This window comes from Vipera berus (genome assembly GCF_964194415.1).
Source record: "Vipera berus genome assembly, chromosome: Z".
Lineage (NCBI taxonomy): Eukaryota > Metazoa > Chordata > Lepidosauria > Squamata > Viperidae > Vipera > Vipera berus.
The window spans coordinates 81340832-81412920 of NC_138205.1; the positions used below are offsets into that span (position 1 = coordinate 81340832).

Sequence of the window (72089 nt, forward strand, 5' to 3'; positions counted from 1 at the left end):
AGTACTTTAAAAAAATATTTTAAAAATATTTCTGGAAAAGAAGAGGAGGAAAAAAAGAAAAAATGTAGTTACATGAACCATCATAGAAATATGCATTTTGATGTTGCTTTATGTAGTTGAGACATATGCTATTAGTCATAAAAAAGCCCCAATCTTTGTCCAAGATTTAAAGATATATAATAGAAAAACAAGGGAAGGAAGGACAGAGTTTCAAAGTAGTCATCCAATGCTGAGTGAGTGTGCACTCAGTGACTAATTATTATCTGAACATTTGGAAAGTGAGAAATCAGGAAGACAGGAAATGAGATACAAAATAAAAGAGCACATTGATGTAAGACATTAGTAACCCAGAACAAATCAAAGCCAAAAGCTTTTAACTTCCACCCATGTCAGAGACTCATAGATGTTGGAACATCTTCACCCGTCATCTAAATCCACCTCCTTCTCCAAATCATATATATAAAAAAATTCTAGAGTAATCTACCAAAGGGATAAAATTATGGAAAGGCAACAGGTAAAAAAAATCATACTATAATAAATCTATTTATTATAGATTCCAGTTTTTCTTCTAGTTGTCAGGTTTACATGAAAGTTTTCAAAAATACAAGAAAAAAGAAGTACATAAAACTTAGGAAATTCAGAAAAATAGTTGGGTTTGAGTACAACTTTCATACTCACTCTCAAACAGCAGGTGTCATGCTTTGTCTTTTTCTGACTTCCAAAAACATCCTAGCTCTTCACAGGTATGTGGATGTATATATGTTTATCAAAAGAAACATATTTATTTTTAAACAAATTTGAGATCGTATCTACCTTATTGCCAATCAGATTTCACACTTTTATGGTAAGATCTTAAAAGTGTAAAAATGGACTGTCTTGTTTTTTCAATGATTGCACTTCTCCATGTGTATTATTGAAGGGTGTGTGTGTAAGGAAAGGGGTGGGTTCCTTTGAAGAAATTTACCCTAACTTTTTGTATTGCATCATCTATTTTGCAATACAGATCCAACATTGTGGAACAAAAACATATCCTTTGGAAAAAAATATATTGTAGCTGTGATCATATGTCATAAAGGTAAAAGTATAGATTTCCACTGTCCAGTTGTGTTTAACTCTAGGGTGTGGTTCTGTTTCTTAGCTGAGGGAGCCATCGTTGTCTGAAGACACTTTCCAATGGGGTTATGTGGCCAACATGACTATATGCCGAAGTGCACAGAACACAATTACCTTCTCACCTATTAACCTACTCACATTTGCATGCTTTGGAACTGCTAGGTGGGCAGGACCTGAGGCAAGTAATGGGAACTCACCTATTGCACAGTTCAGATCTCACTTTCCAGCTGACAAGCTCAGTGTCAGGAGCCATTACGCCCCCTCATATGTCACAGGTAAGGCAATCAGCAGCTATGCTGCAGAAGCACTATGATTTGGTGGTGCATGATTATCAAAACCCTAGTCTACTGATTCCATGCTCCCACCTGCTGTAAAAGTGGCTAAAATATGCTGCTTTGTGTTTTGGGATTTTGTTTTTAAATTTCCCTCTTCCCCCCCCCCCCAACCTGGCTGGGGCAAATCTTTGGTAAAGACCAGAATAAAGTCCAACAAATTTTACGCAGCCATTTCTTTTTGCACTGCTTATTGCTTCTTGTTAGTTATACAGAAAAAATAAAGAGATAGAAAAGATTAAAGCATCATTTTCTCCACTGGAAGCCGGAACCTATGGTACTACCATTCTCTGTGGAATAGAATTGATTATCTTTAGTGGAGGGCTTCCAAGTTGATTATAATTCTGTTGGGGAGATGATAAACCAGGAGTTATCCACGTTGTGTTTTCCACTAGACATAATGGAAATTGAAGTCTCAAACATTTGGAGGGAATTACTGTAGACTGTATATCTCTGTTCTAAATCATACACAATCAATATTTAAAGGCCACAATTAAATATTTAAATTTAAAGAAAAAAATAGAAACCAAAATAAAATAAATTAATAAGAAAAACTAAAGAGAAAAAAAGTTCTATCTTATATATGAAATTAAACGAATCTAGTCACTAGTTTGCTACTAAATACCATACATTAATATAATTAATACAAAATAGTATTTTAAAATCTCACAAAATCTCTATCATACAGTAGTAGAATATGCTGCCTTTTCCAAAATGGATATAGTTCATGATTTCCATGAAAAATAAATGTTGAAAAATGGCATCTATGGAAGGGTGAGACTGGATTTCTGAGAAGGGCTGCAGAAGATGTGGGAACAGGGCAAATTTACTCATAGTAATAATTGGGTGAAAATTCAGATTTATCTGAAGACAATGCTTCTTCTATAGTAACATCATGCCAGTATGCCTTCAGCAAGCCAGTTTTGATCAGCATGGCAATGGAAAATGCAAAACAGGACAGTTAGATTTATTTGCTGCACAATACTGAGATATTATTATTTTTGTATAGAGAGGAAAAGAAGGAAACATTTCCTGATGGTAAGATCTGTACAACAGTGGAACAATCAGAAATCTCTCCTATAGAAATTGTAGATTCTCCATCTTTGGAGATTTTGAAGAAAAAGATGCTTAGCTCTCAAAGATGATGTAAATGTTTTTTCTGCATACCGCAGAGGTTTACATTGGTTAATCTTTATGATCCCTTTCAACTCCACAATTTTATGATTCTATGAAACGTAGGGAGTAATTGCTAACTTCTTTCCCAGCACAATTTACAATATATTTATTGTAAATTCTGAATTACTTAGAGTGTTACTATCTTAAGAACTGTTCAAGTATAAATTAAGAACTGCTTAGGTATAAATTTATGTCTAGACAGCAAGACAAACACTTCTTAAAAATCACTCCTAATTTCAGAATACTTTTGTTAGCTGTGTATGAGATGGTCTTCTCTTGCACAAGCACAAGCTATTAACACATAATCCTTCGAGAGTTATAATTCACTTCAGCCCTTTTAATCTTAGTAAATGAATCAAGGCCCTCTGACATTGTTGAACCATAACTTTTACCACTGCTTTAGTTTGTTTTAACGGATCTAATTTGTTTGCTTTGTCAATAGTTATTTTAACTACTTCTGCAAGAAAAGGTAGGATGCAAATGGAAATAATATAAACAACTGATTCCAGCTGCTTTGCTTACCAATTTTTTGTCTACTTTTTAGAAGGCGAAGGGTTAAGAACTGACTAGAAAAAAAGTAAGCTGTTAAAGCAGGGAATACATGTTGACATGGCCAAGAAATAAGTTTTAAGTCTTAGATCTCTGTATGGAATCTAATTGGCATCTTTACTAATCTGTAGGCATCTAAGGCTCAAATATCAGCTTCTTCTTGTTTGGCTATTTATTGCAATTGCTGCTCACTGTCAGGCTTTCTTAATCTTCTGGATATATTAGCAGAAGGAGATGGGAAGAGAAAGTAAATCCATACTTAGCTGTGATTTTTTGGGGGGGAACAAGCAGGACAAATCAGATGCATTCAATAGAGCAAGGGTGTCAAACTGCTGGCCAGTGAGCCAGTTACATCATACAGAGGCCGCGACCATCCCAGCTCTAGCATTGCAAAAAAAAGTCACGAAGCATCGCAACATGTCATGTGACGTGGCGAGTTTGACACCCATGCAATAGAGGATTGTTCTGCTTCTACAACCAAGAGGGCTGTGGGAAATGAGGGAGGTTACAGTGATGTTGCCAATGAAAGAATGTCACAATTTGACAGAAATCAATATAATTAAGCAAAAAGCAGGGAAGTTCTAGAAATAGGGGACCATCTGCTTACAAAGTGCCAAAAATTGAATTGTGACAATTTTGTCAATTATTATGATGAAATATAATTAGAGTGTCATTATGCCTGAAATCCCTAAAGAGAATCTGCTCTTCTAGACAGTAGGTGTCCCCCTTCTCGCCCTACCCCCAAATGCCTTTTCAGCAACTCAATGAAAATTTTGCCTGAACAAAAGCCTTGGAAATTTGGCGAGGCCATGAGATATTGAAACAGTAAGCTCACTATATGACATTTAAGCTGCTGTTTTCTGGGTGAGTTGTTATTCTGCATAGATTGCAAGCAAACAGAAACAGCTGCTTTATAATAAAAGGGTTTTAGGGCAATCGGATCTGAGCTGCAAAAATCCAGGGCATTTAGATAGCAGCCAAGGGAAGCATAAAATTCTCACTCTTGGCCGCCATCTTCTGGTTTCTTCAATTTCTGTAGTCCTGATTTTATAACCTCAAACGATTAAAACTCAGCACCAAGGCTCGCTCAGGCTTCATCACTGCAAATCTCTAAGTCCTGGGTGGACAGCCTATGACCCTAATATACCGTAGTTTCCGGCGTATAAGATGACTTTTTAACCCATGAAAATCTTCTCAAAAGTCAGGGGTCGTCAGGTGCTGAAACTTTAGGGACAGGGCTGGCTGGAAAACCTGGAGCGGATCTTCCATTTAGTCTGCGCAGGGAAAGCGGGACCAATTGGAGTAGAAGCTGCAGTCTGTGATTTTTTACAGGCTGGGGTCTGGGGTCTTTCCTTCTAAAGTTGAAGAGCAGCGGTAGGCAGGTGGGGAATGCAAGAGCAACTTGAAAGGCAGGTGTAGCCAGAGCAGCTGCTTAGCTCTAAGGACACATTTGACTCAGGAACTGGGCGGGCTGGCTGGAAAACCTGGAGCGGATCTCCCATTTGGTCTTTTTTTTAAAAAAATCCCATTTATATCCCGCCCTTCTCCGAAGACTCAGGGCGACTTACAATTTAAAGCACAAATCAATGTGCTTAGCAATAGCCTTCATTCTATGTATATGCCTGCTTATTAGAGCTTTCACCACCACCCCTCCACAAGCAGCATTATTACAAAGTCAGCTTATTGCTCCCAACAATCTGAGTCCTCATTTTACCTACCTCGGAAGGATGGAAGGCTGACTCAACCTTGAGCCTGGTGGGATGAGAACCTGCACTAATTGCAGGCAGCTGGTGTTACTTAAGGCTCTGCGCAGGGAAAGCTTTAGAGTGAATTAGGAAAAGTGAAAAAGTGAATTAGGAAAATAGGAAATGGTTGCTGGAATTGGGTATGTGTAGTTTAACAAAGAGAAGAGTGAGGGGTGACATGATAGCAGTGATCCAATATCTCAGGGCTGCCACAAAGAAGAGGGAGCCAAGCTATTCTCCAAAGCACCTGAAAGCAGGACAAGAAGCAACGGATGGAAACTAGTCAAGGAGAGAAGCAACCTAGAACTAAGGAGAAACTTCCTGACAGTTAGAACAATTAACCAGTGGAACAACCTGCCTCCAGAAGTGGTGAATGCTCCAAGACTGAAAGTTTTTAAGAAGAGACTGGACAGCCATTTGACTGAAATGGTATAGGGTTTCCTGCCTTAGCAGGGGGTTGGACTAGATGACCTCCAAGGTCCCTTGCAACTTCTTCTTCTTCTTCTTCTTCTTCTTCTTCTTCTTCTTATTATTATTATTATTATTATTATTATTATTATTATTATTATTATTATTATTATTATTAAGTTTAATCCACTTGCACTGTTTTACGTTTACATGTTTGATGACAAACAGCCTTATGTTTATAAGTGACAGTTTTCCTACTAAGTACCTGCATGTCATAAGCATTTGAATTAAAATTACCATATTAAAATCAAATCTGATGTTTTTTAATTTTTATTTGGTGTGCGTTGGAAGAGGGGTAGTCTTATACGGCGAGTATAGCCCAAACCCTATAATTTAACAGGAAATGTAGGGGGTCGTCTTATACGCCCAGTCGTCTTATACGCCAGAAAATACGGTATCATCTTCAGAATTATTTCATTTGCAACCCTTGGTTGAACATCAGTCAGGTTAGAAAACCTAATACTTGGTTCAGACCTATAGCATGGAGTGGCCAAAGGGAGGAGAAAGGAGGGAAGCTTTTAGCAAGTACCCAATTTAAATATCTGGTAAGAACAATTTTTATTTTCTAACATTATGTTGGGCAGGAAGTAAGAGAGAGATGGAGAGTTAAAAGGAGAGAGGATGGAATAGCCACTTTGGTCTTCAATCTTGCTTCTGTGAAGATGCTCTCCGGGTGAATAGTCATCAATGGAGTAATGGAGAATTGGAATCAGGAAGTTCATACGCAGTGCAAAAGTATTTGAGAAGCACTACTAGAACATTTTTTAAAAAAATTATTGAGTTATCATTCACCACAGTGACTTCTCTCACCCAGGAGCACTGAAAGTTAGAAAGTGATATTCATTAAAAGCATTTCATACAGAAATTTTGGCTGTCAATATTTGTCACTATACAGGTAGTCCTTGTTTAGCAATCCTTGTATTCATAGCCTTTACTGGGCTGTAAAATAAAGGAAAGCTGAAGTAAGATCATAAGCACACTCATGATTTCACTTAGTGACTGTTTTATTTAATGACCAAGTTGCTAATCCCAATTGTGGTCACTAAGGAAGGATTACTGTACCTGTATCTATCTAGCAAAGACTAGAGAAATTATAATCATCCGATGATCAACCCTTTAGTCTTTGTAACTGTACAATAACCCTCCATTGTAGATTTTCAACTGTTAAAGATAGTGATTGTATGCATTTTAATTGTGCCAAAATTTGTGTTCCAATTTCCTGCAAGTTTTATTCCAGATGAAACAAAGTTTCAATTTTATACCTCATTTTCAAAATACATTAGAATTCCTTTACAACTTCTCTTTAGTAATTTTACACCTTATTGTTGCAAGATAGCAGGGATGTTGGGAAGTTTTTATTGTATATTTCACCACCACTTTGTACCTTCTCTGGCTAATTTGGTAGGATTTTGCAGGATGCCAAACAGACTGAATTTACCTGGAGCAATTATTATGCCCTGAAGGATCACAAGTAGTCCTTATTGAACGATCATCTGTTCAATGGCCATTCAAAGTTATAACAGTGCTGAACAAGTGGGGTCCATTATGATGGATCCTTGTTAGTTGCAATCATTGCAGCATCCCCACAGTCCTATAATCTCAACTCAAGTGCTTGGTAACCAGCTCACAATAGTCACAGCATCCCACAATCACATGATCACCATTTGCGACCTTCACTTCTGGCTTCCCACAGGGAAAATCAATGGGGAAGCTGGCTGGAGGTCCCAAATAGCAATCATGTGACTGTGGAACACTATTACAGTGGAGGATTTGTCTAACAGTGAAAACTGGAACTGCTGCAACTGCATCATAAATTTATGGTATTCATTTAGTACCAGAGTTGCCAGTCTCAATTTTTGTATGAGAATTCCCAACCATGCAAATATTTATCTCCTGTGAAATTCTAATGTAATTTCTTTGCTGAGGTTCAAAAATGTCAAGAGGCGGATATTGTCCTTGTGACCACCATTTTAACATTTTTAGGCTTCTATTTCTTTCCCATTAAGTGGGAATAAATATTATTTTAAAAACTGCAGAAGAAAAATTTAACAATACTCTGAAATGACTGCTTACCTAAAATGGAGAGAAACATTTTTCATATAATTTGCTTTCAAAATAGAGGAATTGTCCTAGATTTAATTTTCAGAAAATGTGATATTGAAGGCTGATGAATAGCATGTTTCTCTTTTGAGTAGGGGATCATGTTAAAATTGGGTCTTTTTCCTTCTGAATTAAGGTGATACATGATTTAGTGCCAGCTTCATGTAAATGTAAAAACTCTAGTATTGGTTGCAGGTCTTCAAAATCTTTCTTTATTTCCAAGTTTCCACAAGTTTTTAATTCTCCTGGCTAAAAGTTTGTAATCAATGATGATTTAAAAAAAAAATATATGTAAGACGGTCTCAGGAACCAGAATTGTACTCATCTAATTACTTTTCATCCTGTTGACAAAGCGAAAATAGGCAGACCTATTTAATCCTAGTAATTTATGTAACCATCAGAAATCAGTTTAGGTTAAGCTTTGAATATTGTTTGTTATGCATAACAGATTAATGGCAAATATTTAGATGTCAGTATTTCATGAAAAGTATCTCCATGAATTCAGTTACACTTTTCAAAGAGTGTGCTCCATTCTCTAAAATATGCTGTTTCCCATCAGCTCCTAAATCAAGGGTCTTCAACCCCTGGTCCATGGACCGGTACCGGGCCACGGCATGTCATGGTCTGCACAAACAAGCAAAGCCCCATCTGTGGGATGCAAGCAGCACACAAAACCATGCACATTCCAGTCCATGGAAGAACCTTTATCTATGGAACCAATCTCTGGTGCCCAAAAGGTTGAGGACCTCTGTCATAAATCATTGTGGGCATTCAGAGATACATAATTGGAATGCGGAATTCAGCTTTCCTCATTGAAGTAATTCACCTTCAAGTAAAGTCCTTTCTGTCCAATTGATTGAAGATGGAGAGAAAGAGACAAAGTGATCTCACTCTTTAAAATAGATTTTTTTATTACATCAAAAAAGCCATCTCTGTCTCTCTGATAACAATGTGATGTACATCTTAATTATTTTAAAGGACAAAAAGCCCTGCAAATTTATATAATTTTTTAAAAAAATGCTGAAGCATTATGCCTATTGTTGAAAAAAGCTACCGAATGTTGACAAGCAACTCATACCAGTAAACTGCTGCTGCAAATCTGGTGAAGATTTACCTTTAAATTCCACATACCTATATTGCAACTACATCAATGTAAGTCTAAACCAACCAAATGATGTAATGTATTATGCAGATCTAGCTCTTTACTCTGTAAATTACTTAACTTCCTATGATTAAGTCAACTAGCTAATAACTAAATCATCACTTTATGGCTTAGCACACAGGTGTCAAACTTAATCACATCACGTGACATATGACAGATAGTGACATTTTTTGGCTCTGCAGAGCTGGGGTGGGCATGGCCTGCACGTGACGCATCCGGCCCATGGGCCGCCAGTTTGACACCTCTGGCTTAGCATGATGTAAGAAGCTGACTGATGAGACACATTTGTGTATTTGAGGTTTGTGCATACACATTATTAAAGCAATCTGTTGTTTCAAAGCTGCTAGGGCAGCATTTTTTATTACTATGAAAAAGCCTTTTTAAAGAGTACTTAACTAACCTGGGTTATCTCCTTATATTCTAAAATTCCAATTTAAAATTCATTGCCTTTTTAAATGATAACTATATCTTTAACAGGGGTTAGGACGCTGAGCTTGTCGATCAGAAGGCATGTAGAAAATCAGTAATGAGACTTACTGGAATTAATTCCACAGTACAGTCAATTTTAAGAATCACAACTTGCTTTATATTAACAAATATACTAGCTTCCTTTTCTAGGATACTTGGAAGGGCTGCTGCCACTGGTGGGATTCAAATATGTGAACAACTGGTTCTCTGTGTGGAGGCTGCTTCTGAAAGTCCATTCTGGACCTGGGCAACAAATAAATTAAGTAACTGTTCTGCCGAACTGGTGTGAACCGCCTGAATCCCACCACTGGCTGGTCCCCATTTTAAAGACATGCTGGGAAAGAGAAGAGGACAACTAGCAGCAAGATGGAGGACTCAGTTCCACTATTGGAAGACTGAAATAATAGATTAGGGATAGATCACCATGGAGAAAGTCTACCTATATAGTCACTTAGTGCTGAAAATTGACTTTATTGCGCTAGCTGAGTATTGGAGGCATAAGTAAGATTGCCTACTGCAAACCTTGGACTACTACAGGATTTTTTTAAAATAGTTAAGAATATACTTGATGGTACATAATCAAAAATCAATCAATACAAAGTTAATGTTGCAATTAGTTCTGGATTTTTGTAAGCATATGCTAGTCTAATCCTCCCAAATTATATGTACTATTGGGGATTATGGAAAATTCATGCCAATTGGCTAATTTACTGAATATAGGTGGGCTGAGATAAGAATCAAAGACAGTTGTGAGGTTTGCTAAGGACAGGAAATACAAACAACTAACAAGGCTGATCCCTGGCCTAATTCTTGTATTGGTATAATATAGAATCATGTGATGGGCTAATACCAATACTGGAAAAAGAAGCTGTTAGTATTTTCTCATCAGTGAATATTCCTTCACATACTATATTTGTGTTGATGGAGCATGACAAAAGTGGAAAAACATAGGAGTCATTGCTATATGATTATTTTCTGCCCTCCTATGCCCACTTTTCAATACCCGAGGAACATTACAATGATCTTTTCAAAGGGCTCTGCCCCCATTCTTTCAGAACTTCTGCATATTGATTCTCCCTATATTTCTTCATGACACAAAAATTGCCACACCTCAGAGCGCCATCATCCTCTTTGTAGCTATCGGAATATTCTTAAAAACTCATTTGCCTTCTTGGAGTGCTGGATTTTATCCTTTGTCACATCCAGGAAGTTTGCATGGAGAATCTCTGTCATCCAGGTCATGGTTGTCCCAAAGGTGTTAGATGTTCTTGTTTTTCTTTGAAGACATTTCGTTTCTCATCCAAGAAGCTTTTTCTTCTTCAAGAAACATCTTCAAAGAAAAACAAGAAAGTCCAGCTGCCTCTTCAAAAAGCACCTTTGGGACATCCGGGAAGTTTATTCTCAGTATCTCACTTCACTGTATTTTTCCATCAGCTTCAGTATTCCTTCACCTGTCCAGCTACCTTGCAAAGAGATTACTGGGTTGTCTTTTTTTGTAGGAAAGGAAACGGATGTTCAACCCCCCCCAATGAAAACAGAAAAGGGATTTTTAAGAGAAATAGGATGAGAACCACAAAGAACTATATATGCTCAGGTGAAAAGGATCTGCTGGCACTTCATAGAATGGCTGGCATTCTGCCCAGATATTGTAAGTTGTTAGACTATTCCACTATCACTATTACAATATTAATAAATAATATTTATCATTCAGGTCTGAGTTACGCTGGGACAGCATCTCTGGGTAAGATCATGAGCCTGCCAGATGGCGAAGTTCAGTAATTCCGTATTCCCAGAAGGCTATAAAGGAAAATCAAGGAAGAAGGTGAAAATAGAGGGAATGCCCATCTGGCGGTTGGCTCTATCAGGATTTGGCAGGCATTTCTGGAGTGATAAGCTGTACTCAGAAAACCATCACACCGCTGCTCTTCCTGGTTGGATGGTCCCACATCGGCACTAGAAGAAAATATGAAGTGCAGAGTCAAAATGGGGATGTGGGGACAGTCTTGGGCTTTCGGTTGGGAAGTACGGTCCGCTGTATCCTGAAGGATTAAAGTCCCATTTAAGCGTTCACGCGAATGCAACCGAAACTACTGTTCGTTTGCCCAATTAAGAGAGGTCTAAGATTACGGCTGGGCACGTGTTCGGCAAGCATCCACAACTCGGCGACCTGTTTTCGACACCATTAATAAAGGGCTCTGCTCGGGACTGCAAGATGCGCTCGCTTTTCCCCGTAGCGGATTTCGACCCAGAGTGTCCCCCTTGCTGGCGGGAAGAGAACCGGTGGATCGGCTGATTCCCGGCTGGCGTTGGCAGCGAGGAGGGGGATTGTGGGTCGAGGTCTCTCTTTTTTTTCTGGCCAGATCAGGAGGCGCTAGGGCCCATTCCCAGCGCCACTCTGTGCTCCGTGAACAGCAGTGGGAGGGGCCGGTAGCAGCTTCAGGCGAATTCACAGCAGGGAACCAGCGGAGGAACAGAAGAATTGGCTGCCTCCCGCTGCGCAAGGGACAATTTCGTCATGTTGGTCCTGGCCGCCGATCCTTGCCCACCACCTCCTGTTTAGCCGGATGAGAATGAGTCCCCGGCCTGATTTGAGCAAGCTTCCTTTGCCTCCCACCGCTCAAGATATAAGACAGATCAAGTGGAGTCTCTTGTATCCTGGTCAGCAGTGACATTGTTCTGACAGCTGCTCCTGAGAAAAGTAAGGGACTGGTCTTTCTGTGAGTGGTCAGGTGTGTGTGTCTGTGAGAGAGAGACGTTCGCTACTAAAGATTAGCAGAGGGAGGGAGCCGCTGCGTTTCAGTGCAGTTGCTCTGATTTGGAAGGAGTGAAGGCGAACAGTGTAGGATGCTGTACACCCAGGGCAGCCTTCCCCAACCTGTATCCTCAATATGCCTTAGGAAAAGATTGTAGTGGGCGTTGTAGTGTGCGGTTTAATCTCTATACAGCCGAAAGGGGAAGCTAGGTTTAGATTTGTGGGGCTTCATAGAATGTGTGTAGGTCTCTGTCACACAGAAATATATATACACACATATACTATGTGGACATAAAAAAATTAAAAAAGAAAAGCTGAGGGATATCTATGGCCTGTGTCTCAGCTTGATGGATTACCCTTAAATCTAGATCTAAAAGATGTTCAGACAGAGACTTGTAATAGATTCAGCCAAAACAATAAAAGCTTATTAGTAAGGTTAGATGCATCAAGCAAGCATATGTTTAAAAAAGGGGAAATTTTGGACAATCTAAGCAATGTAAAGTTGCTTAAGCATTCGAAACAATTTTTTAAAAGATTAAAATTGCTCTGTTTTTAGCCCTGGCTTTAAGATTGCCATTCTTTAAATGCTTCTCCATGATGAATATAAGAATTATGCTTAGAAATAACATAGGTGATAACTTAGGTATATTTTAGGTAAGATTTTTACTTAGATTTCATATGCAGGCTTTGTCCTGATGACCCATCTACTTAAGAGCTTCCTGGCCTGCTAATACCCATGCCATCAAAGAGGTTGTTCAATGTCTAATGGCTCATTAATACAGCAATCAAAGCTAGATCTTAATCCCAGACTACATAAAAACAGCTACAGATCTGTTCTATGGTTCCTTTGTACACATACTCTTTTCTCCTTCTCTTTCTTTCTCACCAAAACATAGAACACGGGGGTCTTTTTATGTCACCTAATTGCTTGGGTACATATGTAGAGAATTCCAATGATACGCACTTCCTGTTTCTGATGCAGAGACATGCTTGCTCCTCATCACATACACCTACATACGTTCTTTCTTTCATCTAACAGTACCTATAATATGGAGCATGGGATTTGTTCGTGCGTGCATGTTTCTAACACACACATTGCCTTTTACTTTCTCAAAACGTACCATCTCACCTGAATAAACAGAAATCCACTTTGTGTATATCTTTTGTGTTTCTCCTCTCTTGTGTGCTCATTTATCATCCCGCTCCTGCTATAGCTTTGTACATTTGTTTCTTTTTTGCCCTATATTTTTAAAGGAGGGAATAACATCTTATACTCGAATTTGCAGGCAACATTGTGCTTGTTTTAAAGTTGTCTGAGAACAGATGAGAACAGCAACATGTAACCTTGGAATATAATTTTGGAAGGCAGATGGGAGATTTTTTTCGTTCCCAGTGAAGCTCTTTACTTTGCCAGGTCCCACATTCCTTGTTGCATCTACATATGCTAGATAAGTGCAAGGAACTTCAACATTCAGATGCACAAGGATGAGGAGTTCTCTTTCCAAATCAAAAGGATTAAAAAGGTTTTCCCCTGCTAAGCCATCCCCCACTCCCCACCCCTGAAGAGTTACCATTTTTGTACTCTTTTCTCTGCTGTCTCCTACCTGTAGTCTGAAACGCAGCAATTTTCAATTCTAAAACATGTTCAGACCAAGTCTCTGTAATTCCTGCTTCACCCGTTTGCAAAATTCATTTATTAGTGCCTCTCTTCTCTACTTCCCAGCTTTTCTGAAGTCCTTCTTTCTATTGGTTGTTGCATCATCTTATTGCTAAGCACATTTGATTTGTGCTTAGATTGTAAGCCGCCCTGAGTCTTTGGAGAAGGGCGGGATATAAATGGGATTAAAATAAAAATTAAAAAAATAAAAATTATTTGTAGGCATCATCTTGTTTTGACGTCAAAGCAAATTGCATTTCTTCTATTTCTTTTTGTTAAAAAATGCTGAACATGCATTTCTCCTGCTATGTAGCTTGAACAAAAAGAGATGTTTTCTGCATTGTCCTGTTAGCCCTATGAACAAATAAGTTACTACTCACAGCAGAGGGGCATTATTGACCCAGTTCATTGGATGCAACTTATATTTCTTCAAGCAGACATATTTAACACATTTGCTGAGCTCATACTTGTTGCTATACAAGTCGCATAACACTTTCATATGGGATGACATTTTCGATTTCATGAAATTTGGAAACAATTACTCCCCTGTGTAGTTAATCACTTGTAATTGAATTAACAGTTTAGAGCTGGTTGTACTGTATTTATTTTATCTTATATTCCACTATCATATTAATACTGAAATATAAGAGGTGCTTGAGATTTTAACTGTTTTCAAAACAGCTAGTTTTCATTGAGACTGATGGTTAATAATATTAGCTAGCCAGAATATCACAATTTCTTTTATTTAGTCTTGTAATCCCTTATAGAAAACACCTCTTTACTTTTTTTCTGTGTTTTTCCAGGAAGGATGAGTAAAGAATTTTTCATGTGTGATCTCATTAGCTGGAGACTCACTGTGTTTAAGCAAAGACATACCAAAACCCTCAATCCTTAACAGTTTGACTATGTTAATTAATTGTAGCCAAAGGTGACCTGAAAGAACCAAAGACTTTTCTGTTTAAAAAGGCTCTTTTTTTGGACCTGTGAGTTATTTTTTGGGGGGGGGGGAATCTGTAAGCAAAATAATATTTGAAAGCACTGCTACATTGACGCATTCATAATCTTAAGGAGAAATAGAAAAAGTTTAGATGTCCATATTCAGCATCTTAGCTGTGAAATTCCTTTCATTCATTCATTCATATATATATATATATATATATATATATATATATATATATATATATATATATATATATATATATATATATATATATATATATATATACACACACACAAACAAACACACATATGAGTCTCTAATTTTATGATTCTGATTTATTTGCTTTTCTTATTAGTCATCATTTTTATTAATAAAAATATTTTATAAGTTCTATAAAATGATACAAAAACATTTTTATAAAATGAAATAATACCTGAGTATGTTTAGATAGCTTTATCTGGCATTGGATTGCTTTTTCAGTTTTATTGCATCTGGCTAACCTTGCTTAGGTCTTGAAGCTAATCAGGGTCTGTCCTGATTAATACTGAGAGAGGCTCTTTCTTTCAGGACTGTGTGAAAAAAATATTGTAGAAGGTAGCAGTGGCAAACCATTTCTGTATTTGCTATCAGGAACATTACATAAATGCATCCAGAAAGGAACCAGGAGTCATATTGCTCTTGAAGAAGTCCATACTAATTAAATTGTTTTTTCACTAACTGCTCCTTAGCTACCTCTTGTCCAGAAGCTCAGTTTAGGAAATATATGTGAATGCTATAAAGGTACAGGTAAAGGTTCTCCCACACATGCGTGCTAGTCGTTTCCAACTCTAGGGGCCGGTGCTCATCTCCGTTTCAAAGCCGAAGAGCCAGCATTTGTCCGAGGACGTCTCCGTGGTCATGTGGCCGGCATGACTAGACACCAAAGGTGCATGGAACGCTGTTACCTTCCCACCGTAGTGGTCCCTATTTTTCTAATTGCCTTTTTACGTGCTTTCGAACTGCTAGGTTGGCAAAAGCTGGGACGAGTAACAGGCGCTTACTCTGCTATGCGGCACTCGGGATTCGACCCGCCAAACTGCCGACCTTCTGATCGACAAGCTCAGCATCCTAACCCACTGAGCCACCGCGTCCCTGTGAATGCTATATAACAGGGCTTTTCAACCTTTTCACAGATTGTACCACTTTTAGGATATGGCAATATTTGAGTACCACCAGTCGCCTAGCAAGATGTCAAAACCTGATGACCCCCCCCCCAAAAGGAAAAAAGTAATAAAGTACAGGTAGTCCTTGACTTACCACAGTTCATTTAGTTACAACGCAATTGAAAAAAGTGACTTAAGACCATTTTTCACACTTATGACAGTTGCAGCATCCCCAGGGTCTTGTGATTTACATTCAGATGCTTGGCAACTGATTCATATTTATGATGGTCCCAGGGTCACATGATCCCCTTTTGCAACCTTCTGACAAGCAAAGTCAATGGGGAAGCCAGATTCACTTAAGAACTGTGTTAACTGCAGTAATTCACTTAACAAATGTGGCAAGAAAAGTCATAAAATGGGACAAAATTCATTTAACAAATTTCTCACTCAGCAACATAAATTAAGGGCTCACTTGTGGTTGTAGGTTGATGACTATCTGTATGCCCACTTATCACACTTTTAATGGGAAACTTCTGCCTGTTTCTCTGACATTAATCTTTGCACTGTTCTATCCCCTTCTCTCCTTCTTGGTTGACTCAAAGAAGCCGATAGGTGATTGCAGGGGCTTTGGGATGTGTGTGAGCCTTCTACCATTGAAGAGGGGACATGTTGGGGGCGTGTTGGGGTGCTAGTTGGCTATCCCCCCAAAATTCCCTAACCTTAAAACAGCTCTTGGGTGGCAATAGTTACGCAGCACGAGGGGGTCAGGAGAAAGAGATGCGGCAATGCTAACTCCCAAGACTGAGGGGCTCAGATGCAGCTACAAGCAGGAGAGGCAGTGGGGAGCAAAGAAAGGAAATCAAACCTGATTGACAGGGAGCACAGTAACCCTGGCCCTACTCCACAGAGGGCAGATCCCCATCATCCCTGGCCTGGCAGGGGTTTTCCTGCTGCACCATTGCAGACAAAGGAGGGCTCTGGTGAGGAGGAAGAGGTGGTGGAGGAAGAAGGTTTAAACAAGCTTAGCAACCGGAGTGGGGATCCCCCCCAAAAAACAAACGTGCTTCATGGGTAACCTCCCAGCACAACAGAAGTGACCAAAACCTGCTGCATCCACCCAACAGACGGGAAGGGAAATAAAAACCAAACAGCCCCCCCCGCTGCCAATCCTCAACAGAAATGCTCATGACAATGAAAACCTCGGACAGGAGGAAGAGTGTGGGGGGGGGCGCAGCACGCAAATGATGAAGGCGTGCAGCTTCTGGCGTGGGGGGGGCATGGTCTTTTTAAAAGAGCAAAACGAGGCAAAAAATAAAAATCCCCCATTCCAGCGCCCAATAGCTGGATGTGATCTTTTTTTTTCTTGTTCAGAAGAGACACTCTTCTATTTTAACCTTTTTTCCTTGTCATTTTTTGGATTTTTCATCCTGCTTTTCTGAGAGGGCAGCATTTGGGGGGAGGGTGAAACTGCCCCCTTTCCCTCCCCTCCAAGCCACAGCCGAGCAAGCTACCCACCTGCCCGCCCGCCCGCACTATTCCTCCTGTTTGAGGTTTTCATTGTCGTATTTCTGTTGAGGATTGGCAGCCGGGGGGGGCTGTTTGGTTTTTATTCCCCCCCATCTGCTGGGTGGATGCAGCAGGTTTTGGTCACTTCTGTCGTGCTGGGAGGTTACTCACAAAGCACGTTTGTTTTGGGGGGATCCCCACTCCAGTTGCTAAGCTTGCTTAAACCTTCCTCCTCCTTACCAGAGCCCTCCTTTGTCTGCAAAGGAGTGTTGTGTTGCCACCCAAGAGCTGTTTTAAGGTTAGGGAACCTTTGAGGGATAACCAACTAGTACCCCGACACCCCGCCATGCCCCACTTCAACTGCAGAAGCCGCACTTCCCCAAAGCCCCTGCAATCCCCTATCAGCGATCACATGCTGCTCCGAGGAGGAATGCTGGAGGCAAATGGGTGGAGGCAGGAGGCTCAAGGAGAAGGAGACGTGGCCAAGGGTAGAAGGCAAAAGATCCTAAACCCACCGCCAATCAGCTGTAGCAGCATGTGCCGATCCTCGGCTCTCAGCAGAACCCAGGGGAACCTCACACAGTTTCACAGACTCTCTGCCCTAAGACTGCGTGTGGCTGCCTGCCACCCATCAGCTGGGGTCTCCTGGAGTCTCAGGAGAGTCCCGGTGATACTTCACGCAGTTCCAACTGACTCACCCACAGGCCTGCGTGGCACTGCTGCCACTTCACCTCATCCACTTTTACACTTTTTAAACATTTTTTACAGTGCTTTTCAACCTGTCATACGTGTACCACCTGCCAGGTCCTGACATACCACCAGTGGTACTCATATCACCGGTTGAAAAGCCCTGCTATATAGGAGCCGTGGAAGTGCAGTGGTTAGAATGCAGCATTGCAGGCTAACTGCCCACAGCCAGAAGTTCAATCCTGTCTGGTTCAAGTTTAACTCAGCCTTCCATCCTTGCGAGGTTAATAAAATGAGAGCCCAGATTGTTGGGGGCAACATGCTGGTTCAAATATGCTTCTGTGACAAAGAGGCTCACAAAGACAGCAATCTGTTTTGGGTACAATCTATCCAGTCAAGGTAACACAATCCTAGAAATGAAAGACTGAATGGTGACTGTGTCTCAAAGGAATGCTTACTAATTCAACAACAGAGCAATCAAAACACATCCTCCTAATACAGCACGTTCATGGAGTACATACTACACAGATATAAGAGTATATCTATGTTGTAATTCTCATCCTTCTGTCAAACATGTTCAAATGGTAATAATGCTTGTAATAATGCTTTAAATTACAACGGCTATGATTAGTAGTGAACATATGCAAGAGAATGATTCCATTTTCAGATAAAATGGAAAGGGAAGGTTTGGCTGGGAAGATTTCATCTTTTTACTAGTAACTTCCAGCATTTTAACTGAAGGAAGAACATAAAAAGTTATATTCAAAATATGCAAATTAACAATAAAGAATAAAATGTTATATTGGATAAAAGGCTACCTTTAGCAGGATGTTTAACTGGATATTATGATCTAGCTCAGAGGTCTCCAACCTTTTGAGCACCAGGACTGGTTCTGTGGAAAGAGGTTTTTCTGCAGACTAGAGGGGGCGTGGTTTCATATAACTGTCTACATCCCGCAAATGGGGCGTTGCTTGTTTGCGCAGACCGGTTTTTGGCGTGCTGAGGCCCGGTGGTGGTCCATGCACTAGGAGTGGGGGATTCCTGATCTAGCTGGCATATTTCTAATAAAACTTATAGAACAAAATGCTTAGTGTCCAAGGAGAAATAGAAATCTGACCTAAAGAAAGAAAACGTCAAAGTTGGCTCAAATTGCAAGCAGAATATATTAGAGATGAGAAATCTTCAACACAGAAATGTGGGTTCTACAGTATGTACGTTAGCCATTAGGTCTATCAACCACAGGAGCAGAGGAAAAACAATACTTCTGTAGGTTTCTAAGTCTAAAGCAAAATATCTAAGAGGAACAGATCAAATGAATATAAGTAAAACCAAAGCAATAAAATGTTGCAACAAATAACAAGAGAACAGAAATCCCTGAGGAACAGAGATACCTGACAGAAATAGGCAGGCAATAGACTGGAAACAGGAACCAAATACAAAAACAGGGTCACAGAATTGCATAACAGAATCACCAGATAATTGGCTAAGAATAGATAAGTCAATTAATATAGGGCTCTCATCAAGTAAACTATAAAGCAGGGGTGTCAAACTCAATTTCATTGAGGGCCGCATCAGCATTGCGGTTGCCCTCAGGGGGCCGGGTGGGTGTGGCCTGGGTGGGTGTGGCCTACTGGGTGGGCGTGGCTAGAGTGCATATGGCCTACTGGGTGGGCATGGCCAGCTCTACATCGTTCGCATCAAGGGTGCCTAAGGGGGCCTGGGCAGGAATGGGACAGATCTGAGGGTCTCTGGCAGGAGGAGGGTCTCTGGGCCAGGGCCAAGGCAGTGGGGGCCATTCTCTCATTGTTTCCAGGATGGCTTCGTGGGCCACATGAAACCACTTCGCGGGCCGGATCTGGCCCCCGGGCCTTGTGTTTGACATGTCTGCTATAAAGACTTAGCTTAAAGTTTTCCAACAAGACTGTATTTTTCCAGTTGATATCTATTTGTGGTGTTTTCAAAATGCCATTCTCCTTAAACTCTCCAAATGAACTGAGTTAATATAGTTGAAAATTATACTCATATCAACAGAAGCACGTGAAATGAAAGTTGATAGAAAAATCAACTTTTGTAAGGCTTTATTTCTGTTTGGATTACATAGGAATAATTGCCATTGAATTTAATGGAATTTAATTCTCAGTAGATTATATTGAAAATGAGGCAAAGGTTACTCTTTTTTCCAGTAAAGTTGGAAGACAATAACTTCCTTGGGTAAAAATTAAGAGACAGTGTTATCCAGTATTTAAGTTCAAGTGTCCTGAATCTTTTACAATCTATTTACCTTCTACTTTAAATATGACATGGGTTTTACTCTACAAAATAGAAGAGCATGGAAGATTCCAATCTTATTCCCCATTCCCCTTGTCTATTAAGCTTAAGTGCAGCATACACTATATTTTGAAACAAAAAAAAACCTAGTGGCAATTCAAAACATACCCATTAAAAGTAACTGCAGCTAATTTGGTCTAGTGGTTAAAGCACCAGACTAGAAACCAGGAGATAGTGAATTCTATAGCCACCTTAGGCATAAAAAAGATGGTTGGGTGATTTTGACCCAGTCATTCTCTCTCAGCCCAATTCACCTCACAAGGTGGTTGTGGTGGGAAAATAGGAGGAAGAAGTAGTAGGGATGTTTCTCACCTTGAGTTATTTATAAGAAATAATGAAGGCTGGGTAAAAATAATAATAATAATAATAATAATAATAATAATAATAATAATAATAATAATAATAATAATAATGATGATGATGATGATGATGATGATGATGATAATGATAATAATAATAATAATAATAATAATAATAATAATAATAATAATAATAATAATAATAATAAAAATGAAGCAATTGGGGAATGATTGGGGAATTCAAATTTTGCAATCTAAAGATAATGTGTTCCAATAATCAACTACCTCCCTGTATGGTATGGGTTTTTGAATGCAGTAAGTCTTTAAAATAAGAAAGTGTTCCTACTTTTTTGATCAGTGACTAGTGATGAGATAATGATTTTTCTGGAAACAAAACTTGGAACTGAACCCATCTTTATTCTTGTATTCTTACAGTATTTTAAGTGGTTGGACATGTATTCCTTATTCAAAATTACTGTATGTATTGCCACTATCCAGCTTTCCCACTTAAGCCCTCTGTGTGCTTTCTGATTAATGTTACATTGTGATATGTTGGGTTATAGTTTAGTGGGATGTGTAAACCTAGCCGTTTTTAAAAATTCATTTAGTGTGATAATTTAATTTATTGTGGTAATTTATTATGGTAATTTGTATTACTGTAATAATTTAACTATTTTGCATTTATCTAGCCACTGTAGTTTAATCAAATTATAGAGAAAACAAATGGTAATTTACAACAGTTTGTAAATCCATCAATATATAGAGACTTAGTTACATGTATATAAACATCTATAAGAATGTCCTAAAAATGCATTTGCAATATGGATATGCTGGACTTCAGCAAGTATCATTTACAACCAGCATAGGCAATCCATCGATATCCTAAACAGTATTACATAGCAACTTTACTTATGGTTAACTTAAACATGCTTTACTAAATCAGACTAAGGTGTTTTTTTTCTGGATTTTCATTTATGAACAGCTTGGTTCGGATTTTCACAAAATGCTAAGCTAAAATCTCATTACCTGGTATTTCATTATGTTAGTTGAAGACACAATGCTCTTTTAAACTGGTGTTTTAAACTTTGTGGATATTTGCCCTGCTGAAGAAGCTGTAAGAGCTAATTAGTCTGAATTTACTGAGGCAATATAGATAATGGGAATACCGCAATTTTCCTCATTAACACAAATAGAGTAACAAGTAGAACTCCATTTCTTATATTAGATTGCAACATAATATTTGAGTGCTGGTGCCATAATTGAAATTGAAGCCTGGATGTAATTGTTAACATTTGCATTTTTATGATACAGCCTCTATTTGATCCCTATTCAAATACTGATAACCATATGCAAAGAGAGTCAGTCGGTAGACTGGAACTCCTGATTTATTTCAGATCAGTAAGAGGAATTCTGTGGAGAAAGCCATTCTTGTAGACTGGCAGGATCATAGATTTGAATCTCACTCATTATATCCAACTATGAGCATTTCTGGAGGTGGGAGAGCTTCCGTAATTCCATGCTACAGGGGAAGCAGGAATTCCTTCTCAATTTTACACAAGAGACAATTCTAGCCAGGCTGCTTCACAAATCTGAGATCAAATCCATCCTCAGGATATGTCCTGGGAGAGATGTAACAATCTTTTCTGCTCCTTTTCTCCTTACCATGTGTACGTCAAGAGATCCATACACTTGGAGGTATTTGGAGACATGGAATATAGATAAATCATAGAATCTAGTGCAGGGGTGTCAAACTGCCAGCCCACAGGCCGGATGCATCATGCGGAAACTGTGCCCACCCCATTGCCATCAATTGCAAAACCGTCCCAATACGTTGTGCGACATCACGTGACATCGTGAGTTTGACGTGTCTGATCTAGTGCATCAAAGGAATCTGAAAATTTAATCTTATTATAAAGAATTGGTGAAAAGAATTTAGCTTGTGATTGTTACATATATATAATGCAAGCTAATTATGCTGATGATAATAAAGCTGGATTGTGGACGTTGCAATTCATGAATATAGCAGAATGGGAGAGAAATAATTGTCACAAAACACATGGACCTGCAAATAGAAGTAGAATGGCTAAGGCAAAAGAAAGCAAAGATAGGTCCTTGTGTGTAATCCCAAAACTTCCACAATACTACTTGAACATCATCAGCAGTGACAAAGCCACTATTAGTCAATTGCAAAAGGTAGCTTTACTTGGAACAGCTTATATCCTGGGACTACATGTTTAACAGCATTGAACATTCACCTCAACCCATCCCAGGTGCTTGGGAAGGACTTGATTAAAATGCAAATCTAATCTACACATCTGGCTGACCATGCAACCAACCATAATAATAATATGCTTTTTATAATTCCTTTTCATTCTTGCCATAAGCATGCAACATTTATTAACATATCTGAATAATCTATTAGAAATCACACATACAGCAGACAAGACTGTCACAGTATCTTGAATTGGTTAGAAGGGTGGCATTTTAAAAATCATAGTTTCTAGAGGGCATCCATTTGGGGAAAGGTTCTGTGGACATTAACCATGATAAAGGTTCACCTATTTGCCTATGCCTCATTCAATAATATGCATGTTATCAGCTAAGTTTAATTCAGATACAATCTGAAATGCCTCTTGTATAATGTGTAAAAAAGTTGCAGATCAAACAAATCAAAATCACAACATCTACTTGTTAAATTTTTGCTCAACAAGACAAAAGTTCTGTAGTGAAAAAAGGAAGACACTTCTAGTAGATAACAATATATGTATTATAAATACAACAAAATATATCTATTATCCAACTTTCCAGCTAAGACCATCCAGATATCCAGGGAATTTTGGAAGTTGTCATCTTATGTATACAGATAAATCAATACAAGAGTACAAGGCCTATATTCAATCCAGTAGACTTAACTATAGTTACCTTCCTCAACTCAAGCTAATCAACTTGGGCCTCAAGTGTTAAAGTTCACTTTAAGAAACTGTTTCCTTCAAAAATTAATAATATCATTTTTCTTCTCCTTATTTTTAGGTTTCCAAGTGTAGTACAAAATGCCAACCATTGTCACCTTATTTTTTCTACTTTTAAGCATTGCAATTATTGTTACTATTACTCTTGTTCAGATGAATCGGAAACAGATCCTTTCTCCAGGTCTAAAGGTAGGCTTAAATAATAAGCTAGGACTTTTGCAATATCTAATGTTTAACTGAGATATTAATTGCTGAGCCAATAACATAATATTGAAAGCAAATTGCCTGAAAAGGCTCAGCCCAAGGAGAAACTACAGTTAGTTGCCACACTTAGCTGAGAACATGAGAGCAGTGGTGGGATTCAAATATGTGAACAATCGGTTCTCTGTGTGGATGCCGCTTCCAGAAATCCATTCTGGGCCTGGGCAACTAAAAATTAGCTACTGGTTCTGCCAAAGTGGTACGAACTGGCTGAATCCCACCACTGCATGAGAGACACTGTGTAGATTGAAGCCTGTTTATTGTCTTTTTTCTAGATGTTTTCCAAATATGCTGCCCTTCAACAACCATAATCCTTAGCTAAAGGATAAAAATAGAAAACCTGAGGGTAACTTGCTTAGATAAGAAAAAACAAACAAACGCAGGGCATGGTAGATTTTAGCTGACCAATTAAAAAGAAGCTGCCAAAAATATAAAAAAGTTTTAACATAAAATACCAATCAAGAAGAGTTAACATTGTACTTAGGTAATTAAATTAATAATCATGTAATATGTGAAGTTAGTATAGAGAATATTTCTGGACAATTACTATTAAAAATCTGAAGCTATCTATAGGGAGACTATACAGCTTCTTGTGAAAGGATCCATATTAATTATACAGTTTTCCCCTAAAACAAGATTTGGATTTGATGGGTGTAGCTACTAGCTTTTCGTACCAGTTACAACTTGTTGATGGCACTATTCTTCTAACTATCAATTCCAAGGGAGAAGAAAAAGGGGGAAATTACTAATGGAGTAAGTTCAAAATTTGAGATGCATTACAAGTGCAGCTCTTTTGAAGAAATTAATGGAACTCTAAGAGGCAGTAACCATTTTCAGACTCACACTGTAACCTGAAAAACATTGCAATGTTTTAATGAATTTCAAAAACTGGGTGGCTGGCTGTGATCCAAAACATGTCTTCTGAATCATTGTAAACAATAGTTAAGGAAAAACAGTTGTAGTTCTAAACAATGCAGTAGAGCAGGGCAGTAGATAAATTATGTTCCCTGTGATATTTTGGACTTGTGCCATTTGCTTCTTTTAAAAACTAATCTTCACTAACCATATATTACTCTGCAACTTTGCATTTAATGCTACAATTCCAAGAAAATTTATTTATTTCCAAATGAATAACTAAGGAAGTCTTCTGGAGCTCATCAAGATTTGTTCCCTGATTCAGTCTGTTTATGATTCCTGCCTAAAATACTTTATTTCTTATAAAACAAGACCATGTTGTTAAATATACTGGTCTGGGGGGCTCTGAATTCAATGGACAGTATTACTACTTCAGAACATTACTGTAATAATAATAGTATTTGTTCACCTGGTCACACATGGATCACCTTTTACTGTTTCTGTGTGAGTCACAAGTATCTGCATATGAGAATTCCACTGTATATATTTACCCTGGATCACAAAATGGAGATTTACAGAACACTGTAAATTCTCAAAAGTCAGATGTATACTGCAGCCTTAACGAAAGAAACATGAAACACATTTTGTGAATGCAAAGAGGCATTGCATTTGTTTCTCTTGAATAGCTATGCCTGTTGCTGCATAGTAAGCTGGTTTTTGACATGGAGGAAGATTTGTACATTAATATATATAATAGTCAAGCCTGGGTTTGAATTATTTGATGCCTAAAGGCAAAGGCAGGCTGACCCAAACATTCCACATTCAGATATTAACCTGACACTGGCATTACAATGGCTATCCTCAGAACTTGCTCAGTGCTCATTTGAACAAAGGTTAAAGTGCAGCAGTTATGACATTAGTATCATGTGGGATGTAGATAGGGTCACCCATACCTTCATATGCTTTGCTGATGATTTGCATGGCACGGGCTGATCTACATCTTGATCTGCTCTCACAGTTGCCAAAGGCACTGCCTCTAACATGGTGTCCTTAAGATGCACTGGATTTCAATATAGATGGGTGCAGTGGTGGCTACCGATTTGGGGGACTGAAGTCAACACATCCAGAAGGCGCCTTACTGGGAAAGGCTCTGGTGGAAAAAGGTAGTGTAGTAAGACTCTTAATGGACCAAAACTGCATCCAAGAAATATTACTGGTATTAAGGGATGAAAATGGCCAGGGGTCTTGGAGGACTCAGGGGATAAGGTGATCTGATCTGAAAGAAAAAGCAGGTTCCTGCTATCATAGAGCTTCTCTCTACCTGGCATTAGGACCATACAAATACCATCAAAGTTAAATAACATAAATACAAATAATAATATTAAGCTTGTGTAAAGAACTTGGGGGCTACTTTTCTTGGATTATAATCTGTCTTTTCTCTCTGCTTTTCTCAGTATGGAATAGTGCTTGATGCTGGTTCATCTCGGACAACAGTCTATGTATATGAATGGCCAGCAGAAAAAGAAAATAATACCGGAGTAGTAAGTCAAACTTTCAAGTGTAATGTGAAAGGTGAGGAAGAAATATTGAAATAATTGCCTGGAATAAAAAAAAATCACAAGGATTGAACTGTCTTGATGGAAGAGAGTGAGGACAAATCAGTTTATATGTTTGAGTCATACTGAGCACCGATCTAGTGCATGATAAAATGATTTTGGATCCTAAGTCAAGGATTTCTTCTCTGCTTAGAATTGCTACAACAAAAGGGCAGATTTTCAAGTTTGGAATCTAACCACAGACAAAACTATACATAAATGGTTATATTCACGACTATGGAACTATTACACTAATAGAGGAAATAAGTATGCTTTTATCTCACATGAATTTTATAGATATTTATCATTCTTCTTTCTTATCTTTTCTATATCTGAAAGTGAGAGGGGTCAGTTTGATAAAGAAATTACCTGTATAATCATCAGGAGTTTCATAGGTAGAATATGTAGCCCTGACCTGATCAGAGCTCACCTGTTTTCATCACTAATCTTTCATGTTTTGGACAAAGTAATTTCCAGATTAACCAAACTTTAAATGTTATTTGATCTGTTGCTTTTGAATTCTTCATGCAAGGGTATCTTTTTTTGAGGTGGCATGTACTCTCTAATCAAACAGATTTGTGTGTTAAGTGAGTTCCTCACTGGTAGATACAAACTCACAAACCCCTCTGCTCCTGCAAACAATTAGGAATTGAAATAACCATGGCAGCACTTGATGTTCTTTCCAGACTAATAGTACAATAAAAACTGTAGATACCGTATATACTAGGTAGGATCTGCAGCCTCCTAATAGAATCCTACCTGAAAATTATTAGTTTTTTTTAAAGCACTGCTTTTATGAATAATGAAATAGTAGACAAGTCACAATCTGCAGCACTCTTAGGCAGATTCTCAGTCTGATAATCTCACAAGGTCAGGATTCTCTTAAAGCACAGGACCACATATTTAAATATTCCTCATTTTAGAATGGATCATCAGTCTTTCTAGGTCCTGTTTTCCTCCACCATTTGTATCTTTGGATATGCTCAAAGTAAAGAGTAAAGTGAGGCATATAAAGTATCAATCAATTTTAGCAGATAAAGTTATTCTTATCATAATCTGTTCAGACATAGTGCTTGATCTCCTAGGATAAATGCCAAAAAAGACATTTTGCATATTTTAACCTGGACAGTTTCAAATAAAGGAAAGGGTATTGTGGAGAAACATTTTCAATGTGCCTTCTTCACAAATCTCAAAGATAGTTTAGGAGAGTTTTCTCTAAAAGTGCAATTTTCTTACCAGAGGAAACATTAATAGTTATATAAGCAAATAAGCTTATGTATCCAGTACGTAGTAACTTGGTTTTCTGGACTTCCATCAGATGAACGCTAAGGTATTCATATGGTTTTCAGCAGAAATTTTTGTCTGATGTCCCAATGAGGCTTCATTATTGCACTAATTTAAAAGTGATTGGCTTATAGTATTTGTAATCTATATAAGATGTAAACTCAGAGGGTTGTTTGGTGAGAACTGCCAGGAATCGTGCTATCTATATTTTGATTGGTCTGCCTCAAAATTTGCTGATCAGGTGATATATCTTACCCAGCTTTATAGATCTGTTGATGGCTGATTTATTTATTTGAATGGCCCTTTTTCTGTTTGTGTGATCTATTATCTCCATATACATCCAGCCAAATATGTAACCTGCTTTATAATGTTCTAAGAATTTTCAGAGCAATTATCTCACAGCACATAAGATCACTGCATAGGAACACACATAAACAAAATTAAAACATGTTGCCCTCACCAAGTCCCCCCCATCAGAATTTAATTACCTCCAAAATATATTCATCTCCTCCAAACACTAGGTCTCATAGTGTCCAGAAACCAAGCAATCAAACAAACATTTACAAGAATTCTGCGCAAACCAAAAGATTACATACCTGGCAGAGATAGAATTAATGTTATATACAAATTAACAGGACTGGAACCAGCACTACATAAGAAAACAGGATACTATTATTTAAAACTATTTTAGATTTTTTAAAATTCAGCTTCATAATGCTTATCTATGAAGATTCTCAATCTTCTAAGTCATGATTGTCCTAAAGATGCTTTTTCCAAAAAGCAACTGGATTTTCTTAGTTTCTTTTTTAAAACATTTCACTTCTCATCTAAGAAGCTTTTACAGTTTTAACTGAATTTATAATGCTTGTAAACCTCTTCTGTTTTTCTGTTTGTTTTCTCAATTCCTGATTTCTTTTATATTGTGTTTTTAAATAGATACTAAAATAAATTTTAAAAAATTAAAAGTTCTAATACACCATTATTGGCAATTACAAATAAATACAAGATACACAGATATATAGGCTGCAAAAATCTGGATTACCACTAGTGGAAGTAGAGAAACAGATATATTGTGCTGATCTTGGCAGAACAAACTAAATATATTTTAATTATTCTTTCTAGGTCCTGGAATATCCAGCTATGGCAGCAACCCTCAAGAAATTGCTATGCCCATCAACGATTGCATGAATAAAGTAAAGGAGAAAATTCCTTTTCATTTGCATAAAAGCATACCTGTCTACTTGGGAGCCACAGCTGGCATGAGACTTCTGAGGTATAATAGGAAAATTAGAGCACATTCTGATATGGTTCTTTTAAATAGGGCCGCTACACATAATTTTTTATTCATTTGTTTCAGTACAGACTGCAGCAGAGCATAATAACAATTCACAAGAACATTTTCTCCTTATTTAACCCCCATTATTCTATGAGATTAATAGATGAATTAGCTGACCCTATACACCCAAAGGAGATTGTGATCTTTCTTAGATAGATTGTTGGGAAATAAAATCTTTGCAGATATTAAACAGATTTTTAATGACTTTAAAAAAGTCAATCCTAGGTCTGAATGTTCCTGGGTATTTCACAATAGGATTAGCTTTTTTAAATAAATTTCAGCAAACAGAGACCTTGATATTCTCATTTGTACAGCTTTATTGCTATTTTGCATATGTCTGTTTTATTTCTTTAAAATCATGTACGTATAGATTTTTGTGGGTTATGCAATGCAAATAATAATCTTTCGAATGTCCATGATTGAAATAAAATGTTTTTGTCAGTTTTTTGAAGAAAATAGCGAAGGATTGAAATTTTGGCTTACTAAATGATTTATAAATAGGCGCACATAATTATGGTCAATATGTATTATGATATCCAACTATGATACATATATGTATAATGAGGATCCACAGCATTTTCTCTTGTGGATGCATGACAACAATTCAACCTTGCTAATGCATAAGCATTTCCATACAGTATGTATTACATCTGTTATTTAGAAAGCAGGACATGCATTTTTGCAATAGATTTACAAAGCAATAGCATATATGTCTACTCATAAATAATTAGTATTCCATTTAGTGAAACTTCTAAATAAGCAGGTATTGATAATTACATAGAGTATACCTGTGGGAAAGCCTCATTGATCTTTCTAAGGAAATATGGATAAACATGCAGCTTTATCTTGGGGCTTGTTCACACATGTATATTCATAACTCACCCACTGTAATGATGTTTGAATGATCCAGCACAAATTAATAAGATACAACCTGGTTATCATTTCAAACACAATCTTTTCCAAAGAGTTTATGCTTTTAATTGAAACAATAAAATAATCAGATGATGTTTTGTATGCATGTCTGAATTAACCTTTGATGGTTTCTTATTAAAGCCTGCTCTTCACAAATTAAAAAAAAATCATCAACTTTCTGTAGTTAGTCGATTTAGTAAATTATGAAGATAAGCATCTCCTTTCAGACACTTAGCATTTTGTCTTCTGTGAATTACTTAGGTTGCAAAATGAATCAGCAGCCAGTGAAGTCCTTCAGAGCATTCAGACCTATTTCACGTCACAGCCCTTTGACTTTAGGGGTGCTCAAATCATAACTGGGCAAGAGGAAGGGGTATATGGATGGATTACAGCCAACTATTTAAAAGGCAATTTCTTGGAGGTGTGTGGAATATTATGCATGTTTACTACATTCTATTATTTCTCACATATCTAAATGGATATATGCTGTGATTAACATAGCCTTCCCACACTTTATGCAAGGCAAAAATTAAGGCATTTGCCTAAGTATAATAATATAATGTATACAGGTAGTCCTTGACTTACAACCACAATTGAATCCAACATTTCTGTTGTTAAGCGAGGCAGTTGTTAGGTGAGTTTTGCCCAATTTTACAGCCTTTCGTGTGACAGTTGTTAAGTGAATCACTGAAGTTGTTAAGTTAGTAACACATTTAGTTAGTTAGTACACAGTGAATCTGGCTTCCTCATTGATTCTTGTCAGAAAGTTGCAAAAAGGTGATCACATGACTATGGGACACTGCAAATGTCATACATATGAACCAGTTGCCAAGTACCTGAATTTTGGTCACATGACCATAGAGATGCTGCAAAAGTCATGTTTGTGAAAAACTGTCATAATGTACTTTTTTGCGGTGCCATTGTAACTTTCAGCAGTCACTAAACGAACTGTTGTAAATTTAAATGTGGCAGTAATGTTAGGAAAAGCTTGCCAGCAAAAGTTCCCACTTTTAATTTGTTTTGTTTAGTATTGATTTTCTATATGCCAAATATAAACACCTTATGCATTTAAAGTATTTGTTATTAATTCTGAATACATATTCATAAAAATTTTGGGCAAGTAATAAGAAAGGAAACCCCTTTTCAAAATTTCATGAATCGTTTAATCTATAAATTGATTCAAGGAGAAATCAATAATATTTTTTTTTGAAGATTCTGGACATATCTGCAGAACCTGGTCCATCTGCAGTCTATGGTGTCACTATTATGTCCCATGTTTATCTGCTCTAAAAGCAAGGCGATTTCATGAGTACTGCACAGTGTTGATTGATGGAGTATGCAGTCACTATTCAGACTCACTGTTTAATGCTAAAAGATCAAATTGAGAAAGGAGGATAAAGTGAAATAGTAAGGCAGCCACTGTTTTTATGGCTAGCAGTTTTTTCCTTTCATTGTCTGCTTAAGTGAAAAATTTTTTACAGTGGAATTGTTCTTCATACTGAGGATAATATGTATAAACTTCACAGTGAATTGTATACTTCGTTCAGTTGTATAGGCTGAGTGCAGTTATTACTTGTATTATATTATACAGTATTCATCTCTCTCCCTCCAATGGGCATATTTATTTTTGAAAAATTGGTGTTGTTTATTTCAAAATTCCATGTAAAAGTTATGAATCACCATGCAGAGCTACATTTTTATTCATGCTGTAAACAATAGCTCTTTGATTCAAATAAATTTATAAATAAAAAAAATTGAATTCTACCTCCTTTCTAGTAATATCCATGTATGAAAAAATTTAAAACTTGTAAAAAATGTGAAATTATCAAGATTGTTAGTATATTTGTCAGGTCAGTTCTTTAAATGAATAAGAAACGTATTAAAAGTGTTCTTTCAAATTTCACTGTTAGCACTTAGTTATTGTCCTTATAACTGAAACTTTTTATAGCAAGAATAAATAATTCATATCGGAATTAAGAAATTCAAAAGTCTTTCTAAAGCGCTCTCTCTCTATATATGTGTGTGTGTGTGTTAAATGTTTGTTAAGCATTCAGAATACACTTGCTTAGTCCCAGACACAGGACAAATCTTATTTCCTGTTTCAGCCTAGCCCAAGGCCATCTACAGGCAGTAGCCACAGCAGTGGAAGCTCATATTGGTCTCCCTTCATTCTTTGTTAGCAAGCCAAAAAATTTACACACACACACACACACACACACACATATATATATGTGTGTGTGTATGTGTATATATAGAAGGGACGTGGTGGCTCAGTGGGTTAGGATGCTGAACTTGTCGATCGGAAGGTCGGCAGTTTGGCGGGTCGAATCCCGAGTGCCGCGTAGCAGAGTGAGCGCCTGTTACTCGTCCCAGCTTCTGCCCACCTAGCAGTTCGAAAGCATGTAAAAATGCAAGTAGAAAAATAGGGACCACTACGGTGGGAAGGTAACAGCGTTCCGTGCGCCTTTGGCGTCTAGTCATGCCGGCCACATGACCACAGAGACGTCCTCGGACAAGCGCTGGCTCTTCGGCTTTGAAACGGAGATGAGCACCGGCCCCTAGAGTCGGAAACGACTAGCACGCATGTGCGGGGGAACCTTTACCTTTACCTTTATGTGTATATATATATACGTGTGTGTGTATGTGTGTGTGTGTATATATATATATATATATATATATATATATATATATATATATATATATATATATGTGTGTGTGTGTGTGTGTGTGTGTGTGTGTGTGTGTGTGTGTGTGTGTACATCTCTCTTGCTCATTCCACAAGATCTAGCAAAGAGGCATGTTTTGGGTGCCACTGACAAGGGCACTAGATTCTATACCTCAGCTTATTTGAGCAGTGTGATTTTACAAAAGAAAAGGGAAATGTACTACTAATCCAGTTTTCATAGAGTATGAGTGCATAATAAAGTTGTGAAAAGACAAAGCTTTTAGAATAAATATTTTTTATCTTATTTCAGCTTATCCAGTATGAACTTCATCCAACTTCAACTTCTAGGAATCTCAGCAATGAGAAATTGGAAAGGCATCAGAGCTGAGAAAATTCATTCATTGAAGCTGGTTATATAGACACTGGCCAACCAAAGAGTTGTATCTCTGTTTAGATGTTTTGGCAACCCTTTGGCCTTTCCACCAGTGGTGGGATTCAAATATGTGAACAACCAGTTCTCTGTGTGGGTGCAGCTTCTGGAAATTAGTTTAGGGCCTCGGCAACAAAAAATAAGATACTGGTTCTGCCGAAGTGGTGCGAACTGGCTGAATGTAACTACTGCTTTCCACTCAGCTTGGTCATTCCTTTCTTGATGGCATCTCTCAATAGGCTAGAACGTTTTTCTCTAATTAGCTAGTATTTTGTTTCTTTGCAACTATGAAAAGTGAGTTCCTCAATTGTAGTTTTTAATGTAAGTTCTATCTAAAAGAATCCTACAGAATATTAGAGATTTTTCCATTTTGATTTGAGCATTATTTTCTAATATCTTCTATGTTAAGAAAGAGAAGAGCAGAATCCCATAGCAGATGATATTTCAACTTGGTCTTTTTTATATATAGAAAAACCTTTGGAGTGCCTGGGTCCATCCCCGTGGAGTTGAGACTATCGGTGCGCTGGATCTAGGAGGGGCTTCCACTCAGATATCATTCATTCCTGAGGAAAGCATACAAATTTCCAACAGTACACTACAAGTACAGCTGTTTGGTTACCAATACAGGGTGTACACCTACAGTTTCCAATGTTATGGGAGAGACGAAGCGGAGAAAAAACTGCTAGCTTCAATTCTGCAGGTATGACTGGGATCAGGTTCATTAGGACTTAGATGTGATTGAATGTGCAACTGGAAGAGGAGTGGGGAAGAGTTTTGGCAACACAGCTTTCCTGTGGCCTGGATGAAGAGACTGCATAGTCCTGAGCTGGATGGTGTGAGGGAAAGATTCAGGGTAGCCACACTTTAAAATCTCAAGAATATAGTTAGTAGCTTAGAAGGTTAGAGTTTTAGTTTGGCCAGATTTTGTTCATAAGGTGTAAGCAAATAAAAATTGGGCTTGATTGGATTTTGCTGTTGTTGTCTCTGGGCTTGGGCATGATATCAGCTCTGGATTCCCAAAATGCTATCCCATGTTCTATCAAATATAACTTCTGATACCACTAGGCTTCTTTATCCCCAAGAATGCTGCGTCCATAAAAATAAATAAATGAATAAATAAAAGAGAGAGAGAGAGAGACAGAGAAAATTCTTGAAGAAATTAAAATGGAGCTGAAGTAAGACTGCATCATTGCTTTGTTTATAAACGTAATGAATCCTTCTTGGCTTTGTCTTTTTTATTTTATATGTGTTTTCATAAACTTAGGATTCAGACAGTAAATCCGGGATAAAAAATCCATGCTATCCTCAGAATTATAGAACTGTTCTGACAATGAAACATTTATATGGAAGCCTTTGCACAGCATTTCTAAGACCAGAGAGCTACACCCCAAGCCAGCCTGTACATGTCATAGGAACTGGGGATCCAGTCCTTTGCAGGGAGGCAGTGTCAACGTTATTTGATTTCAAATCTTGTAGAGACAGAGAAGACTGCTCATTCAATGGAACCTACCAGCCAAAAGTTAAAGGGAATTTTGTGGTAAGTCCTGATTATTGGCTGTTTACTGCATTGTTACTTTATTTGGTTGACCGTGAATATTATAGATACTGTTTCTAATTTTATTGTATTGTAGTTTTTATATTTAACATTTGCTAAAGTAAAATGTTCTTTTAGTCACTAATCTGGCTTTATTTATAGGCCTTTTCTGGATTTTATTACACAGTCAGTGCTCTGAATTTAACTGGACAATTTTCACTGGCTGAGTTCAATTCAAGCATGTGGACTTTCTGCTCACAGGATTGGAACCAGGTCTGTATCAATCTCTAGCTTTTGGAAAAAGTACTAGCAAAAGGCATTGCATATTCCTATGCAGAGTCAACTTTCTTAGTTCAAATGCTTAAAGAAAAAGCTACTCTTAGAACAAATATTGGTCATAAAGCTATATGACACTAGGCACCAATCAAGTGTCATGCTGCTAGGAGTGATCCAGGCTAAGTTGAACAAATGTTTAAGACTGCAGTCTCTACTGGTTTTGAAAAGAACCTCATTGAGTGTAGTGAAATTTATTGGAGCAGACCAAAGGATTCCCACATTTCTTAAATTGTGCTTTTTGATTTACATTATTTGAAAAACTGAATATAATATAGTACAGGTAGCCCTCAACCTACAACCAGAATTGAGCCCCAAATTTTGGTCGCTAAGTGAGACAGTTGTTAAGTGAATTTTGTCCCATAATATGACCTTTCTTGTCACAGTTAATGAATCACTGAAGTTGTTTAGTTGGTAACACAGTTGTAAAGTAAATCTGAATTTCCCATTGACTTTTGCTTGTCAGAAGGTCGCAAAAGGTAATGACATGATCTAGGAACACTGCGACCATCATAAATATGAACTAGTTGCCAAGTATCCAAATATTGATCGCGTGATCACATGGGGATTCTGCAACAGTCATATGTGAAAAATGGTCATAAGTCATTTTTTAAAGTGCTGTTGTAACTTCAAATGATCACTAAATGAATTGTTGTAAGTTGAGGACTATATTCCATTCTAATAAAATTACTAAAATAGTTTTAGTAATAGGTTATATCAGACTTTCTATTCTCTGGAAAAATATATATTTTGAAAATTAACTGAAACAGCTACTTCCTGACATATGATATTATTTGCCTATTGTATCAATACTTCTTGAGATACTTAAGTTTGCAATTAATTACAGCAAAGATCTCTCTATGAGATTTCAGGAAGTCATTTTCTTAGGTACAGTATTTTAATCATTATAATCACAACAGAAAAATAGGAAATAGAATTTTTTAAAAATAAATCTTACTTCGTTATCAATAGTCAGTTTTGTTTTTCAGTTGCCATTTATGCTCTCTAAATTTGAGGAAACATATGCAAGATCTTACTGCTTTTCAGCAAACTATATCTACCACTTACTTATACATGGGTATAAGTTCAATGCTGACAACTGGCCTCAGATTCATTTTCAAAAAGAAGTAAGTTAATTATGATTTAAGATTATTTAATTCAGAAAAACACAGGTCTTGAAGAATTAAAAGATCTGGAAGGGATTCTGAGTTAGAGCCATTTTATATCTCCATATATGTTCTTAAAGCTGCCTCAGTAAAGAAATTGGTTTATTATGGCTCAGTAAAGAAATTGGTTTATTATGGTCCAATTATAAAATGTGACCAGGTGACAGATTTGGGGGCTTTTAATACTATTTCATACTATTTGATAGAACTTAAATAACTAGTCTAGTCTGGATTTATCATTTAGATTTAATGTATTAAATATTTTCAAATGCTCCTGGCTATAGAAAGAAGCATTCATTTTAGATCCTCTACGTTTTTATCTTGCTTTATGCATTAAGGAAAAGGCAATACTTTGAAATGCCACACTAATTTTTCTTTGCAGCATTTCTAAGACCATTCTGATTTTCCTTTTACATGACAACCATTACATAGCATTTAATCACACATTGGGCTGCTAAGCTATATTGTGACTTGCTTGGCTTTGGTTCAGTTTGTTGAGTAAATCCAATAAACTTGGTAATTCAATAAATTCTGGTTAAATAAGGAATAGTTTAATACAATGGATGAACCAAACTAATAAGATTAGAAACCAGATTTGCATCACGAGGGTCTTTCTTGTCATAGATTCAGCTTTGGGAAAAGTTAAATATTTGTCCTGAAACTGTCTGTATAAATGTTCTTGTTCAGTATTGTAGGAGTTATTTCTGTGGTGGGATTCAGACAGTTCACACCAGCTTGGCAGAACCAGTAGCTAATTTTTTGTTGCCCAGGCCCAGAATGGACTTCCGGAAACGGCATCCACACAGAGAACCGGTTGTTCACATATTTGAATCCCAAAACTGAGTTATTTGTTTTTAAAATGCATGTGTTGTCCCTCAAACTGGGTCAAAATGTTAATTAATCTTTGGAAGAATAAAATCAAATCCCACAAAATAAGAATACTGTAAATAAAAAGATCCTCTCAAATAATTTACCATTAATATTAAGATATGCAATTTACAAGATTTTTACCCTTGCTCACTGTTATTTCTCTTAGGTGATAAAACTAATACCCAAAATTAGAATTGTACTTAGTTTTGATTTAGTTTCCCTAATAAGTTTAATATACATACCGTATATGGAGCACACTATAGTTCTGAGTTCTGATATAAGCCCTTAATCTATGGAAAGGGAAAAAAATACATGAATTCAACCTTATATAAAATAATTTTTTATTCAAATATCTGTGGTATTATTAAAACAAGCAGTAGAGTGTTATCTTGCTGCCAAAAGGCTCCCCTCATGTGTGCATCCAACTAGCAAAGATAGGTCATGGCACCACTTGTGCAAGATGGGTGAGAATATTTTAATGGCCCACAACTGCTTCAGCACATTTTCAGTTTTGTCTGGGCTTGGAAGCTAAGGGTTGGGCCTTTGATGAAAAATTACAAAGAAATTTCAGAGTTGTACACTATTTTTAGCAACTAAAAAAACCCAAAAGAAGATAAGTATATCATTTCAGTGTTATTTTAAAATTCAAAAGAAAAATTACAAGCTCTTGTCCATTTAGTTACCAGGAGCTGAATTTAATGAAGAAGTGTCTTTCTGTTTATATGGAGCATACGTTTGGCTTGCCTGAGTTGTACTGAATGAAGAGGAATTGTATTGGGCCACATATAAAATATAATATATAGTTAAGGTATATAAATCACAAGGGACGCGGTGGCTCAGTGAGTTAGGACGCTGAGCTTGTCGATCAGATGGTCGGCAGTTTGGCGGGTCGAATCCCGAGTGCCACGTAACAGAGTGAGCGCCTGTTACTCGTCCCAGCTTCTGCCAACCTAGCAGTTCTAAAGCACGTAAAAATGCAAGTAGAAAAATAGGGACCACCACGGTGGGAAGGTAACAGCGTTCCGTGCGCCATTGGTGTCTAGTCATGCCGGCCACATGACCACGGAGATGTCCTCGGACAAGCGCTGGCTCTTCGGCTTTGAAACAGAGATGAGCACCGGCCCCTAGAGTTGGAAACGACTAGCACGCATGTGCGGGGGAACCTTTACCTTTACCTTATATAAATCACATAACAATGTTAAAAGTTTTTGACCTTGTGGGGTTGCATTACTAATGGGTTGGACATGGCGGATATAGAGCATTTGCATTTTGTAATAAAAACGGCCTTACATTTTAATGGCAGTAATATGGTGTTTCTTTTTTGTGCTTTAGGTTGATAACAGCAGCATTGCCTGGTCACTGGGCTATATGCTTAGCCTCACCAATATGATCCCAGCAGAAAGCAATAGAATTTGGTTACCTATGAATCCTTCTCTGTTTGCTGGACTGCTCCTCTTCTTCACAGCAGTGGCATTACTGTGTCTGATTTTCCTGGTGTATTCATATGTTCGATCCCGCATGCAAAAGAACACTTGTCAAGTTGAGCATGTGTTTGCCATAGAATAAATCAAGTTCAAGAGACCAGAACTTTCAATAATTATGTAAAAAGCACAGGAAACCCCCCCCAGTAGCTATAAGAAAGTATCACTTTACGAGTATCTCAATCTATTTTAGTTCTCATCTAGAATTTTGATGCAGTTCAAGATTTAATTGTTTATTTGAAGATATAAAAACAAAAAATCAAGCAGGGGCAAAGGACTGTCAGAAGAGAGTTTTGATTTACCCAAGAACTAAATAGCCTTTACCCCTTTTGATTGGGGGGGGAAAATCATCTAAGGCAAATTAGCCAGGTTTGTTTGTATTTCTGATCAGGATGATTAAAGAATAATTTGCAAAATAACCTTTTAAACATTACTGAAGTTGAAATTGGAAATTCTCTATAACAATTATTAACAAGATTAGTAATATGAAATGAAAAAACTTAATTTCATGTATGCAAAAGGAATATGACCAGAATCAAAGCAGAAGGTTATTGGGAAAATATGTTCTCAATATCTTACTGGAAAATAATTCCTACATGTTTAGGCTTATTGGACAGGAAAGATCCACAATCAGGAAATGGGTTAAGGAACCATACAGAACTATAGTGTCTCTAAAATATCGTTGCCCACCAATTGATGTGCCAACAATGGAATTCATGCATTATGTTTGCATGAAGTCAATAAACTCTGTAACACATCTCCTCCCTACTGCAAGACATATGATTTTCAGTGCCCTCAACTCATCAGCTTGATGGCAAGTCTGAAACACTCAGGTATCCTTCCCATATCTATGTTGCTCATAAAACAGTGGTTTGGATTTCAATTTACCTCATTGTTTTTTAAAGTAACTATTCCCCCCTCCCAACCCTGATTTGTTGAGTCTACAGCTCTCAAGACAGCACAGTCAATGTATCCAGAAGATGCAAAGCTGTAAAAGAAAAAGAAAACTTAAAAATGACCCTTTGGGGAGAAGTATTCAAGACTCAGATGAAGAAGAGACTCTTGATAAACAGCCAAAATGAAAGGGTGGGAGGAGAAAACTGTTTTAGAAACAAAGCTACTCTTATTAGTTCTCTACATAATACATGAGGTTGGGAAATAAAATATTAATGCTACTTGTCTTTTGTACATTTAGAAGAGAATTTTCTAACCATTCAAGCACAGCAGCAGAGGTATCAGACACATCACAAACCATTTATTTCCTGTCTTCCTGGAACAACGGATAGAGGTATCAGAAATATTTGCAAAAACCTTCATTAGTAGAACTGACATTCTGCACGGAGGATCTGATTTGAATCTGGAGTACATTCCCATGTAAGAGAAAATGAGGAAAATACCCTGGTGTTCAGGCAAGCCTAAACCAGTTGGATGATTGATTATTCATGATTATCTAGACTTAGAGCCTAGACCTGGCGTGGGAACTATTAATCAACGGGGCTCCCTAACTTGCACATATTGCCCAAACCTGGCACACTTCCTATGATTATCACATCTGCGTTTCAACCACTGTTCTAGAAGCAACTGGTTTTCCCGTTTTTAACTATTTAGATTCCCTACTTATTAGTTTGTGGCAATTATAATTGTTAGAATAAGGATTCCTTTACTTTTATAAGATATTCGTATCTAATCAGGGCAGGTTACAAACGTTAACTTGTCAAGAAAGAGGTTGAAATCCAAAAAATCTGTTTAAAAAGCAGACTTAATAATTTTAAAGTCTGTATGTTAAAAGCCAACATAGATTGGGCTATCTTTTCTCCTTCTCCTACAGGAACTCTCAAACAAACCAATAGTAAACTCCATTCTTCGGCAAACCCAGTGGCTCTGTTCACAACAACACGAAATTGATTAAAAGCTCTGTAACTGCACAAATAATATTCTAAACTCGACGAGTTTTAATCATGATTATTATGTTCAGGATACTTTGCAAATGACCAAAATGTATTAAGAACAGGAAGAAGCAAACAATTCGAATTCGGACCGTTAATTCAGTCGAGAAGACTTAAAAGTTGCCACGGATTGCCCAGGAATTATTTTACTATCAGCCCACAATCAGCATACATGCACCCACACGAGCACGGTTTAAGAGATGGAGGAGAAGCAGAAGATACATTCTCTCAAATTTCTGCCACAGGATGACGCATGCGCAAGAAATAACCTTTTGAATTCACTCAATTGAGTTCATTCCTTCCTTCAAGAAAGAGCAAAGGGGCCGGTAGTGCGCATGCGTAATAGTATTTGCTGTTGTCAGTCAACGTGGCCCTTCTGTCCAATCTCTGCTATGCAACCTGCACTTCGCCGCCAAGAGAACGATTGAGACCCGCCTCTTCCTCTGGTGCACATCCGCAGTTGGGATATCACGAGGCATCCGGAAGCTGTTCTTTCTCTCTTTGTGAGTCGACTCGTGTGGCAGCCATCATGGTAATCGCGGGCGCATGGCCGAGGCCTTGTCCACGGCGCTTTTCCTAAGACTTGCTGAAGTGGAGGGTGATCGTGAAGGGTTTCGCGACAGCCTTCATTTCCCCTCGGCTGATTTAAACCGAGAAAGAGGATGGCGGAAAGGGCCACGGGGAGAAGGGCCGAAGAGTCTTGTGCTGGACGTAAATGGAAGAGATGGTGGCGGGCGATTAAATGAGGGCCGGGGGAGTGGTGGATTTTGTCAGCTTTTTTATCATTTTCTTTTGGTGGAAAAGAGAATAATACTCAGCCATGATAAGAAAGTCTTCAACAGACGTTTCTCAGATTTCTGTCACTTTTGTAGAGTGGCCTGACTGCAAATTCATGAGGTGTCTGCCCCATCGCATCTAAAAATGATTTTGGGCTGAGAAGAATATATTGTATTATAATTATATTTGTTTCAACTATTCAATTATCTTAAAGTTCAGTATTAGGGAGTAAAATTGCTTTCTTTGAAGGACTGTTACGAGAGCTCCATAATTCTATAAGCTTGTCTAGTAATGAATCATTTGAATAATTAAAATAAACTTTATCTCATTAAGGTGTTCAAGCGCTATGTTGAGATTGGCCGAGTTGCTTACATTTCATTTGGACCACATGCAGGAAAACTAGTTGCAGTGGTTGACATCATCGACCAAAACAGGGTAAGTTTCACTGCTTATGCTATATGTTTAAAAAAGTGATATATTTATCTGGTAGATAGTAGTGATAAAGAATTTTACTTAGGACTGGTTATTCCATCCTTTAATCCACCAATAGAATAGAATACAATAATTTTTTTGGCCAAGAGTGATTAGATACACAAGGAATTTGTCTCCAGTGCAGAAACTCAGTGCACACGCAAAACAACAGAGTAATAATAATTATAATAATAAGATGGTAGGAAAGATGAGAAGGATAATAACACAGCTGTACCACATGGATAAATAGACATAATACTGTGGCTTTTCTTACTATACAGCTTCCTTTTGTATGTACCTGTGTTAGAAAATATGGTTATGTTAAACACTCAAAGAGGCCATTAGCATGTATTCCAGGGTAGTTACAGAAGAGAGGATTTTTTTGTAGTTAGCATAGAACTGCAGGCTTCTAACTTCTCAACAAGCTTGTAATTTTGTGGGCTTAAGGAGAGAGCTAATGATTTAGTTGCCTAGATGAATAGCTTGCTTTCTGTATAAAGGTGTTTCTATAACCAGCTTGATTTACCCTGAATTCTTTAAAATACAGTGATTGTCTGCACTATGGATAAAAGCACATAAAACTTATGTTATAGTAAATTTGCTTTACTAGGTATGATTATTTTTGGCAAGGTTATAAGCTCAGTACCTAAATTCTTAATTTGCTCAATATATAACATCCATTTTACGTAGTTTCATTGTGTTCAATAAACGTACCCTTAAGAGTAAATCCCAACCAGGTGTGTGAGACGATATTCCAGAGAGTGCAAAAACTTGGTTTTTCAAAATTATATTGTATATGCATAATTCATTGCTGTTATTTCAAACTTTTGTAAAGGGTTCAAGAATATATTGGAAGTGTTCTAGGGGTATGGGGTGTAAAAATGTTGGGAACCGCTGCTTAAGAAGAATATGCATTGGTTTGCGATATGAAATTATGTTACTGTAAAGTAGTATCCACACTAGTGTTCTTGAGACTCCTTTAAATCTTTCTTATGGTCCGTAAAAAAAATCTCCAGAGATAGAAATTAAGATCTGTGGTATCTTATAAATAATGTTACTTGTGAGTGTAAAATGAACTGAAAATAGGGGGGGAAATCACTGATGACCTTTAACTTCTCCATTAAAACTCCATTTACTTCTAGGCCCTAGTTGATGGCCCTTGCAGTGGTGTCAGAAGGCAGGCTATGCCCTTCAAGTGCATGCAGTTAACTGATTTTGTTCTGAAGTTTCCTCACAGGTTGGTTATATGGTACTTCAATATTACTGCCTCTAAATTTGAATCGAAAAAGAAACACTTGTCTTATTGCTGGTATTGCAAGAATATTAAGAGTTTATCCTATTTTATCATTGCTGAAAACTATAAGAATATGGAAAAATAGCTCGCTCTTGTATATTTATTCCCAAGAAAAATCCTTGATGTCAGCATGGGCTGTTCTATTATTTTAATGTTCTACTTAATTTAAAGTAAGTTATCATAAAATAGTTGCACAAGATAAAAAAAGTATTCCTTTTTTCAGAATTATGCAGCTATTTTACAGGTAGTCCTCAACTTACAACAATCCATTTAATTACCATTCGAAGTTACAATGGCACTAAAAAGCAATATTATGATTTTCACATTTACAACCATTGCAGCATTGCCATGGTCACATGATCAAAATTCAGATACTTGCCAGCTAATTCATATTTGACGGTTGCAATATCTCAGATTCAGGTGGTCTCCTTTTGTAATCTTCAGACAAGCAAAGTCAGTGGGGAAGTCAGATTCACTTAACCATGTTACTAGTTTAACAAAGATGATTCACTTAATAAGTTTGTAAAATGGGGTGATGCTCAACAAATGTATCACTTAGCAACAGAAATTTTGGGCAACAAATTATGTTCATAAATTGAGGACTACCTCTACATTCCAAAGTACGACACAACTGATTGCCAATATTACTTGTGGGTGATTTAAACTAGGTTTAAATCCTTATTTAAAATTGGCTTATTTAGAATTAATATTCATACTGTGAAACTAAATGTATGGGCTACTAGTAGGTCTTTTCTATATTTATTTCTTCTATACTTTATAATGTCTATATGAAGAATTGGCAAAGGTTAACCATCAACTTGGGATGAGTTATTAATATGGGATATTGGTAAACTAAAACTTAGGTACAGATACTTTGGAAGTTTGGTGAAGACTAAAATGATTTGGAAGAAAAGAGCTCTTAGCTAGAGCAGTTATATTAATAAATAAACATTTAGGAATTCCTACAAGTATTACTATTACTTTAATACCAATGTTGGCTGTAGATCAGGGCTGTCCAACCCATGGGCCAACTGAGACCCCATAAGATAAAAGTTAGTTGTTTATGTAGATTAGCCATATCATATATTTCGTGTGCAGCCCAAGATGATTCCTCTTCACTCGGTGTGCCGCAGGCAGTCCAAAAGCTTGAACAACTATGCTCTAGATGGAATCACATTGCGCCTGAAGGAGCAGTGCTGTCACTTGGGTTTGTCCTGGAGTCAGTAGTTTTGGTAAATGGCTAAAGACATTTTTGCCTCTATTCACTTATGCCTTAACTGTACAAAGAATAAATAGGGCTGTCAGTTATTAATGAAATTGTTTCTTCAAAGAAGAAAAGCTATGCATTTTTGAAAATAACTTTTTGTGCCAGTTTTTTTTAAAAAGGGACTAATATGGGAAGTTACTGATGCTGTGATTACTTAGCAGCATCAGCAGAGAGTTTGGAGATCTATTAAGTGGCACAGGAAAATAAATATTTTTAAATGATCTTAATGTAAATATATGTTGATTGTAAGCTAAAGATAACCTTACAATTTTTTTTGTTTTAAATACAGTGCTCGTCAAAAATGTGTGCGAGTTGCCTGGGAAAAAGAAAACATTAATGAGAAATGGAAGGCCACCAGATGGGCAAAAAAAATTGAGGCTAGGGAGAAGGTATGTGTTTCAAAAAATGCAAAATATGCAATAGCTGTGAGTTAAATGGCATTTTGGAAGCAGCTAAATAATGAAATACAGTTAAGAACTCTGTTTTTCAGTATTTGTTGCCAGTTAACTGCCTGTGTAATCAGTTCAGCAAACACCTTCTTTAATGTTCCTGCTATTTCAGGTACAGCAGACTGTAGGACTTTGGAAAATACTGTTTCCCAAAAAATAAGACCGTCTCTTTTTTTTTTTTTTGCCTCCAAAAGAGTCACCAGGTTTTATTTTCGGGGATTGTCTTTTATGCTCACCTCCGGCACTGATAGCCCTGCCCAGCAGGTCCACTTCTTCTGCGGCCGAAGGAGCAGCTTCATTCTATAGCTGCATTCCGGCCTGCATTTCACAGTCAGGCCTTTCCGGAAGGCCTATGCAGCTGAGAACCGAGCTATGAGTTCAATCCATAGCTCGGTTCTCAGCTGCAGTGGCTTTCTGGAAAGGCCTGTGACTGAGAAATGCAGAAGACACCGCAGAAGAAGTGGGTCGGCAAGGAGGCCAGGCTACAAGGTAAGTAGGTGCATGGGGCAGCTCCACATCCCTGCCCTAGCTTGCTTTTTAGATCTTTCCCTCGCTCAAAACAGGCTTATTTTTGGGGTAGGGCTTATATTAAGCCCACCCCCAAAAATCAAGCTAGGGGTTTTTTTCGGGGTAGGTCTTAAACTTTCAGGGAAACACGGTAGTTGGAATTGAGATTATCCTTTTTCCTCATACTCTGTCCTGAACTTGCGACAAAACAGGGCATTTGCTCCACATGGTTACAGATGCTCTGTCATAGATAACAATAGGAACTTGAAATAATCCTGTTATACATCACTCATTCTCTGAACAGTTTACAGTGTCGTCATATTGCCTCCAACAATCTCAGTCCTCATTTTATCAACCTCGGAAGGGGGAGTCAACCTTGAACTTCAGGCTGTGGGCAGTTTGCCTGCAATATTTCATTCTAACTAAAGAGCTGTGGTGGCACAGTGATTAGAATGCAATACTGCAGACTTGCTCACTGCAGGAATTCTATTCTGAATGGCTCATGGTCGGTCGACTCAGCCTTCCATCCTTTTTGAAGTTCATAAAATGAGGACCCAGATTGTTGGGGGAAATAGGCTGACTAAACTGCTTAGAGAGGGCTGTAAAGCACTATGAAGCAGTATATTTAATTTAATAATTTAATTTGTATACCGCCCTTCTCCTGAAGGACTCAGGGCTGTGAACAGGGCAATACATAATAAAAACAGAATACAAAAATTAAAAAGCAATTAAACCATTATGCCCATAATAATTAATACATATTAAAATTAGAACTATTTATAAAAACCCGACCCCATCCCGTCAGACCAGGCCAGCTTGTTCGAAAAAGAAGATTTTGAGATCTCGCCGGAAGGAGCGAAGGTCGGGGGCCATCCGGAGCTCAACCGGTAGGCGGTTCCAAAGGTCTGGCGCGCCCACAGAGAACGCTCTCCCCCTGGGGGCCACCAATCGGCATTCTTTGATCGGCGGCACCCTGAGGAGGCCCTCTCTGTGGGAGCGCACTGGACGGAGGGAAGTTGACGCCGGCCACATATAAAGTCTTAAGTGCTATTGCTAACCACCATACCACCAGGGATCATCAGTAGTGCTAAGTGGTGCCTATTGAGACTATTGAAAAATATCTAAAGGAATGATTTTTAAAGGGGCTTCTAATACAAAATACTGTGAGACAATCACTGTCTCTCACTCCAGCATACTTAGATCATTCTATGCTCGAGCTATATGAAAAGAAAGGATATAAATGTAGTCAATAGTAGAAGCACAATTAATCCAGCTTTTTGTAGAGTGTTTGCACAATCTTTAAAATACCTTGGAGAGGCTTAATTAGTTTTATATCTTTTTTAATTAAAATATTTTTATCCCTCGGGTTCTTCAAATTTTCCTATCTTAGTCTGCTTTTTTCCTAGATTTAATCATTTTAATAGTACATAAATCATTGGTTAAACATGCATATAGATAAAATAAGCATAATTGAATCTGCACCGCTTCATTGAATGCTCTAAATTCCTGTACAGTCCTTTCTATGGATGACATGGGCCATTTATTGGTTCTTCAATGTAGCTAAAAGGATAAACTTTAATCTGAACTTATTCAGAAAAACTTCTACAAAACTTGTAATAAGTTAAGAATATAAAAATAAATTGTTCCAATAGCTTCAGTTTTATATTCATGTTTTTAAGATTTTAATTTATATATTTTATACTTGTATGTGAAGAGCTATATGATTGTGGTGAAAAAAAATTAAGCTTAGCCTGTGCTTTTAGACACAGAAATTACAGAATATGCTTCTCTGGTGCCTGTACTACAGAGACATTTGCAGTATTTTTGTTTTACCATTATAGGTTGGATTCTATTAATGACAGTAATTGGCATCAGCAACTCCATTGTTAAGTGACACAGACATGTGACCACTAACTTAACAGGAGAAGTTCCAGTTGGGGTTATTAAGGGCAATATCTCATGATCTACTGGCTTCTGTGTTGATTCTATAGTTAGAAGCTGACAATGAAGGCCAAAAAAAAAGAAAAAAGAATCACATGACCACGGGAAACTGTTGTCATTGTGAGCCGGTTGCAAACATCCAAACCACAGCCAACGTAATTGTGGAAATGGTGCAGTTTGAAAGATCAGCTATAAGTCTCATTCAGTGCCATTGTAATTTTGAATGGTTGCTGAATAGTTATTAATAAGGACTACCTAATACTGCATCAATACCTAGGGCACACAAGACAATGTTATACCACTCTGTTCTTTTCAAATACTGATTCTTTTATTGCCAGGTTCTTAGGCTGATTTATCATCTTAATAAAGATGAATTTGAAAATAAAAGTTATGTATGAGATGACCAGTTGTATTTTGCTAATGCCAAATAAGACGGCAGTTTTGGGTAAGGCTCAGGATCTCAGACTTCTTTGTCAAAAAATCTTTCCACAGAAAGCCAAGATGACAGATTTTGATCGTTATAAGGTCATGAAAGCAAAGAAAATGGTAAGTATAATTGCTGTATTGTGTTTTTGCCAAATAGACTTTCCTAGAACTGAATATAATGGTTTTAGATGCAAGGTAAGATCTTTACGTTTGCACTGTGCAATTTTTGCTTGATTTCCTATTGTGTAATTTAACCCAAATTACAGATATGCCTGCCACTTAGAATAGATTGATTAGAGTTGTCTCTAAACGTAAATAAAATGAATACACATCCAATGTCAACTCTTGATGCAGCTGGCTTTCTATTTTTAGCTGTTCAGCAGTAAATTTCTTTTGAAATAAAAAAATTGTGTGAATAGGATTATTCTACAGTAAATATTGTTCTTTTTTTTCTGCAGAACGTAATCAAAAGTTTAATAAAATTATTGAAATATGACGTAGTTGCTCATAAGTAAACAATTTTAAAAATGAAAACATTCTTGCCTTATAATTATTACATAATTGTTTTACAGAGAAACAGGATCATCAAGCATGAAGTTAAAAAGCTTCAAAAGGCACCTTCTACCAAGAAAGCATAAATTGTCAACAAATAAAAATTTCAATTGAATAGGCACCTAACATGATTGATGACTTGCCTGATTATTTTTCTCTTACTACTTTCACCAAACTAACAAAACCTAAGTATTTATAGGACTACTGTACTTAATGAATAAACCTTGGTACAAGGTTAGAGCTACCCCGCAAACATTGGGCAGATATATATATTATTTATTAAAAGGACTTGTCTGTATTTAAAAGATACTCATCTGAAGAAGCAGTCTCAGGAGTGGTATAAAACATTGTGTTAAATTCAGAGGTAAAATCTACAAAGAGCATCCTTACATAGGTCTCCCACTGCTCCAGATGAATCAGTCGTATGCAGATTGATGGCCATCTTTTTGCTCTGTATGCAAACTGGTGACTGTTGAGTGTGTATTGGAGGCAGAACACAATGTGCCTGCAGACCAGTTTTTCAAAACACTTCATGATAATAGGGGTGGTCTATAATCACTGAGGCTGTTAATAAAGGACTTCTTTGGTAATGGAAGGGATGTGGTGGCTCAGTAGGTTAGGATGCTGAGATTGTCGATCAGAAGGTCGGCAGTTTGGGTCGAATCCCGAGTGCCGCGTAACTGAGCGCCTGTTACTCGTCCCAGCTTCTGCCAACCTAGCAGTTCGAAAGCACGTAAAAATGCAAGTAGAAGAATAGGGACCACTACGGTGGGAAGGTAACAGCGCTCTGTGCCTTTGGTGTCTAGTCATGCTGGCCACATGACTACGGAGACGTCCTCGGACAAGCACTGGCTCTTCGGCTTTGAAACGGAGATGAGCACCGGCCCCTAGAGTTAAACAACTAGCATGCATGTGCGGGGGAACTTTTACCTTGGTAATGGAACAATGATGGAGGCCTTCAGACAGGATGGAATAGTGGACCGGGATAGAGACTGATTAAAAAATCTTGGTAAAGACCCCAGCCAACATGGGTCAAACACCTTAAAATAAATGTGAAAGCCTGTAATAATTACCCAAGTCAGCCAACATCACCATCTTCAGACTCCAGTCTCTCCCTCCCTTAATACTTGGGGCAAATGAGAGGACTGCCAAAATCAGCATAATTCACTTTCTTGTAGTTAATCCAGGAAGGACAAGGAGCAGGGAAATTTACCAACCCAGCCATGGTGAGCATAAACAGTATCAGGTTAAAGTAATACCTTGACATCTGGAAAAGGATTTTGTAAGCCAACTTCATTTCCAGCCAGCTTCTCTGCAAGAGAGTTAAAACTGAGATACGGTGTATTTAACTAACAAACAAGGTAGGCAAAAGTTCAGAATATTTTATATTTTGCTTTATTTTATTGAAAAGCTTATTATTTATTGCATGGTACTATTCTGTTCCTTTACATCCCTCCTATGTTCCAAGAAAAGATTAGGGTGTCTTTTTTAGACCCATCTGTTTTGGAAGTGAATTCTGGCAGGTCTCATACAGCTGCTAGGTTGTACTTTTGTGCCTCTGAATGGAAAGCAGATAGAACACTCGAAGGACTGGACAATTTTGCGAGTGTCAGTTGGTTAACGTGATAATATTATCCATTCAGTCAACTTTTTATGATTCTATGGGCTAGGTGTCTCCATATCTTCCAATCTAGCAGTTCTTTTGAGTTTCTATGCTCTGCCTGGTGTCAACTTGGATAATGTCCAGCCACGGTGTTCTTTGATGGCATTTTTTTAATTAACTATTTTTTAATTTTAAAGTTACACCAAAAAAGGATTACATATTTATTCAATGCAAAATAATGCTTAAGGCTATTTAATCATGGTTAGATACATATTGGCCCTGACAACTTGCGGTCAGTCTTCGACATGCCAACCAATATTTAGTAGGGCTTTCAGCCTGAAAATAATTTTACTGCATGCTCTAGAACAGGACTTTTCAACCTTTTCACAGATAAGTACCACTTTTAGGATATGGCAATATTTGAGTATCACCAGTCGCCTAGCAAGGTGTCAAGAATCTGACACCCCCCCAAAAAAAGTGATTAAGTACAGGCATTCCTTGGCTTATAACAGTTTGCTTAGTGAGTATTCGAAGTTACAACGGCACTGGAAAAAGTGACTTGTGACCATTTTTCACACTTATGACCATTGCAGCATCCCCAGGGTCATGTGATTTACGTTTGGATGCTTGGCAACTGATTCATATTTATAATGGTCAGAGTGTCCCAGGGTCATGTGATACCCTTTTGCAACCTGACAAGCAAAGTCAGTGGGGAAACCAGATTCACTTAACCATGTTGCTAATTTAACAACTGCAGTGATTCACTTAACAAATGTGACAAGAAGTCATGGGGCAAAACTCATTTAGCAAATTTCTCACCCCTCCTCTTATATCATCTCTCCCCCCTCTTACATCCTTTTACTCTCCTCCTTTTATATCTTCTCTCCCCCCTATTTTATATCATTTTCCCTCCTTTTATATCATCTCTCCGCCTCTTTTTCAGTGCACCTCCAGCTGACTGCTCTCAAGATTGCTTTCTTCCCACCCCTTGTCTTTTCTCTCTCTCCCTCCTGCCAAAACCTGCTCCTGTTATAGCCTTTCCTCTCTCCCCCTCCTTTTTTCTTCCAGTGCGCTGGAAGCACCGATCAGCTGGAGCTGCATGCGCTGCTCCTAGGCTCTCAGCAGAACCCAGGCAATACCTCATGCAGCTCCAGTTGAAACTCTGCCTGAAGACTATGGGGCTGCCTGCCACCTCCAAGACTGCCGCCAATCACCTGGAGCTATGCACGCTGATCCTGGACTCTCAGCAGAACCCAGACAACACCTCATGCAGCTCCAATTGAATCGCTGCCTGAAGACTGTGTGGGGCTGCCTGCCACCCCTAAGGGGAGCTGCGTGCGCTGATCTGGGGGTCCCAGCAGAACCCAGGCAACATCTCACACAGTTCCAGCTGACTTTATCACAAGCCTGTGCGCCGCTGCTGCCGCTTCACCTCATCCACTTTTACACTTTTTAAACACTTTTTTACAGTGCTATTCAACTTGTCATGCGTACCACCTACCAGGTGTCCCATGTACCACAGTGGTACGCATACCACCAGTTGAAAAGCCCTGCTCTAGAACACAACTGGATTTTTTTTTTACTTCTTTAGTGAGAAAATTACTACTTGCTTCTATCTTGCTATAGAGAATCTTACGTTGTTTTGACTACGTTATTTTGACTGTAACATTAGATGTGGAGAATAGCTTTGGTATTTTTTATGGAAAGGGTTATTGTTACCAGCTGTTATTTCTATTAATGGTAGTTCTTAACTTTACAGTCATTTGTTTAACAGTTCAAAGTTATGTCGCTGAAAAAAGTGACTTACAACCTGATCTTGTTTCAATCATTATGCCATTCACAGTCATGTGATCACAATTCAGATATTTGACAATGATTGCTGTATCCTGCAGATAAGTGATAGTGATTTTTTCTAGCCAGCTTCTGACAGAAAAAATCAATTGGGAGAAGTCACATTTGCTTAACAACTGTGTGATTTGTTTAATGACCATGGCAAAATAGGTTGTAAAATTGGGTGTGGTAACATGATTCCTTATTGATGTTGCTTAATGAATTTTCCAGGTTCAGTTATGGACTGAAGTAGTTGAAGTACCTGTAATGGAACCAATGTCTAGTTCAATGTGTGGTATTTCTAGGTTGGGCTGAGAAATATATTTTAAAAACCTAGAATTCAAGAAATCAGTGTCCACAATCAGTGTACTGGTGGATTAATCTGATTTTATATGAGGTAGATTTCTAGACTAAGAGGTCAGAGATGGTTATTCCATGCAAGTTTTTCCCACTGAAGTCTTCATTCCAAGACAGGTCTGCTGTAATAATCTTTTGTTTAAGTTTATAAATACAATCTAGCTTTTCTGTCTCCAAAACATTTTGTTGCCTTCAACTCCAAAGCACAGTACACTGCTGTCCTATGTGCTGTAGTTAGCTTGAAAAATGTTGTTAGCAAGTGCAACAGGAAGATCTCCCTAGCCATGGGATCTAACTTCACATTGAGCATGGGTTGGTGTCCTCAACTGCCCTTAAAGGAAGAAGAATCATCCTGAAGTAGAGATTAATAGCATTTGCTATCCGGATGCTGCCTCCATCTTTTTGTGGTTAGCCATTTATAGTCAGTAATTGAGGAATAGTTTTTGAATAGGGTTAGGCAAACATACAATTCAAGTCCTATCCAACATTTGGGCATTATCGCAAATATATTTTTAAAAATATATTTACCTTTTTCCTGGTTATGTATCATTTTTCTCTTTATGTGAGAATAAGCAGAGGAAGAGTCCACAAAAACCTCTCTTACATATAAAGTCTAAATTATGAATATTTACTTAGATCTATGTGGTATGAAGAAAAATTGTATGATCTAGTACTAATATTTGCTTTTTTCTGCAAATTTGAATATATCAATATGTGGGTTTCTTTACAGACTTGAGAAACTGAATATGGTAGGGAAAAAAGCTTAGACATCTTTTCAGTTAGTATTTTGTGATACCTGCTTTAACAGATATTCTAGCTTTCAATATTTCCTGTAATAAGAGCCTTGTAATCTGTTGGAACCTCCAACCTCTTTTCAATTTCAATTTTATTTCCTGGCTTCAACAAAGGGAGAAAACATTCATGTAGTTGGCCAGCAAAGGGTGGACTGATGCTGGCACTTGAGGTGGACATTGCAGAAGAGCTGGGCAGGAATACACTTGCCATGTGAGAAGCAGAACATTTAGTGGTGATATATGAGGGCAATTTGGAAATAAAACTCAATTTGAGCATGTACGAGTAATAGGCACAGGGTTAGCGATGCCCATCCTATGGCACCATGCGCAGTAGTTCAGTAGGCAGTGAGGAGTGGAAAGTGTTGCAGTTGACTCGTCCACTAGATCAACTGAAAATGAACCTGTTTTTTAAATGAAACAGTGGCTTGTGTTGCACCGCTTCAACAATAACAATGTGCTTCATAATGCTGTTACAGGGTGTCTTCATTCGAGATTTTTTTTGCAGAAGGAATTTCAAACCTTGTAAGATGTTATGACAAGTGCCTCAATTTGAATGGCGATTATGTCAAAAAATAATGTAATGTTGTAGTTTTCTCGTGTGTAATACAAGACAGATACTGTATCTGTGAGTGTCTGTCATTGATAACCAAATGGAGGTTTATTTCCGAATTGCCCTTGTATTTGCAGGAGACTTGTCTGGATGCAGGAGGCATTAGTAGACGAGTTGTGCAAGCAAGAGAAAGAATGTGTGTGTGTGTGTGTGCACAATGGCTTAATAGAGGCTGAGAAGAAGGTGTAATCGGAATAGTTCTAATCCAATACCACAAATAGCTTCAAAAGTACTAAGGGACAAGCCAGAGACTTGGTCAGGAACATGCTGAGGTCAAAATGAAGCAGGAGTCAAGAACAGGAATTCACAATGCACAAAATTGGATGCTGAAGTTGATACCAGCTATTGAAGGCAGTCCCCTAGGCACTTTAAATCTCTCTGATTAGCATGCACAGATGAGGCTTTCCCTACCCAGCAGTTGCCAATATCGAGACACTGGGTTTGCTTGTGGAATCAGCATCTTGTCGCTTGTTCCAAGGTTCTTACAGATAGTCCATGACTTATCATTTGTTTAACAATGATTCAAAATTATGACAGCCTCAGAAAAAAATGACTTATGACCCATTTTTGAAGTTACAACCGCTACACCATTCCCATGGTCATGTGTCTGCAATTTTGGAGTTTGGCAACAGTCTTGCATTTATGATAATTGTAATGTCTTGAGATTATATAGTTGCAATCTGTGATCTTCCCAGCTAGCATCTGACAAATGGACAAAACAGGGAAGCCAAAGTCACTTAACAACCATGTGATTCAGTTAATGACCATATGATTTGCTAAACAACCAAGGCAAAAATGTTCACAAAATTGGATTCATTCACATGTTGATTCACTTAATGACTGCACCCTTTATAGACTGAAATTCTTGCCTCAGTTGTGGTCATAAGTTAAGGACTACATATACTTTGACAGTATAGTAGGATTTTCAGGCCAGGGAAGTTTTCCCTTGCTTCTTGGAGCTTGGTTCTTAAGCTGTGACACTCGATTTCTTTGCCAACTATCAAAGAATATCTTCACTTCCATCAAACTGTTCAGAATTGCTGGATATTATAAAAAAAAGTGCAACTGAAACTCCATCCATTTTTATGCGTGTCAGTAAAGTTGATCATCAGGGGCGCAATTGTTCATCTGTTAAAGACACTTGACTTGTTGGCTGGAAACTCAACAGCCTAGGTTTGAGACCCAAGTGATGCATGATGGGGTGAGCCCCTGTTCCTTGCCCCAGGTCTCGCCCATCTAGCAGTTCAAAAGCATGCAAATGCAAATAGATAAATAGGTAAGAAACAAAGATGAGCACTGCCCTAGAGCCAGAAATGACTGGACAGGTGAAACCTTTACCTTGCCGTGGTCACCATCTTGAATCTTTGAAACTAGAGTTCACAGGTTACATAAATATCTAAAAAAAGAATGAACTTTCCAGAACTAAATACATAAAATAACATCTGAACAAGGGAGCCATTATATCACATATCATATGAACTGAATGTTGCATTTTTAGCATGCATACAATTAACCAAACTGTTCAATTTCCTCCTGTAAAAAATTCAAGAAACAATGTAAAACAATAGTTTTTGTTTAATTTTAAAAACATGGGAGTGTAAAAAATAGATGCCCAAATAATTTTCCATTGACGTTTGCAAATGGAGGCGTCATTTTATAATCACGAGAAATATAAACTCCTATTTTATACAAGCTCTGTGACTTGCTTTCACAACTATACGACATACAGGTCAGAATTAGTTTGCCACAAGATGGTGATGTTTCTCTCTTTCAAGTTCCTGACAAAAACTTTAGTTCATTTTAATTGTAGCAAAACGTACAAAGCAAATTGCTGGTAACAGTTTATTTATACTGTGATACAATTCATGACATAAAATGGCACCTGTGCAATCATTTTTAATTTTCTTATTTTACTGGTAAATATAATTTTGAGTTCTGATCAGGAAAATAGTCCTGGCCATTAATAAAAACATTTTTTTATTTCATCATTTGAGGTATTAAAATGGAAATGTTGACTATTTTCATTTTCATGTAAAAAATAAAGGCTTCCTTTCCCAAGGTGCAGTATTAGTTCTGAAACATACTGTAGTTAATGCTATTTGGTTTTGATATAGATGCCTTGTTGCAAAAATAATGGTATTATTGAAAGGGATAGCTTATCTAGTAATTTTCTGTTTTCTTGCTTATTCATCTTCTAAGCAAATAAGCTGAACTGATAATACAGCCATCAGTAGCCATACACTAGTCAATGACATCAAATTATTGTCTTTCTGCTGGAGTTTTTTCAGACTCCTTTTTGGAAGACAAGATTAAAGCCAGAAGTTTATCATCTGTGCCTTGATATTAATTTTGGCTTGAAATGGCAGTTTTTAGATGGGAAGCTCAGCTTGGATGGAAAAGCAATACTGCTTCTATTGTAATAATGTAGAGAGATGGCATCTTCTGACCAGAAGGATTACTCTAAGCCAAAAAAAATTCTGCAGCAACTAAATGTGAAGTATATTGAATTATAATACTGTCACTCAAGATTATCTGAATTACACAGATACACTTTATAAATAAAACTGAGTAACAGTAGGTAACAAGTATGGCTTTTATGTGCTGTTTAGAAGGATTTTAGAAGAAAGTCTTATCTGCCATTCTCTCTCTCTTTGCTTAAAAATGTAAAGGTAGCTAAAAAAGGAACGCTTTTAAGATTTAACTTGATTTGTAAACATATTTTTTTTGTAAAATAGACTATAAATAAATATAGTGAAATAAAAAAAATCAAGATTTTTAAAAAACGTGGTGTTACAAGGCAATAGAATCTTGGTTTGAACAAAATTCAAAGGTTTGAATTGTAGGAAGACAGCACATAGACACCCAGAGAAGGAAATAGTTTGGGGAATATTAAAAAAAGCAGAATATACAGTATTTCCCAAAAGGAATAATGGAGAAGATCTTAAAAGGCAAAAAAGTCTCCTTCCCCTGCCAAGCCAGAAATCACCAGGCGAGATGTGAAGAAATGCAGATTTGATAATCCTTTCAGAAAGACTGGGGCCAGGAAGCTTGGAGCTGATGGGATTAGAAGGACAAAGATCCCTAGAACTAACAACCCCTCACCCATCCAACACAGGACATAGCCTTCAGCCACAGCCTCAGGGAAGCAGGACATGACCTTTAGGACATAATAGGATTAACCCATCATCATCAGAATACAAAAAGCCCACACTGAATCTCAGGTCAAAGTTCATGCCACAGGAACAACTCCAAACATAAAAGCCCAAGAAGGTATAAAAACCCACCATTCCCTGCACTATGTGGTCAGCCACTCCAGAAACATGCTGCTGTCACTGAAGTTTCTGGCAACTCAATAAAGAACTTTTTTTCTAAACAGCCTCCATTTTGTTTATTCCCATCTTGGACTGGACCCTGATGAAGCTTTTTCTTTAAACAGTTTGGCAACCCAGATGGGATTTCAAGCTAACCTCACCAATGGACCGGGACTGGATAACCCTCCATGTTGTCAGCAGCATACTCCTTGACTCTGGCCATTTGGAGCAAGGGTAGTAAAGGAAGTTTTGAGCTCAAGGGCTGCTTTGGACAGAAGATGAGTATCTCTAATTTTTAACTTTTAAAGCCCAGGGGAGTGAGGGAAATGTGTCTGAGTGAGTGAGAAGACCCTTTTCCCAATCACAGCTGGATCTTCCTCCCTCTGGCCTCTCCTAACTGCAGAAAGGATCTGTTCAAGTTGCAGACCCTGGAAAGCATGGGGGTTTGGCCAGAGTGCAGGACCTTTGGTTAGGGAAAAGGGAGAGGCTGTGTGAAAAAGCAGTCGAAAAGTGAATGAGAGAATTGGATTTGGGCAATTAGCTAAGAATCATTGAGCAGAGCCCTATTCTGGAAAAGAGGTGCCCATACTCTGATTAATTTTGGCAGACAGAGTCCTCACAGACCATTTGCCTGTAAAATTGTAAGGTGGTGGACCACACGTTGGAAGGTACCTTCACCTGTTGGAGGCAGTGTAGTACCACGGATTGTGGGGGACACAGGAAAGGAGCTTTGGAGTCTCACCGTGGACACTGGCTGACCTGAGGAATACCAGAAAATGGGGAACTCAGGGTCAAAGATCCCACCAAGATCTTCTGTAGGGAGACAGATGGAGACTTGGGAGCGGGGGAAGTTGCCCGTCCAGCCAGGCATGAAATTAAGACGTGCGTGCACATTATGCAGGAGTGGATTCTGTTCAGGGATGAAGCAGGAAAAAATAGTTTGGCTAAATAAAGGTACTTAAAAGAATATAAAATATAGGAATAGTTATTCTCTTTCTCTCTCTCTTTCTAAACAAACATACAATATGTTTAAGATTTGTGCCTTCCCTAATTTGAGTTAACTGGGATTTATGGTGGGAATGACCAGGATATGAAAATCTAAGAATTCTGTTTTCTTTTGCTGTTCTATTTCCCTTGTCTTTGTGTGTGTGTTTGTGTCAAGGTCATTGTGTATCTTTGAGTTAAATGTTAATTGTTGAGTGTCTCTACTCCTAGAGGCAAGAATTTTAAAATTCTGCTAGAAATCCTGCTTAAAATAAGCCACCAAAAAGAAAAATACCTTCACTGCAAGTTATCCACCCCCCATTCCACTTCTCCAATTTTTATCCTCTGACCAGCAATGCCTCTTCTCAGAGAGTCATTCACAAAGGGAGAAGGGTATCCTGTTCTCATATCTTTCAGCCCTGCACAGATGACCCTCACAACCTTTGGAAGCAGAGCATACTGACCCAGATGCTGCCTCCAGAGAAGACCCTCCATTCATTTGAGCCAGGAAATTGGGTTTGAATCCAGCCATCCTCTAGAAAGACCATGCAACCAGAGTGGAACAGATTCTCCCAGATCCTACCATCACCCAAAGGCCTGTGAAAGCTGCAGAGAAAGGAAGGACTCCTGGAGCCATTGGCCCCCATGTGAAGCTTCAGAAGACAACTGTGAAGACTATGGGGGGAGGGTGGAAACTCATTGTAAGGTTTTCTTTCTTGCCTCATTTCCATTTCTTGCCAGTCAAAATGGATTCATGGAGGGATGGCATTTGGGAATGGTTGGCACAGCAAGTCCTGAACACCTTGGATTTCTGTCTAGTGGGAGAAAAAAAATTGTCCAGGATGTTTGTATTGCCTGTTTTGTAGAAATAGCTGCATGCACATGCACACACAGCATTCAGAATCACATTGAGGCTATCCCTTCACCTACCTCCATGTAAAGCTCCCCAGGTTGGTTCTTGCTTTGTGGCACTAAGGCCTTTGCATGCATACCTTCCTGCAAATTCCATGGGGGAGGGAACCATGTCCCCTCAGGTGATTTACAATTCATATGCCCTCACTGAGGAGGTAGCAGGAAAGAGATCTCAAAACCCAAACCCTGAATATGTTGCACTGATGGACTTATAGTGGGAGTCCTAGGGCTTACTGTGTGCAATTTAAGAAATATTAATAGCCTGACTTGCACACTGGCTAACCTCAATTGGACATCACAAACCTGGATGCACTAAACTAAGAGTTAAGGCAGGTTCAGTAAGCGACCCTTGAAAATGGGCAGCCAGTGGTCATGTACTGAGTCAAACCATGGCTGTGAAGAATTTTGAAGCAAACCTGACTAGAAGCTCAAAGTGACATCCAACATCTAAAAGAATTGGCACAGAATATTGGACACCATAAATTTCTTTTCCACCTTAACAGAACTTTTGCCCTGGCTTTAGACCTTCATGGTTGAAAGGATCCCCTTCTGGGAGCCACTGCAGGGATCTTTTTCTGCTGCCTCTATTAGTGTCTTCCTTTTCTGCATTGTTTAAAAGTTTGTTTAACTGTTTAAAAGTTTGTTTCCCTATATCTTGGCACCCCCAAAGAAGCACCCATCAAGTCTCCCTGACCAGATCAATTTTTAATCTTGTGCCAGTAAAAGTGTGTCACCCATACTTATATGGCACAAATGGGGATTGTAGGAAGATAGCCCCCCCCAGAGAAGGAAATAGTTTGGGGGATATTAAAAAGAGCAGAATATATTTCCCGAAAGGAGTAATGGAGAAGATCTTAAAAGGCAGAAACATCTCCCTCCCCACCACAGCCAGAAACTCAGCAGGCCAGGTCTGTAGAAATGCAGATTTGATAATCCTTTCAGAAAGACTGGGGCCAGGAAGCTTGGAGCTGATGGGATTAGAAGGACAAAGATCCCTAGAACTAACAACCCCTCACCCATTCAACACAGGACATAGTCATCAGCCACAGCCCCAGGGAAGCAGGACATGACCATTAGGACATAATAGGATTAACCCACCAGACTATAAAAAGGGCACACTGAACCTCAGGTTAAAGTTCATGCCATAGGAACAACTCCAAACACAAAAGCCCAAGAAGGTATAAAACCCCACCATTCCCAGCACTATGTGGCCAGCCACTCTAGAAACATGCTGCTGTCACTGAAGTTTCTGGCAACTCAATAAAGAACCTTTCCAAACAGCCTCCATTTGGTTTATTCCCGGCTTGGACTGGACCCTGATAAATATTTTTCTTTTAAAAGAATGTTTGCTAATTTTAATAAAAATTTGAAAAAAAGGATGAAGGGAAAGGGACAGGAAATGACATTAACTGCAGTAAATAAAATTATTTCAATTTAAATAGCAATAAAATGTGAGCAATCACAAGAGTGCAACAGAGTTACAGGATGAAAAGAAACAAGCTACTGCAATACAAGGCTATAACTCATATTGAATGAATAGTAATCCCAGTCTTTTTTACAGGTTTTCTTATATACAATTTTAGGTTGCTAAATTGGAGCCAATGAAATGAGATAGGAGAAGAAATAGCCCTTGACTTTGACTCTTACTTTTGAGCCTGATGAAAAGTAAATTCTTTCTAACAGAGCTTGATTTAATAGCTATATGGCTATAACTATATCATTGATGGGACAGCAGTATTGTCAGTGGTAAATCCCAGAGAAGTAGTTAGGCAGAGAATTCTAATGGATAAAATTCATCAAGATTATGATTCCAAGAAAACTTTCCAAGAGTGAAAGCAGCTTCGTAATGGAACAAATTGCTGGAAAAGTAATGGACTAACCTTTGCTGGAGAATTTAAGCAAAGTCTTCTTCCAGGGATGGTGGAACTATATTTTTTCCTGCAAATCGTGTATTAAGTTTAGACTTGACTTGCATTATCCCAGGAGTCCCTTCCATTGTTTATCTTCTGTAATTGTATGTACTTAATTTTTTTGTTGCAAATTAGGCTAAGCCTTGTCAAACAATCAAAGGGACAGACATTAAGTCACAACATGAAGGAAGATGGAAGAGGTGTCATTTAAATGTTCTGGAGTTTTGCAATGGGGGAGAAGTGGAATGAGTGTTTCTCTTTTTTGTGAATGCTTCTTTTCTCATATACTTTCAAGTTAGCAAACCTTTGCTAAACTTGTAGTAGAAGGCAAACTCATTCAACAAGGAGATTCACTGAATTTAAACCAACACTTTGTTCTTTATTGTCCTGCTACTGTTAATGTATTTGCCACACATCTGGATTTCTTCCTAGAGAATTCTGGCCTTGTTTTTAATCCCCTCCCTCCCTCCAATGCTTATTTTGGCTATCACTCTGCTATTGCATCCATTCTGTCTTTCTTTAAATAAATCATGTACTGAAAAGGTCCCAGGAGGGCTATGAGTCCACAACACTCGTGCTTAATATTTATCATTCTGTATTAGTATAGCCCATCAGCATAATTTTTTTTAAAAAAAATGAACAAAAGTGCTGCCAATCAGCAGCCCTGCACTGATTAAAACTGACCCTCGCTGATTAAACAATTAAAATGTAAGTTCATTTGCCTATTGATTAAGCTGATTCAAGCTTTCAGCTTCCAACATGTAATCCCTGTTACATGTGAAGAGAACATAATGGAGGCAAATGTCATGTAATGAAGTAGCTACAGCTCCAAACCCAGCAACTTTTTTTTTAAAGCTGGCAATTCAAAAGCAGGTGCTATGAGGGATGAGCAGAAGGCAACATCTCTCATTTTTGGCCAACATAGCTTTTAACCATGACTGCTGGGGATTATGGAATCTAATACAAAAGAATATAATGTAGCTTGGGACTGGGCTGTGGAGTCACTGATGTTTGTTTGCTTGCAGATATTTAATTATCCAACTAGGTAATATCAACACTGCATTGATGCACTCATACGTGTTGACTAGGTAACATCAGTTACAAAGTCAGGTAATGAAACACCTGCAAGCAAACAACAAAGCTTAGAGCATCAAGGACTCGATGATTGTGAGATCTGTACTGGATGGCCCTAAGCTCTGATGTGATATTTTTGAACAGAGATCTCCAGGAGCAGGAGCAGACAGCTTTATGGCAAAAGTGATTTAAGAGATGTCAGGAAACCTGCTGTATTGTAACAAAAGCAGAGGGAGAAAAACCCATCGTTGTTATTATTGTTGTTATAATTCCCCCTCAATTTTCATACCAGTGTGTCCATTATGCATGGACTAGAAGAAGCAACTGAGACTTGTGGGAGACAGAAGGAAATTGTTTAGCACAATAATTGCCAAACAGTTCCAGCTGATTCTATTCCCACTTTTCATATTGACATGTCTGGAAGCGATTCCAGTGATTGTCAGCTTGAAAAACCTGGAGCTAGGCTAGCTTCAAGAGGTTGCCATGAATAGCAACGTATCACAGGAAAACTGTGAGTGAGTTCAAAACATACAATGTATGAAATCAGTGCAACACTGATTACCTGCATCTGGAAGTTCCAAAGGGTATTTAAAGTGCTAATTGTGGGAAGCCCCCCCCCTCCAGACTAAATTTATTCCACAGAATATTAAAAGAGGCAGAATAGAATATTTCCCCTAAAGGAGAAGAGGAGAAAAATCTCCTTAACCAAGGCAGAAAGCAGCCCCAGTCTTTTTGCTATAGGAAAACAGCCTCAAGCTGAAGCCTAAAGAGCAGGGGTGTCAAACTCAATTTCATTGAGGGCCGCATCAGCATTGCGGTTGCCCTCAGGGGGCCGGGTGGGTATGGCCAGGGTGGGCGTGGCCTACTGGGTGGGCATGGCTAGAGTGCGTATGGCCTACTGGGTGGGCATGGCCAGCTCTACATCGTTCGCATCAAGGGTGCCTATGGGGGCCTGGGCAGGAGTGGGACAGATCTGAGGGTCTCTGGCAGAAGGAGGGTCTCTGGGCCAGGGCCAAGGCAGCAGAGGCCGTTCCCTCACTGTTTCCAGGATGGCTTCGCGGGCCACATGAAACCACTTTTGCGGGCCGGATCTGGCCCCCGGGCCTTGTGTTTGACATGTCTGCTAAAAAGGGTAAGTTTTGTGAATGGAAGAGTAGAGCCAGTCAGGACCTCTACAAGACCCCATAGGAATCTGGCTCTTTGAGCCACTTGTAGCTTTTGTATTGACTATGAGGTTAATGCCCATGTTTCACCAGCATATGTTAGAGTAGATAGTACACACTGATTGAAAACTTTTTTCTTCAGGCACAGGGGGAGGTTGTTCTTGAAAATTATGCTTAGCTTGCTGAATGTCTGCCATTTAACATTTAACCTGTGGTTCAATTACCTAAATTGTATCACCTTTCATTGAGATCCCTTAGCCAAGGTATATGCAGTGGTCTACTATGTCTAGTTCTTCTCCGGACATAATTTTTCTTTCTTTGGTGAATTTATTAAACATAACCTGGCTGCATCTGGTGCATCTAATAATCCAGAATATATAAATGTCATACAAAGTAGAGTTTGCTATTTATCAAAGCCTAGTAACAAATCATATATTGAAAGTTAGTGGTAAATTTCAAGTATAGCTTGTCAAACCTTGATTATATCTTCTCTTAAGTAACTTCTCTTAAAATGATCTTATGTCTTTATAAATACTCAGGTTAAAATTTATTTTGTAAAATCAAAATCTATGACTAGTGCAGGCATTCAAAGTACTTTCAAAGTGATTAATATTTATATGTTACTTATATGTAAGGGTGTAGGTCTATACATATGTTGTATATAGTATATTTAAATGTGTGTTATGTATGTGTACACTTTGAGAACAAGTGACTAAATTTCATTTTTAATGTGTGCCATTGTGCCCACAGTAAAAAATGACAATAAAGGTTATCTACTATCTGGCACCATATTCAGTGCTTATACAATTTATGGCTTCAATGGCTTGCTATTTTGGTATATGTATTCAAGTCCCTATTCATTTTTGGGAGCTAGTATATGATTCCTCAAATGTGGCACAGGCTCTTTACAATTTTAAATGTCCCCATTACCTTTTTGCACATGGATTTTGCTTTGGCACAGAATACAGTTGTAACCATATTTAAGTATATATGCTTCAGTCTATCCCATGCTGCCTAGACTGTAGCTTCCATTATATCTTCATGGTCAGTTCCTGAAGAATTATGGTCATCTACTGATAAGCTACATGTGTTTGTTTTGTATAAATCCATTTTTAATTTTCCCTTGTTAAATCTGGATTAATAGAACAACATGTACAATTGATATTGTATAAGACAACCACCATTCATCAAATAATATCTGGCCTTTTTTCTATCTAAGATTTTTATCCTGTCTTTTTATATATTACTCAAGGGAATGAACATAGTGAATTCTCCTGCCTCTTATATTCTGCACAATAACACACTTGTGGATTGCACCGAGAGTGAGTTTTACTAGCCCAAGGTCTAGCATCTTAACCACAACATCAAACTGGCTCTCATTTGTCCAGAGAGCTTTATATTCTATATTATGAACTTGTCTCCACTTGAAGGGAACTGGAGTAAAACTTGGGAAGTCAGATGATGAATGAATATTATGACAAGTTCCCATAAATTGTAATATAAGAATGTCATTAAATGTTCACAAACTTTTCCTAAACAGAATGCAGTCTTCCCAACCTGTAACTTATAGACAATCTGACTTGTACAGTTGTTGTTGTTGTTAGTTGCAAAGTCATGTCCGACCCATCGCGACCCTATGGACAACGTTCCTCCAGGCTTTCCTGTCCTCTACCATCTTCTGGAGTCCATTTAAGCTCACGCCTACTGCTTCAGTGACTCCATCCAGCCACCTCATTCTCTGTCGTCCCTGTTCTGAACCAGCCCTCTTCTGGCCTTGTAAAGGCAAACCCCTTTTTAGAAAGAAGAGACTGGAGAGCGTCCAAGGCTAAAAGGCATCCGCCAAGATTTATTACGCAGTTAACAAAAACACTAGAGCTTGTCTTCTCAAGCGGAAAAGTTGCTTTCAGCAACCAGCCCCTCCCCAAACACTCCTTTTATAGAGAGCTCAGGGCGTGGTCTCCCTGTGCCTCCTCCCGAGGAGTCCCACATTCTTTCTTTGTTTGTTCCTGCTCGACTGCCTCCTGCGTCGGGCGTCCTTGAACAGGGCCAGCTGTGGGTCATCATCTTCCGCACTATCAGGCTCACGCAGCTGAGAAGAGGGCCCCGGCTGGGAACTCTGCCAAGCCTCCACGCCATCATCAACCGGTTCGTCTCCCACACGGTCCTCCTCCCCCTCATCTGAGTCATCCGACACATCTGAGCCGGCTGCCGAAACCACAGGCTGGCCCTGAGTCACAACACTATCCTGCACCGCAGGGCCCTTCCCCCGGGTCTGCCGATCCGGATGCGGTCGGGATGGGAACTGTTCGTGAAACGCAGTCACCAACGCAGGGGCATGAACGGCGGTCGCGTCTTCCCATGTGAAGTCCTCCGGCCCGTACCCTTTCCACTCGATCAGGTACTGGAAGCGACCTTTCAGCCAGCGGGAATCCCTGATGCTGGCGACCTCGTACTCGGGGGTGCTGCCTCCATCACGAGTTCCTGATGGGGGAGGTTCCGCTTGGCGAAGTGGACAGGCCGGTTGTTCGGGGACCAACAAGGACCGATGGAAGACGGGGTGCACGCGCAGGGAACGTGGCAGAGTTAAACGATAGGCGACCGGATTGATGACGGCCTCGACTGGGAACGGTCCAAGGTAACGGTGGTCCAGCTTCCTCGCCGGCCGAGTGGATGGTAGGTTCCTGGTGGACAGCCAGACCCGATCCCCCACCGATAGTGGAGGCGTATCCCTTCTCGACCGATCGGCGAACCTCTTGTAGTCGGCCTTGGCCTTCTCCAGCTGCCGTCGCACCAACCGATGGATCGCCTGTAACTCCGCCATAAATTCGTTCGCTGCCGGCTCCGATGAGTCCACGGGAGAAAGGGGGAAAAACCGGGGGTGATAACCCACGTTGGCCAAGAACGGTGTCATCTGCGTGGAGGTGTGCTGCGAGTTGTTAAAGGCAAACTCGGCTATGGCCAAATAGTCCACCCAATTGTCCTGCTGCAGGTTAACGTAGCAGCACAGATACTGCTCTAAGATGCCGATGACCTTCTCGGTACCCCCGTCGGTCTGAGGATGATGCGCGGACGAGAGGCAAACCTTAATGTCCAACGCCCGCATCAACTCCTGCCAGAAGCGGGCTGTAAACTGGGCCCCCCTATCGGAGACGACTCTATCGGGAAGGCCATGCAGCCGGAACACCTGTTGGATGAACATGCGACTAGTGGCGCGAGCTGACGGTAAGCCGCGACAGGGGATGAAGTGCGCCATCTTGGTCAACATGTCCACCACCACAAACACTGTCGTGAAGCCGGAGGATGGGGGTAGATCCATCAGAAAGTCCATGGACACAGCCCCCCAGGGTCCGATGGGTGTTGGCAAGGGCTGCAGTAAACCAGGCGGGGCCCCTGTCGCTGACTTGGCCTGCCTGCAAGGAATGCAGGAGGTGACATAAGACTGGACATCGTGTCGGACTCGGGGCCACCAGAAGGTACGGGAGACCAGGTTCAGAGTCTTGAACAGGCCAAAATGCCCCGCAGCCGGGTTATCATGACACTGGCTGAGGACGAGTCCCCTGAGTGGCCCTCCTGGAACATAGAGCCGGTCACGATAATACAGGAGTCCATCCGCGACCGACCAAGGCGAATCTGGCCCCACCTCTTCCTTCCGCTGAGCCACCCACGCCTCCTGCTGCTGCGCCTCCCGGATCCGAGCCCGTATATCCACCGGCTCCCGCACCGCAGCAAAAGACTCGACGGGGATCACTGTCCTGGGCGGAAGCTTGTCTTCCGCTCGGGTGTATTCGGGCTTTCTGGACAGAGCATCCGCTCTCTGGTTGTGCCCGCTTGGTATGTACCGCACCCGGAAGTCAAACCTCGCAAAGAAGAGGGACCACCGGATCTGGCGTTGATTCAAATTCCGAGCGGTCTGCAGGCTTTCCAGATTCTTGTGGTCCGTCCGGACCTCGATCTGATGCCGCGCCCCCTCCAGATGATGCCTCCAAGCCTCAAACGCCGCCTTGATGGCCAGCAGCTCCTTCTCCCAGATGGTATAGTTGCGCTCCGAGGGGTTCAATTTCCGAGAGTGATACGCGCAAGGGAAAAGGGTACCGCTGGGCGTCGTTGCCTGGAGTAACACGGCCCCAATGGCAATGTCGGAGGTGTCCGCCTCCACGACAAACGGCCGTTGCGGGTCGGGATGTTTCAAGATGGGCTCCTTCATGAAGGCGTCCTTCAAAGCCTGGAACGCCTGTTGTTCGGGGGCGTTCCACTGGAACCGAGTCTTCTTCTGCAGGAGCCGGGTGAGGGGGGCTGTCAAGGCAGCAAAGCCAGGGATGAATGTCCGATAGTAGTTGGCAAATCCAAGGAGTCGCTGAACGTCCTTCACGCGACGCGGGGGTTGCCAACTCTGCAACGACTCGACTTTACTCGGCTCCATGGCGATGCCCTCAGGAGAAATGCGGTGACCCAGGAAATCGATGGTCACCTGGTAGAACTGGCACTTCTCCAACTTGGCAAACAGCCGATGTTCCCGGAGGCGCTGCAGGACCTGACGGAGATGCTGATGATGCGCTTCACGCGACGGGGAGTAAATCAGGATGTCGTCCAGGTAAATCACGACAAACTGGTCCAACAGATCCCGAAAGATATCGTTCATAAAATGCTGAAACACAGCGGGGGCGTTGGTCAGGCCAAACGGCATCACCGTGTACTCGAAATGTCCATAGCGAGTACCAAACGCCGTCTTCCACTCATCACCCGGCCGAACCCTGACGAGGTTGTAAGCTCCACGCAGGTCCAGTTTCGTGAAGATCTTAGCCTCCCGGAGTCGGTCCAAGAGCTCGGGGATGAGGGGCAGCGGGTAGCGGTTACGCACCGTGATGGCGTTGAGTTTCCGGTAGTCACAGCAAAGCCGTAACTCACCCGACTTCTTTTTGACGAAGAGCACGGGCGCAGACACTGGCGAGGACGAGGGCCGGATGAAACCACGAGCCAAATTCTTTGTCAGGAAGTCCCGCAATGCAGCCAACTCAGGCTCCGACATGGAGTACAAACGCCCCACTGGGAGAGGCGCATCAGGGACTAGATCAATGGAACAGTCATAGGGCCTGTGCGGGGGTAATTGGTCCGCCTCTGACTCGCTGAACACATCAGCAAAGTCGGACAGTTCGGGAGGCAAGGAAACCCCTGAGGAACCCTCCACCTGGCCGGCACAGATATGGCTGGTGTGGTCCACGCACTGCAAACTTGGGAAGGTGACCAAGTTCTGAGACCAATAGATCTGTGGATCATGCGCCCGGAGCCACGCCAGTCCCAAGACCACGGGGAAGTGCAGATCCGAAGTGACGTAAAACTGAATGGCCTCCACATGGGTACTGATGGCCATGCACACGGGTTGCGTGGCGGCCGTAATAGGCCCGGACAGGAGCACTCGACCATCGATGGTCTCCACAAGCATGGGCGGATCCACTGGACACTGGGGAACAGCCCATTTGGCCACAAAGGCCGAATCCATAAAGTTAGTGGTAGCCCCAGAGTCAATTAAGGCATGGACCGGAATCCCCTCTGGCTTGCCAGGAAGGATCAGTCGTGCCTCCAGAATCAAATGCCGTGGAGGTTCACAGGCACCGTCGGAACGGCGTCGCTCGGCGTGGTCGTTGGGGGTCGCCCGATCTTTCACACCGTCTAGATCGGGCTCGGGCCGTTTCCCGATAGCAAAGCAGGGGACTTTCTCGGGGCAGGCTTGGTCACTGACGCCCGCTGACGCTTCTTCGGGCAAGAAGCAGCCAAATGTCCAGGGTCCCCACAGTAAAAACACAACCCCTCCGATCGTCGTCTGTCCATTTCCGTCACCGATAGACGGGACCTGGCGGCACCCAGCTCCATTGGCTCCTCCCTCTGGACTGGGGGCTCACGCACAACAGGGGCGGCAGGGGTCTGTGGGGTGGCACGGCGACTCTTACGCTGCTGCAGCCGGGCATCGATCCGCAGACAAAGATGGATCAGCCCATTCAGGTCTGAGGGAATGTCCACGCGGGCCAGCTCATCCAACATCTCCTCTGACAAGCCATCCTGAAAGGCATCCACGAGCGCAGCCTCATTCCAGGCGGAATCCTGGCTAAGCAGCTGGAAATCGCTGATATAGGCCTGTAGAGGGCGCTGACCCTGCCTCAAAGCTTTCAGGCGTCGGGTGGCAGTCTGCGCCTTAATCGGGTCCTCGTACATGAGGCGCATATGATCACAAAACCCCCCAAAGTTATCCAACAAAGGGCTAGGCTGTGCCAACAGAGGCGTGCCCCAACGAGCTGCATCTCCCGACAGAAGGCTCAACATGAATCCCACCTTATCTCGGTCAGTGGGGAAATCAGCTGCTCTCACGCTGATATAAAGCTGGCATTGTCCCAGGAAGGCAGGAAACAGTTCTGGTTTACCAGCAAATTTATCCGGCATAGCTATCTGACATTTCCTCCTGGGTGGGGGTGCAGCATGTACCTGAGCTTGCAGTTGTGCCACCTGAGCTGCCAGCAAAGTGAGTTGCTGGGTGAGCTGGGCATTCTCGGCAAGAAGCTGCTCCATCGTAGTAATAAGGGGTGGGTGGCTGAAAGCAAACTGTTCTGAACCAGCCCTCTTCTGGCCTTGTAAAGGCAAACCCCTTTTTAGAAAGAAGAGACTGGAGAGCGTCCAAGGCTAAAAGGCATCCGCCAAGATTTATTACGCAGTTAACAAAAACACTAGAGCTTGTCTTCTCAAGCGGAAAAGTTGCTTTCAGCAACCAGCCCCTCCCCAAACACTCCTTTTATAGAGAGCTCAGGGCGTGGTCTCCCTGTGCCTCCTCCCGAGGAGTCCCACATTCTTTCTTTGTTTGTTCCTGCTCGACTGCCTCCTGCGTCGGGCGTCCTTGAACAGGGCCAGCTGTGGGTCATCATCTTCCGCACTATCGGGCTCACGCAGCTGAGAAGAGGGCCCCGGCTGGGAACTCTGCCAAGCCTCCACGCCATCATCAACCGGTTCGTCTCCCACACGGTCCTCCTCCCCCTCATCTGAGTCATCCGACACATCTGAGCCGGCTGCCGAAACCACAGGCTGGCCCTGAGTCACAACAGTCCCCTTCTTCTATTGCCCTCAATCTTTCCCAGCATTAGGCTCTTCTCCAGTGAGTCCTTCCTTCTCATTAGGTGGCCAAAGTATTTGAGTTTTAGCTTCAGGATCTAGCCTTCTAAAGAGCAGTCAGGGTTGATCTCCTCTAGGACTGACCAGTTTGATTGCCTTCCAGTCCAAGGGACTCGCAGGAGTCTTCTCCAGCACCAGAGTTCAAAGGCCTCAATTCTTTGGCGCTCAGCCTTTTTTATGGCCCAACTTTCACTGCCATACATTGCAACTGGGAAGACCATAGCCTTGACTATACGGACTTTTGTTGACAGGGTGATGTCTCTGCTTTTTAGTGTGCTGTCTAGATTTGCCATGGCTTTCCTCCCGAGGAGCAAGCGTCTTTTAATTTCTTGGCTACAGTCCCCATCTGCAGTGATCTTGGAGCCCAGCCCAGCCCTTGTACAGTTACCAGATATCTGAATAGGCAAAGGGACACAGCCAATTGAAAAGGAGGAGAAAGGGTGGGGAGGGTATGAAGACGCAATAACTAACTTTATTAGCATCTGCAATCAAAATTATAAAAGAATCATACTTAGCCCTAAATGTACATGAAATTACTTTTTAGTAATCTGGATCTGATTTTTCACTCAGAGGAATGTGCCAGTTAGCTTAACTGATTATTGAAAGTGTTGTCAATTTCAGACAGCAGGACAAAAAAAAAGGATATATGAGGTCACAGAAGGTGCTTGTAAGGGGAAAAAGCTGCTCAGGAAGAAATACTTTGTTAGATAATCAAAAAGCCAGCAATATTGATTTTAATTTTATGTCTGCTAGACAGAGGACATGTGCACAAGGAGACTTGACTTCCCAACAGTTTTTCGTGGCTTACAATTAATCAGAAAAAAGAGTCAAAAACTGCATTAATGTCTCTTCCATTAATGGGGTATGTGACACTGCAGAAGTGCAAACCATATTATTTCTAGTACAGAACAGAAACAGAATACCCAAGGCTGGATCTGTTTTCTCCAAACTGAAGAATGGAACAACCTGCCTCCAGAACCTGTGGGTACTCCAACACTGGTGTTTTTAAAGAAGAAACTGGACAGCCATTTGTCTGAAATGGTATAGGCAAAGGGTTACCTGAGGAGAGGGTTGCACTGACTAGAACACCTCCAAGGTCCCTTCCAACTCTGTAATTCTGAGCTAAAGACCTAACCACTTCAATGGCCCAAGACTTCTGACTAGAGAACTACCTGTGCCTGCAAGAAATCTAGAATGAATGGACCCCTTTGCTGCAATTTGTAAACTAAAGTCCTGATTTAAGACATTTTCATTCAACTTGTTGCAGTGGCTATGTGGCTTTGCGCATGCATGATTTCAATGTTCGGGAAAGGTCCAAAAGGCAAGATGGCAGACAAGAGAATCATATTGTAAGTCTCTCCTCTTTTGCCTATGCCAGCTTGCCTTTTTCAAATAGATGCTATTGCATGTGTGAGAAGAAAAAAGTATGAGAAAGCCAGCTGGTATTCAAGCTGGAAGGGTGATAAACCATATTGATTTGCTTGTAGGGTGGTGGTTGTTTTTTTTTAACTAGCATGTGTACTATAGTATCCATGTTGTAACACAACCAATAAAGATTCAAAATATGTCAATTGGCCCTTAAAGGATGCAAATTCCTCATTCTAAAGTACGAAAATTAGCAGGGTAGGTATTTAGGAATTTAATTATTCTGATTTGGTTCCTGGACTGAATGATTGATCAATAGATTGTTAGGCAGGTCATCTGTTCTAATTACAGAGAAGAGCCTTGTTATTTAAAAAGTTGTCCATGCCAAAACTGAGTGACAGATGGAAAATTAGGGAAATGAGCAGGGGGCAACATTTGGCATTTGAAAGCAGACAGAGCTATCTAATCATTATTGTTTCTCTAGAATACATTTTTCGGTCAAATGCATTGAAATAAATGGCAGCACTGCTGCTAATTATGTATCATTGCATGTAAATATCATGCAAGTTCTCTATCTTTTTTGGTGATCTGTATACTGTTTGGGGAGGGCCTGTGAACTTCCAAAACTTAGCAAAACCAAAGACAAAGCAAAATATTTTTTAAAATGGATCCAATAGTATAAAAAGACATTTTAAAATAAAACCATGTAACAATCTTTCTAAGGTCTGTGAGGAAAGTTGGTAAATATTCATTCATCAAAACTGAATTGCCACTATTATGCAAGTCCCGCTTTTAATTTTCAAGAGTGCCTGCAGGGTGTGTATGTGTCAAATAGTCAAGATAGTGGCCACAGTGCAATCAAAGCTCAGCCCCTTTGTTTCTTGCTTTGTAATACATGTAAAAATGGGTGGCACTTTGATTGCATGATTGTGGCTATTAACTTGACTTTTGAGACCTTCCTTGTGGGCACCCTTGACAGCTTTTACTCTAGCTTTTACTTTATCACCAAGGGTCTTGGCAAGTGGATAACCCAGGCCTAGACATTTAAATGACAGATTTTGTGGGAAGTCAGACCCCCCACCCCCAGAGAAGGAAATATTAAAAAAAGGCAGAATGTTATATTTCCTCAAAGGATCTTAAAAAGGCAGAAAAGCATGCCCAGTTTTTCTTAATAGCCGCAAGTCTCCCTCCCCCAAGCAGAAACCAGCTCTGTAAAAGTGCAGATATCATAATCCTTTCAGAAAGACTGGCACAAGGAAGCTTAGAGCTGATGGGATTA

The 72089-nt window shown here is 39.6% G+C and overlaps 2 protein-coding genes across 3 annotated transcripts; both read left to right on the forward strand.

Moving 5' to 3' along the window:
- Window positions 1–11046: 11046 nt before the first annotated feature.
- On the forward strand, window positions 11047–39051 carry ENTPD3 (ectonucleoside triphosphate diphosphohydrolase 3). Its single transcript, XM_081343296.1, has 10 exons — window positions 11047–11811; window positions 23455–23582; window positions 25964–26081; window positions 28511–28661; window positions 29898–30057; window positions 33201–33431; window positions 33996–34268; window positions 34428–34538; window positions 35588–35725; window positions 37967–39051. Exons 2-10 carry the CDS (start codon window positions 23475–23477, stop codon window positions 38198–38200), a joined length of 1524 nt encoding a protein of 507 aa, XP_081199422.1. The 5' UTR covers window positions 11047–11811; window positions 23455–23474; the 3' UTR covers window positions 38201–39051.
- Window positions 39052–40447: 1396 nt separating this feature from the next.
- On the forward strand, window positions 40448–47871 carry RPL14 (ribosomal protein L14). 2 transcript variants are annotated; one of them, XM_081343361.1, is made up of 6 exons: window positions 40448–40593; window positions 41172–41273; window positions 42452–42546; window positions 44160–44259; window positions 47260–47313; window positions 47766–47871. In XM_081343361.1, the coding sequence occupies exons 1-6, from the start codon at window positions 40591–40593 to the stop codon at window positions 47829–47831; spliced, it is 420 nt and encodes a 139-aa protein (XP_081199487.1). In that variant the 5' UTR covers window positions 40448–40590; the 3' UTR covers window positions 47832–47871. The 2 variants fall into 2 exon arrangements, with proteins under 2 accessions (XP_081199487.1, XP_081199486.1); XM_081343360.1 differs by having other exon boundaries at window positions 40575–40772.
- The last annotated feature ends 24218 nt before the right edge of the window (window positions 47872–72089 follow it).

What these genes read in the sequence shown, in the direction of transcription:
- ENTPD3 (XM_081343296.1), top strand. Translation starts at nt 23,475, where the DNA reads ATGCCAACCATTGTCACCTTATTTTTTCTACTTTTAAGCATTGCAATT. An exon ending in TGCTAGCTTCAATTCTGCAG is followed by an intron (nt 33,432 to 33,995) that starts GTATGACTGGGA and finishes TCATAAACTTAG; the next exon opens with GATTCAGACAGTAAATCCGG. An exon ending in GCTCACAGGATTGGAACCAG is followed by an intron (nt 34,539 to 35,587) that starts GTCTGTATCAAT and finishes TTTGTTTTTCAG; the next exon opens with TTGCCATTTATGCTCTCTAA.
- RPL14 (XM_081343360.1), top strand. Translation starts at nt 40,608, where the DNA reads ATGGCCGAGGCCTTGTCCACGGCGCTTTTCCTAAGACTTGCTGAAGTG. An exon ending in GTTCTGAAGTTTCCTCACAG is followed by an intron (nt 42,547 to 44,159) that starts GTTGGTTATATG and finishes TTTTAAATACAG; the next exon opens with TGCTCGTCAAAAATGTGTGC. An exon ending in AAATTGAGGCTAGGGAGAAG is followed by an intron (nt 44,260 to 47,259) that starts GTATGTGTTTCA and finishes ATCTTTCCACAG; the next exon opens with AAAGCCAAGATGACAGATTT.